Source organism: Erinaceus europaeus, chromosome 3, assembly GCF_950295315.1.
Source record: "Erinaceus europaeus chromosome 3, mEriEur2.1, whole genome shotgun sequence".
Classification (NCBI taxonomy): Eukaryota; Metazoa; Chordata; class Mammalia; order Eulipotyphla; family Erinaceidae; genus Erinaceus; species Erinaceus europaeus.
The window spans coordinates 120054719-120126807 of NC_080164.1; the positions used below are offsets into that span (position 1 = coordinate 120054719).

General features: G+C 42.7%; 1 protein-coding gene and 1 pseudogene across 1 annotated transcript; one reads left to right on the forward strand and one right to left on the reverse strand.

Moving 5' to 3' along the window:
- The first annotated feature begins 7584 nt into the window (after positions 1–7584).
- Positions 7585–18492, forward strand: LOC132537595 (sperm motility kinase X-like). The gene is made up of 4 exons (XM_060188454.1): positions 7585–8504; positions 8634–9431; positions 13412–13478; positions 18244–18492. Exons 1-4 carry the CDS (start codon positions 7585–7587, stop codon positions 18490–18492), a joined length of 2034 nt encoding a protein of 677 aa, XP_060044437.1.
- Positions 18493–25525: 7033 nt separating this feature from the next.
- Positions 25526–51716, reverse strand: LOC132537531 (UDP-glucuronosyltransferase 2B15-like; annotated as a pseudogene).
- Between the last annotated feature and the right edge of the window lie 20373 nt (positions 51717–72089).

Below are 72089 nucleotides of genomic sequence, written 5' to 3' on the forward strand. Positions count from 1 at the left end.
CAGGGAGTTGGGCAGTAGCGCAGCAGGTTAAGCACAGGTAGCACAAAGCACAAGGACACAGGTAAGGATCCCAGTTCAACCCCCTGTTCCCCACCTGCAAGGAAATCGCTTTATAAGCGATGAAGCAGGTCTCTATTTTTCTCTAGTCCTCTATGTCTTCCCCTCCTCCCTCCATTTCTCTCTGTTCTATGCAGCAACGATGACATCACTAACAACAACAATAAAACAACAAGGCCAACAAAAGGAAATAAATAAATAAATAAATAATATTAAAAAAAAAGATATTCATCCCAGACCCTCTGGGGTCCCAGGTTCAGTCTCCTGTACCACCAGCTCTGGTTGGTCTGACTCTCTCTGTGCATCATTCTTATCACAGATCTATTTTCTCATAAAAATCAGTATTAACAGAACAGATTTATTTCCTTTCTTCTTCAAAAGTATATTTTCTTTGTTGGAGTTTAATGAGAGAGTGAGTTCCAGGTTATTTTGTAGCGCAGGAGAGTGTGTCTCTGACCCTCTCTGCAGCCTCTCTCCAGCCACCTTCTCTGTGTAGAGGACTATTTCCTGACAAGAGCAGGACTGTGAGTAAGCACATGAGCAGGGTTCTTTCCTATTCCCTGTTGCCTCTGACCAGGAGCCACAGAGTGATCTATAATCCCCCTGCTGAGTCAGAATGTCTTGGTTTGTTGCTTTTGTAGGAATCCGGTGTTAGAATTCATATGTGTGCTTTTGTGTGTGGCAGGGTCACTCTCAAATCAGGGGAAGAAACTGGGAGTTAGAAAGAAATGAAGGCACAGATACTCTGACTTGGGGTTGCCTGATCTTGATGGCTGCCTGCTGTGGATTAGCATTCTATGAAAATATGGTAATGGTTAGCTGGGAGCACACAGTACAATGGGCCAAGTTCTGTGAGCCCATCCAGTGACACTGGAGTAGACTGGGTGGGGCCCTGTGGTGGTGTCTGAGGACATACTGTGTCAGAAAGCCATTTGGTTCCTTGTAGGGAGACTGTCGCTAAGCTCAACAGGGAAGGACTGGGCTTTGGCAGTTGACCACAAAGCCAAACTTTGAACTTAACTAGACTTTTGAGGGGAACATGTGGGAGAGGACAGTGTCTTCTGTCTGGGGTTAGGGACTTGTTTTGTTAAATTTTGCAGCTGTGCAGCTTGCCGAACAAAGGTGCTGTCTGATGGGTGTCAGAAGTGAGGGTGGGGGTTGGTGCAGTGGCTTTGGGAGGCTGTTTCTCTGTCTTCTGGGATTTCCACCTGGGGATTGTGAGGGTGGGGAGGTTAAGTGCCTAGGTGCTGTCAAGGAGGGAAAGCAGCTCTGGTGGTGTTCTTAATAGCTGCATAGTATTCCATTGTGTATATGTACCACAGCTTTCTCAGCCACTCATCTGCTGTTGGGCACCTGAGCACCAGGTTTTAGCTATTATGAATTGTGCTGCTATGAACATAGATGTACACACATCTTTTTGGTTGGGAATTATGGAATCCTTAGGGTATATCCCCAGGAGAGGAATTACTGGGTCATATGGAAGGTCCATGTCTAGCCTTGTGAGAGTTCTCCAGACTGCTGTCCGGAGAGGCTGGACCAATTTACATTCCCACCAGCAGTGTAGAAGGGTTCCTCTGTCCCCACAGCCTCTCCAACATTTGTTGCTGCTTTCCTTTTTCATGTATGTCATTCTCACAGGAGTGAGGTGGTATCTCCTGTACGATATAAGTCTCTGTTCACCCCGCAATGGCCATTAGTTAAAATGAAAGAGGGAATTGTTGCTATGCATGAGACCCCTTCTGTTTCATTTGGTTTAAATCCCCCCTGCTTAACACTATTCTATTTACATAACCAATCATTCTATTTACATAACCGCTGTTAACAAGCACCTCCCTCCAGGGCATTGGTTCAATCCCCACTGTTTCATGATATGTTTTTGCTCCATCCCCCCTCCTTGTCACACCCTGATCCCTTCTTGTCACACCCTGATTTTCACCAGTCACTTTTCTCTCCACCCTCTCTATATCACATCCTGTTTCCACCCTACTTGGGAAGTATATATAAAGACAGCATTGTGAGTTTTAGAGTACTTTACCTTGAGTTTAGCTTAGCTCGGCTTAGATTGTGCTGCGTCCTGCATGAATAAAGAGATACTGCCTACAGCTCAACCATGAGTCCCTGATCGTCTGTTACCCACTTGTGAAGCCAGAACGGCAAAAACAACATAACCCATTGAAAACAACATCAGGCTACAAAATCAATGTACAAAAATCAGTGGCATTTCTTTATGCAAACACGAATTCTGAAGAAGAAGACATCCAGAAATCACTCCCATTTACTGTTTCAGCAAAATCAATCAAATACCTAGTAATATAGTTGACCAAAGAAGTGAAAGACTTGTATACTGAAAACTATGAGTCACTACTCAAGGAAATAGAAACTGATACCAAGAAATGGAAAGATATCCCATGCTCATGGATTGGAAGAATAAATATCATCAAAATGAATATTCTCCCCAGAGCCATATACAAATTTAATGCAATACCCATCAAAGTTCCACCAAACTTCTGTAAGAGAATAGAACAAACACTACAATCATTTATCTGGAACCTGAAAACACCTAGAATTGCCAAAACCATCTTAAGGAAAAGAAACAGAAATGGAGGCATCACAGTCCCAGACCTTAAACTATATTATAAAGCCATCATCATCAAAACAGCATGGTTCTGGAAGAAAAATAGGCACACAGACCAGTGGAACAGAATTGAAAGCCCAGAAGTAAATGCCAACACCTATGGGCATCTCATCTTTGATAAGGGGGCCCAAAGGATTAAACGGAAAAAGGAGGCTCTCTTCAATAAATGGTGCTGGGAAAACTGGGTTGAAACATGCAGAAGAATGAAATTGAACCACTTTATCACACCAGAAACAAAAATCAACTCCAAATGGATCAAAGACCTAGATGTCAGACCAGAAACAATCAAATACTTAGAGGAAAACATTGGTAAAACAGTTTCCCACCTAAACCTCAAGGACATCTTTGATGAATCAAACCCAATTGCAAGGAAGTCTAAAGCAGAAGCAAACCAATGGGACTAAATCAAATATAAAAGCTTCTGCACATCCAAAGAAACTATTAAATAAACAGAGAGACCCCTCACAGAATGGGAGAAGATCTTCACATGCCGTACATCAGACAAGAAACTCATCACCAAAATACATAAAGAGCTCAGCAAACTTAGCACCAAAAAAGCAAATGACCTCATCAAAAAATGGGCAGAGGATATGAACAAAACATTCACTACAGAGGAGATCCAAAAGGCTAACAAACATATGAAAAACTGCTCCTAGTAAAATGTAGTCATATAAATCAGTAGTTAATTAATATGAGAGGGGGAAAATTAATTGTATGTCTCAAAGTTTTTCAAAACACAAACTGAATCTTTTCAATATATAGGCTGTGTAATTGATATTCAGACTCTCTCAAAAGCCTAGACCAAGTAGATCAGAAGCAACCAATAGCACAGCTATATACAAGATACTGGGTACTGTACAGCAAACCCTAACAAAAGCACTTTTCATAGTTAACCCAATTACCAAATAATGTGATGATAACATTAATTATCGATTATCTTTTTGAACCCTAAGACAGCAGGAACCTCACATTGCCACGATAGAGCCTCTACTTCCCCCAGTATTGGAACCATTGGATAGGGCCCACTTTCCCTTATGCCTCTCCCAATCCATATCAAATAATATTGCATCTGCCGATCATAACCTAACCAACACAACGATTGCCACCTCAACATGCTTCACTTCAGACTGTGTCCAGAGACTACACATGTGGAATGACAACCCTTCAGCTTCATCACTCGGGTGCGACCTTTCCTTTCATAGTATACTCTAATTTCAACTCAGGTGGTTCACTTTCTAACAAAGTCCCAAAACCTAGATATACACCAGTTTCTGTGAGAGAGAGCATATGTTCACACGTATCCATAAACTACTGCAAAATATATACCTGAAAGGAGAAGTACACTAGAGTTTGCAGTGAGTATCCCCCTAACACTTCCTCTCCACTATTCCAAGATTTGGGTCCATGATTGTTCAACAATTTGTTTGGCTTCATATGTTAACTCTCTTTTCAGTCACCAGGTTCCAGATGTCATCAGGATGCCAGCCAGGCTTCCCTAGACTTTTGACCCCACCAATGTGTCCTGGAGCTCTGCTTCCCCAAAGACCCACCCTACTAGGGAAAGAGAGAGGCAGACTGGGAGTATGGACCGACCAGTCAACGCCCATGTTCAACAGGGAAGCAATTACAGAAGCCAGACCTTCTACCTTCTGCAACCCACAATGACCCTGGGTCCATGCTCCCAGAGGGATAGAGAATGGGAAAGCTATCAGGGGAGGGGGTAGGAAATGGAGATTGGGTGGTGGGAATCGTGTGGAATTGTACCCCTCCGACCCTATGGTTTTGTTAATTAATCCTTTCTTAAATGAAAAATAAAAAATAAAATAAAATAAAATAAAATGGGATTTTGTAGAACAACAACAAAAAAAGAGACTGGTTTACTTAATGATGGCCTTTTTGGTCACTGTCAGGCCATCCCATTATCTGGGGCCCTAGTCAGGGAATCCTTGAATTCCCCATAGATTCAATGAAACTAGACCTTTAATAGACCCTTCTATCCACCATCTCTGGTCACTTCCATTAGGAAGATCATTACAAGCCCTCTTGTGGGCTTCTTCAGGACTGTCCTTTCACTTCAAAAGGAGGCTGGGTCATTCTACTTTGCCACTGGAAGAAAACTGGTCCTGAAATGAGTGCAGTTTAGAATGTTCCCAGCTGTGACCTCGGAGGGACTGTAAGCTCAGACTGACAGGGACTCACAGGTTATATACGCTCCTGAACTAAATATGAACATATATGGGCCTTGGGTCAGATCAAAAGTTAATTGATATTTATATATCAGTTATTATATTTATATATCAATTATATATTTTCTTCAAGTTCAGGAGCTACTCTCTGCCCTGATACACCTTTCTAAGGCCTATTCTCAACTCTGACACCATCTCCCCAGACAATATTCATAGTCCACCTCCATGTTAGCTATCAAGCTCCAACAGGAATTACCACAGGGATTTGGGAGGGTGGCGCAAAGCACAAGGACCAATGTAAGGATCCTGGTTCGAGCACCTGGCTCCCACCTGCTGGGGAGTTGCTTCACAAGCAGTGAAGCAGGTCTGCAAGTGTCTACCTTTCCCTCCCCCTCTCTGTCTTCCCCTCTCTCCATTTCTCTCTTGTTGCTGAGGAGTTATTCTGATGCAGTCTCCGCCCCCAGGTTTTACTATCACCCCCCCCTCCCGCGAAATCCTAGCAGTGCCCCCTTCAACCAATCCTGGCCTTACATGTCACTCCTGGTTGTCGCCCAATAAAAAGCCCCCTCACCCACCCCTCTCTGGGCTCTCAGATCTCCCTGTCTGAGATATCGCTCCCTGCTCCCTCCCGCCCCCCCCCCCCCCCCCCCCCCCCCCCGTGGTCAGGTTGCTGGGACTGCCATTGCTGGCTGGCTCCACATGGTCTGAACCAACCCCCCCATCCTATAATAAAGATTTGTGTACCCCTTTGCTCTGGAAGTCCACTCTCTTCTCAGCGGTGCAGCCCGACACCAGACCACCACCACAACAATATTGCACCAAAACGAACGGCTCAAAGGAAGGAAGGGGTCAGAGAGGATAAAAACATTGGGGGCTTGGCATAGAATTAAATTGTATGTATATGTCAATGACTGTTCTGTAAAGCATTAACACCCTCAAAAAACAACAACGAACAAACCAGAATTACAAGTGGAAAGGATAAAATATCCTGGAAGATTCTCTGTCCTCCTCTCTGGTAGGGTGAGGTACAGAGAGCAGGGGGGTCTCCTCTCTCCATAGATGAGGTTGTTCATAGCAGATCTGCAGTGACTTGGAAAGCGTGGAGCAGAGACAAGAGGAGATGACAGGAGAGAACAGGAGTGGCAGGGGAAAATGAGAGGGCATTGTCGCTCCGTAGTTCATGGCCCAGTCCAGTACGGGCCACCAAATGGACATGTTTGTGCAGAATCGGGCAGGCTGTGCCCAGAGAAACCCAGAGAAAAACCCTTCTCTAAGGATATTCTTTATTCAAGATTTTTCCCTTTATTGGATAGAGCAGAAAGAAATTGAGATGGGAGGGGCAGATAAAGAGGGAGAGAGGGCCCTGCAGCACTGCTTCACCAGTCTCAAAGCCTCTTCCCTACAAGTCGGTACTGGGGGCTTCAACCCAGATCCTAGGGCATGGGAATGTGTGCACTGAACAGGGTGTGCCATGGGCCAAGGTCAGAATTCTGCTGATACTCCTCATCAGGGAGGCTGGCAGCTACACACCCAGCCCTTTGATTGCTGATGTCTTCAGCTAAAGCCTGGTGGCTGAGGTTTTGCTCTGCTTTACTCTCGGAACGGATTTATTTCAATTAACCTGGCAGAAACCATATGCAGCATTTATGCCACCGCACTCACAAAGCTTTCGCGTCCCCCCTCCCCCTACAGATGGGGGCCTGGGCTTGAACCTTGGTCCTCGCCCATACTCAAGCGTGTGCTCTCCTGTGTGTGCCTTTGCCTGGCCCTGCAAATCATCCTCTTTGAATACTAGATGATGAAACGACGCTTTGAAGGCTAACTCCTGAGGGCAGTGGATTTTGAACTAAGGGGTGCCTGGGAAACATTGCACAGGTCCTTCCTCCCTGCTCTGAATGGAGTCAGGACCATTTAGCGCCATCAGCAGGCTGCTCTTTCAAGCTCCTCCCCCTGAAGAGCAGCTGCACCAACATTGTGAACCAATGAGATGTCACTGCAGCTCAAGCCTCTGTGGGATTGGTCCACAGCGGGCCACGCGCTCACGAGGAGACATTGTGATGTCATGCCCGCTGAACCCTATATAAGGCCCTGAGCAGGCTGAGCCTTTGGTCTTGATCACTCAGGAAGCTGTCATAGTGACCTGCAGTTGACCGGGACCAGAGCAAGTACACCTTCGCACCACCGCTTCCACTCCGCACCTACCTGTCTCCACTCTTGTCTCCTCTCTCTTCCTCTATCTCCACCTCTCTCCCTTCCTTCCCTTGCTTTCTTTTCTGTCCCCTTCCCTTCCTCTCTCTACCTCCCTTCCCATCCCTTCCCTTCCCACCCCTTCCCTTCCCTTCCCTCCCCTCCCCCTGCCTCCACTCTCCCTCCATTCCTCCACCTCCTGCCCCCTCTCCCTCCTTCCTTCTCTCCCTCCTCCCTCCGTGTCCTGCTCCCCTCCTCCCCTTCTCCCGTCCCTCCTGCTCCCTTGCTCATATTTATGTAGAGAGCTGTATATCTGCTTGTTTTTGAGTAGAGTGAGTAGAGTTTAGCTGTTTATACATACTTTCTTGGGGGGGGTGGGGGTGGTTATCATATAGTTATTATTGTTGTTGTTGCGGGATATCAGATTTAGTGGGTGGGGGTGGTTTCTGGGTTCTTGGGTTCGTGTGAGAGTCCCTCTCCCTGAGCTGTTATTTAGAGAGAGCAGACAGCGCTCTCACTATGCCAGCTCCTGTGAGGCCTGGCAGTCAGCGGTCCACATTGGGCCACTCTGGTGGCCTACAAGTGACATCTGGCCCGCTTGTAGGTCACCATAGGCTGACTGGGGCCCAGGTCAAGACCTGGGTAGTTGATATGAATCAACTGCCCGACTGTAAGGTCCAGCAGCTCCTCCGGGGGCTAGAGGTGCTGGGGACCTTCCAGCACCCCAACATCCTGAGTCTCCTGGGCGTGGTGGAGGAGGCCCACTGCCTCCTTGTACTGGAGGAGCAGGCCCAGGGGCAGGACCTGGCCACACTCCTGCTCCAGCGCCCCGTCCTGGCCGAGGCCAAGGCCCGCAGCCTGCTGAGGCAGATCACGTTCGCCGTCCAGTGCTGCCACCGCCGGGATCTCAGCCTCGGGGACCTGAACACCCAGTATGTGCTGGTGACGGAGGAGGGGAGAGTGAAGCTCTCGGTCGTGGAGGCGCTGATGGGCAGTGTGGGGGTGGCTCTGGACGTGGCCTGGGGGCAGCCCGTCACCATGGCGCCGGAAGTCCTGCTGGGGCAGCGCCCCTCAACGGCCAGTGACCTCTGGTGCCTGGGAGTCCTCCTCTACAAGATGACTTTGGGAAACCTCCCCTTCCTGGGGAAAGACTACACCGTGGAGGAGGACAAAATCCTTCGAGGGGCCCTCCACATGCCCTATTCCACCCCTTTTATCTTACGCCACCTCCTCAGCAGACTACTCCACCAGGACCCCAGGCAGCGGGGCACCACCCAGGACATCCTGAGGCACCCTTGGACCTCACACGTAGAATTAGTTACGATCAGAGTGAGGCCCAAAGGGTGCCCCCAGGAGGAGGATGGTCCGAGGTGCCCCGCAGAAACTGGGTCTGCACTGGGGACTGCAATACACAGTGAACCCACCATCAACAGCTGGAGGTGGGTAGAAGCCAGCTGGGTGGACTCCCAAACCCCCACCCCAGAGCTGGGTAGCTGGAATGAGGAGGACACAGAGATGGAGGCCGAGCTTGGCATGGAGTCCCAAACCCCCACACCAGAGCTGGGTAGTTGGAATGAAGAGGACACAGAGATGGAGGCCGAGCTTGGCATGGAGTCCCAAACCCCCACGCCAGAGCTGGGTAGCTGGAATGAAGAGGACACAGAGATGGAGGCCGAGCTTGGCATGGAGTCCCAAACCCCCACAACAGAGCTGGGTAGCTGGAATGAAGAGGACACAGAGATGGAGGCCGAGCTTGGCATGGAGTCCCAAACCCCCACACCAGAGCTGGGTAGCTGGAATGAAGAGGACACAGAGATGGAGGCCGAGCTTGGCATGGAGTCCCAAACCCCCACGCCAGAGCTGGGTAGCTGGAATGAAGAGGACACAGAGATGGAGGCCGAGCTTGGCATGGAGTCCCAAACCCCCACGCCAGAGCTGGGTAGCTGGAATGAAGAGGACACAGAGATGGAGGCCGAGCTTGGCATGGAGTCCCAAACCCCCACGCCAGAGCTGGGTAGCTGGAATGAAGAGGACACAGAGATGGAGGCTGAGCTTGGCATGGAGGCCCAAACCACCACCCCAAAGCTGGGAAGCAGCACTGAGGAAGACACTGAGACGGAGCCCCAGCCTGGGGTGGTGTCTTCACCATCAGTCACCCCAGAAGACGGCAGCTCAGTCCTTACTCCTGCCTCAGAAATTCCAGATCCAGTGCCCCAGAGCTGCCCTCCCTCATCACCTCCACCCAGCCACTCCAGCCTCACCCCTCCTCCAGAGGGGACCCTGCAAGTCTGGGAAGCAGCTGGGCAGCCTTCCAGAGCCACTGCAACACCCAGATCCCGAAGGACAGAGCTCTGCAGAGCCATAAGGTGCCTCTTCTGCTTCCCCTGGGTGCTCAGCAATAAGGTTGCTCCCATGTAGCCGACACCCCGGTGCAGAAGATGGGTCCCCTCCCACAGGCCCCTTTGGAATCTTCCCAAGCCACTTCAATGCAGTGAGGAGACCAGGACTGAATACCCGCCACAATATATATATTAAGAATGCTGGACTCTGAAGTCTACTTTTTAATTTTTTATTTATTTTTGTTTTAGTAAATTGTTAAAATGCTGACGGTTTGAAAAATCATCTCGTTGTTCTGTGTGCGTCAGGCCCATATGAGACTTGGGGGATGGGGCGGGTGGTGTGTGGGTGGCAATGGCCTTTGAATAGTTATCATGGGGGCTCTGGGGAGCCACTGGGGTTACAGAGAGCAAGCAGTCTGGGAGCCAGGTTGCAAGGCAAGAGGCAAAAATGGTAGGATGTGACCATAGCTCTCAGGTGGCTGTTGAACACATTGCAGACTAAATTCTCTCTGTTTTTAAGTTTTATAAAATTGAAGTATTGACAAGACCATAGGAAGAGAGGGGTACAATTCTACACAGTTACTACCTCTACTCCATATCCCATCCCTTCCCTTGTTAGCTTCCCTATTCTTTATCCCTCTGGGATTATGGACCCAGGGTCACTATGGAGCGCAGAAGGTGGAAGGTCTGGCTTCTGTAATTGCTTTCCCTCTGAACATGGGTGTTGGTAAGTCAAACGGTACTCCCAACCTGTCTCTTTCTTTCCCTAGTGGGGCAGGGCTCAGGGAAGAAAGGGCCCCAGGACACACTGGTGGAGTTGTCTGCCCAGGGAAGTCAGGTTGGCATCATGGTAGCATCTGGAACCTGGTGGCTAAAAAAAAAAGTTAAGGTATAAAGTAGAACAAATTGATGAGTAGTCATGAACCTAAAGGCAAGAATATTGCAGATAAAGATTTTTGGTTTCTAATTTGGAAAAAGCTAGTAGGTCTCTTTTAGGTATATTCCACGGGACCGTGACTTTACTAGTTTTTGCCTGGGCCTGACATCTAGTACACAGGTGGACCCAAGTTATTGTCTGGGGAGATGGTGAATTCTAACCCCTTGTGAAATGGTTGACCCCACATGTAAAGTCAGGGCTGGCAGGGGGGAGCCGGAAGGCTGAGTTTTCGGGCCTTAGCTCCCCCTCAGAGAGGGACACCCAATGCCTGGGTCTGTCCACAAGAAGCAGAAAGAGGGTCACAGAAGTGAAGATTGACCACAGGGAATGTGGTTGCTGGGCCTTCTCCCCTTATGTCCATAAGCATTTCCACTGTTCTGTTTGGTTCTGTGTCTACCAATTTTACAAAATAATAATAATAATAATAATAATAATAATAATAATAATAATAATAATAATATTGAGCCTCAAGCCAGGAAAGAAGCCTGCTTCACTGAGCTGCAGAACCCAGACTTCTGCCCCCTTCACCAGATGCCTTACTCAGAGTAGTGAGATCGCACCATGACAGCTGCAGTGGGGTCAGTAGTTCACCTGTCCCTCTTGGACAACTAGGTGACCTGTAAGCAGTAGAAACTGGCATGCGTGGAGGTCACCATAGGCTGGCAGGGGTCCCAGTGAAGATCAGGTTTGCAGATCAGAACCTTGTGACCCAGCCCTAACTCCAGCACTTCCTCCAGGAGCTACAGGTGCTGGGCACCTTCCAGCACCCCAACATCCTGAGGCTCCTGCAAGTGGCAGAGGAGGCCTACTCTGTCCTGGTGGAGGAGGAGCTGTTCAGGGGAGAAAGAGGCAGCCATCAGGGTGAGACCTGCATTGTGCAGACAAAAAGGCAGGGGTGCCCCAGGTGGTCTTCTCCTCTGAGGGGTCCCTTGAGGAGAACCTAGACTGAACCTTCCCAGCTGGGGCTGGGTGAGGAAGCCCTGGGTCAGAGCTGGTGATGGAGCCTGAGTAGAGTCTGAGCTCTCCAGCTTCCAGATGGTCACCTCCCAGCAGAACCTGGAGGACTAACAACACCCTGACCAGACCTCCTGTGAACCCCAGAACCCCTGATCTCATAGGCAGCTCATGTCCTCACAAAATGTCCACAAATGTTCAGCACCCTAGAACCCTAGCCTCAAACCCTAGTAAGGCTCAGACTTCCAGGACAACTAAGATTCCAAGGATGGTTGATATGCCCAAGGAGGGTTCAGATTCCCAGGATCACTCAAATGTGCAGCAAACTTCCCAATATGAAGGCTCAACCCCTGAACCAACACTCAACCCACCAGAGCTGCTTTCCCTCCTTGACTGCACCCAGGCACTCAACCTCCCCCCCTCCCCCCAATCCCCAGGTGGAAATCCCAGAAGACAGGGAAACAGCCTCCCAAAGCCACTGCACCAACCCCCACCCTCACTTCTGACACCCATCAGACAGCACCTTTGTTTGGCAAGCTGCCCAGCTGCAAAATTTAACAGAACAAGTCCCTAACCCCAGACAGAAGACACTGTCCTCTCTCACATGTTCCCCTCAAAAGTCTAGTTGAGTTCAAAGTTTGGCTTTGTGGTCAACTGCCAAAGCCCAGTCCTTCCCTGTTGAGCTTAGCGACAGTCTCCCTACAAGGAACCAAATGGCTTTCTGACACAATATGTCCTCAGACACCACCACAGGGCCCCACCCAGTCTACTCCAGTGTCACTGGATGGGCTCACAGAACTTGGCCCATTGTACTGTGTGCTCCCAGCCTACCATTACTGCATTTCCATAGAATGCTAATCCAGAGCAGGCAGCCATCAATATCAGGCAACCCCAAGTCAGAGTATCTGTGCCTCATTTCTCTCTCCCACCCAGCTTCTTCCCCTGATTTGAAAGTGGCCCTGCCTGCCACACACAAAATCACACATATGAATTCTATCGACTGATTCCTACAAAAGCAACAAACCAAGACATTCTGACTCATCGGGGGATTGTAGATGGCCCTGTGGTTCCTGGTCAGAGGCAACAGGGAACAGGAAAGAACCCTGCCCAGGTGCTTACTCACAGCCCTGCTCTTGTCAGGAAATAGTCCTCTACACAGAGAAGGTGGCTGGGGAGAGGCTGCAGAGAGAGGAGAGGGTCAGAGACACACTCTCCTGCGCTACAAAATAACCAGGACCTCACTCTCTCATTAAACTCCAAGAAAGAAAATATACTTTTGAAGAAGAAAGGAAATAAATCTGTTCTGTTAATATTGATTTTAATGAGAAAATAGATCTGTAAATAGAATGATGCACAGAGAGAGAGAGAGACAGACCAGAGCTGGTGGTACGGGAGACTGAACCTGGGACCCAGAGGGTCTGGGATGAATATCTTTTAAAAAAAATATTATTTATTTATTTCCTTTTGTTGCCCTTGTTGTTTTATTGTTGTAGTTATTATTGTTGTTGTTAGTGATGTCATCGTTGCTGCATAGAACAGAGAGAAATGGAGAGAGGAGGGGAAGACATAGAGGAGTAGAGAAAAATAGAGACCTGCTTCAATGCTTGTGAAGCGATTCCCCTGCAGCTGGAGAACCGGGGGCTCAAACTGGGATCCTTACCTGTGTCCTTGTGCTTTGTGCCACCTGTGCTTAACCTGCTGCACTACTGCCCAACTCCCTGGGATAAATGCCTTTTGCAACACCATTATGCTGTCTCCCCAGAGAAATGTTGTGATGTAATGGAGTTGAGAGCAATATTGGAAGGGTGCAGTTTTCACATAATCACCACCACTCATGTGACCTCAGTTTCCTTCTGCTCAAATACTAAATAAAAGTCCACTTTGGCTGGCATTCTTGTATTTAAAATGATGGCGTGTTTGCTCAGAGATGAGTCAGAAATGTGTACTGACATCAGAACAAATGGACCAAAAATCCCACTTCTAACACCTAAAAACAAATTTCTTCTGGAAACTAATCTGACCCTCAAGGAAGACCTGGATGGAAGGGAAGTTCTGTGAGTGCTGCAACAGTGCTCTCTGCCCTCTTTCTTACTCTCATTTTGTCTTTTTTCTGCAGCAATGAGGAAACGGATGCCTCCCATAGCTGGAATCTGGGCAGGATCCAGAAAGAGACCCTCTGTTATGTTGGTCCCCTTTGTTAAACGAAAGCATAAACCACCCTCTGCCCTTGGGAATCCAGGGATCTACTGAGACAGCCCACAGCTGACTGAGCATCCACCCTTCTGCTGTTTTGCTTCTTAAACCTTCTTGTGAGCCAGCTCATCAGCTATGTGCTCTTCTCCCTCTAACTTATTCACTGATCATGACCACTCCCAATGCCATCACACGAGAGCAGATGCCACTGTTTCTTACAGCTGAGTAGCATCCATTCTGCATATCTGCTCAATTCCCTTACCCACTCAGCTGTGCTTGGACATCTGGATGGTTTTCCAACTCTGGCACCAAGCATTGTGATGAACGTGGGCATGCACACATCTAAGTTTTCAGTTTTGTTTCGTTGGCTACTTAGCAGATGAATGGTCATGATGAACCTGTCTGTTTTAACCTCTGTGGGTTAGCAAGATCACTTAACCACTACAGAAGACAGTACAGAAGCCTCCCTTACTATTACTAACTAAGCTTGCTTTCTACTCATTTTATGATAGCAGCATCAGTGTTTTACATAGATAAAAGGGAACATACAGGGGAGTTGGGCTGTCACGCAGCAGGGTAAGCCATGTGGTGCGAAGTGCAAGGACCAGCATAAGGATCCCAGTTTGAACCCCAGCTCCCCACCTGCAAAGGAATTACTTCAAAGGCAGTGAAGTATGTCTGCAGGTGTCTGTCTTTCTCTTGCCCTTTCTGTCCCCCCATCCTCTATTTCTCTCTGTCCTATCTAACAATGATGACATCAATAATATCAATAACAATGAAAAGATGACTATATATATATGGTGGGAGGGAGAGAGAGAGAGAGAGAGAGAGAGAGAGAGAGAGAAATCCACCACAGCAGTTATTTTTGGTCAATATTGCCATAGCAATCTTGAGGAAAAGAAACAGAAATGGAGGCATCACACTCCCAGATCTCAAACTATATTATAAGGCCATCATCATCAAAGCAGCCTGGTACTGGAACAAAAATAGGCACACAGACAAGTGGAACAGAATTGAAAGCCCAGAAATAAACCCACACCTATGGACATCTAATCTTTGATAAGTGGCCCCAAAGTATTTATATGGAAGAATGAGGCTTTTTTCAATAAATGCTGCTGGGAAAACTGGGTTGTAACATGCAGATAAATGAAATGGAACCACCTTATCTCACCAGAAACAAAAATCAACTCCAAATGGATTAAGGACATGGATGTTAGACCAGAAACTATCAAGTACTTAGAGAAAAACATTGTTGGAACACTTTCCCACCTAAACCTCAAGGATATCTTTGAAGATACAAACCCAACTGCAAAGAAGACTAAATCAGAAACAAATCAATGGGAATACATCCAAGTGAAAAGCTTCTGCACAATCAAAGAAACAATCACACAAACAAAGAGACCCCTCACAGAATGGGAGAAGATCTTCACATGCCATAGATCAAAGAAGAGATTAATCACCAAAATCTACAGAGAGCTCAGCAAACTTAGAAACCAAAAAGCAAATGACCCCATCCAAAATGGGCAGAGACTATGAACAAGACATTCACTTCAGAGGAGATCCAAAGGCTCACAAACACATGAAAAATTGCTCCAGGTTGCTGATTGTCAGAGAAATGCAAATAAAGACAACATGGAGATATCACCTCATTCCAGTGGGAATGGCACACATCAAAAAGGATAGCAGCAACAAATGCTGGAGAGGGTGTGGGGACAGAGGAACCTTCTGCACTGCTGGTGGGAATGTAAATTGTTCCTGCCTCTGTGGAGAGCAGTCTGGAGAACTCTCAGAAGGCTAGACATGGACCTTCCATATGACCCAATAATTCCTCTCCTAGGGATATAGCCCAAGGACTCCATAACACCCAACAAAAGAGAGATGTGTACATCTATGTTCATAGCAGAACAATTCATAATGGCTAAAACCTGGAAGCAACCCAGGTGCCCAACAACAGATGAGTGGCTGAGAAGGCTGTGGTATGTATACACAATGGAATACGATGCAGCTATTAAGAACGATGAACCCACCTTCTCTGACCCATCTTGGACAGAACTAGAAGGAATTATGTTAAGTGAGCTATGTCAGAAAGATAAAGGTGAGTATGGGATATTCCCACTCATTAAGAGAAGTTGAGAAAGAACAGAAAGGGAAACTAAAAGCAGGATTTGACTAAGTCTGGCACCAAAGTAAAAACCCTGGTGTGAGGGTAAGGATGAGGGTGGATGTTCAGCTTCCAGGGGTGGCAGCCGGGGGTGGTGGGTGGGTGAGCTGGAATACAGTCTTTTGGTGGTGGGAATGGTGCTTATGTACACTTCTATAATTTGTAGTCATATAAATCACAATTTAATTAATATGAGAGGGGAAAATTAATTGTATGCCTCAAACTTTTTAAAGCACAGACTGAGTCTTTTTTTATTAATAATTCTTTTTGTAAAATTTTATTTATTTATTTTCATGTCTTTTTATTGTTGTTGTAGTTATTATTGTTATTGTTATTGATGTGGTTGTTGTTGTATAGGACAGAGAGAAATAGAGAGAGGAGGGGAAGACAGAGAGGGGGAGAGAAAGACAGACACCTGCAGACCTGCTTCACCACCTGTAAAGCGACTCCCCTGCAGGTGGGAAGCCAGGGGCTGGATCCGGGATCCAAAGTACAAGGACTGTAAGGATACACCAGTCCTTGTACTTTGCCACCTGAGCTTAACCCACTGCGCTACCGCCCGACTCCCAGACTGAGTCTTTTTAATATATAGGCTGAGTCTTTGATATGTTGACTCTTTCAAAAGCCTTGACCAGGGAGAACAGAAGCAACTGGTGGCACAGCTACATACAAATAATTTCAAAGGACATAAATTATGGTGATGTTGGATATGATAGAGCAAATCCTAACAACTGGATTTTCCAAAGTTAACCCAATTACCAAATAATGTGATGGTAACAATAACTATCTACTGCCTTCTTCAACCCTGAGACAGCAGGGACCTCCTGCTTCCTCTACAGAGCCTATATTTCCCCCAGTCCTGGAACCTTAAGCTGGGGTGCACTTTCCTGTATGCTTCTCTCAATTCATACCAAAAAACATTGCATCCACCGATCCTACCCTAATCAATGCAACGAGTACCACCTCAGCATGCTCTGCTTATTTTTGGCCACTCTCTGTGCTTAAGGCGCAGAAAGGTTTACACAGCCCTTGCACCCTAGTCTCCAGCCACAGGTGCTGTGCCAGGGCCAGGCTAATGTCCTGGGGGACCCCAGCTGTGTGATGAGGGATCTTCTAGCCCTTACTGGTTCCTTTTCCTGCAGGAAGAGCCCTTCTGCTGCTGCAAGGCCTGTGCAGAGACAGGCCCCCAAGTCTGAGAAGGCCTGGGGACCCCCTCTCAGAGCACTGACATCGCATCCTCTCCACCTGCCCCCCATCTTGTCCTCTTTCCCTGCTCACCTTGTAAATGCTGACTTGGTCCTTTTCCCTTTCTCCCACTTATGCCCTCGACCTCCTCAGTAATCCTACCTGGAGAGCCACTCAGTCTGCTGGGCTCAGAGACAACTTCTCTCCCTGCAGCCAAACTGCCATTTCTACCTGAAATCCCTCCCCCCCCCCCCCCCCCCCCCGCCGTGGATGAGTGGCAGTTGGTCCTGGCTCTGAGAAGGCAGCTGGTGGTGGTGGGGAGGGATCACACCCAGAATTCCTCTGTCTCAGGACCTGTGTCCTGGTTAGGACACATTTTACTCCAGTATCTCCTCTCTAGGTTTCTGTTTTGAGATATTGCTTTGGTTTCTTAATTTTTTTTTTTCCGGGCAGAAGTGGGTAATAGTAGTTATTGTTGTTGTTGAGGTATTTCTGCTTGTTTTACTGTTGCCCTTTAAAGCTCTTTTAATCTGCAGAGTTTATGTAATCACAGCATTCTATGATTGTCAGAACTGGAAAGATTTTGCCTTGTTTTTCCAGAAATCAAATCAGCTTATTTGACATAAGCAGAGAAGAATTTAATGGTTACTTTGAAGAGAAATAGTCATTCATTCAGAAATACTATTCTACCACCCAATATTTCTCTGTTGCTATAACTAGCAAGGGTCATTGCATCACTTCAGGTGTACCACATAGTGCTTAGTATCCTGCTGATACTGTGAACTGATCCCCATCATGGAGCTAATTGCTCCTGATCACGATGTATAGTGCATGTCCCTCCCCTGAGCAGCAGTAGAGCTCACCTAGATAGTGTACGGGCTTGGCCAAGTACAAGGTGAGGCTTCACCCCACCAGACAGCCCAGGAGAGAGCACCACCCCATAGCGCTAGAGGATGCATCAGTGCTGTGGTCAGTCTCTCTCTCTTTCTGTCTCTCTCTCTCTCTTTCTTCTGAAAAAGTCATCACAGGGGCCAGGTACTGCTGCACCTGGTTAAGTGCACACACTGGAGTGTGTAAGGACTCAGTTTCAAGTCCCTGTTCTCCACCTGCAGGGGGAAAGCATCATGAGTGAAGTAGAGCTGTAGGTGTCTGTTTCTCTCTCTTTCTCTCTCTTCCCTCTTAAATTCTGTCATCTTGATGCACTAAGAACTGAAATATAAAAAAAAATAACACAGACACCCCATACATGATAAAAATTAAAGTGATTTTTCTGGCTTTCTCTAGCCAATAAATAAATAAAGATAATAAAATAATTAATGTTATGTCTCTCTGTATGATATAAATATATCAATACAGCAATGTACAGATTTAAAAATTATTTTGAATATTTCAGTGACATATATTTTTAGGAAATGAAACTAAACCCACTAGATTTATATAAAACGTGGAAGATCCCAAATACCAAAAGCCATTCTGAGGAAAATGAACAAAAGTCAGGTGTCAAATCACCCAACTGCAAAGTACACCCCAAAGCAACAGGGATTGAAACAATATGCTATTGGATAGCCACACAGATGGCTGGAACAGAACTGAGAGTCTGGAAGGAAACCCACACCAATAGTGATACTGAATCTAATCCAGAAGAGTCCTGGACATAAAACAGAGAAAAGTTCTTTCAAGAAGTGTTGTAGGAGAAGTCAGACATGTGCAAGTAGGAAAGTGTATCACCCTGTAGATCTATAGGGAAAATAATTTCAAAATAGTTCCTTTGCTTGGAGGTAAAACTTGCAATTATAAACCACAGAGGAGACAACAATATTTATGGATTCCATGATATCCACATTAACAATGTCTTTGTGAACTTGAACCTTAGGGTATAGGAAAGAGCAACAATAAACAATTGAGGATATGTAAAATCGTCCATGAAGACTAACAAATTAGCAACAGAATGAAAAGCTGCCTACTGATTGGGAGAAGGTATTGGACATCACACATCTAATAAGGGCTTATCACTCAAGATATGTAGGTAAATTGTGCAGCTCCACAATTCAAAGGCAAACAAGCCAATATAAAAATGGTCAGGAGGCGCTGGACTGTACCCAGCTTGAGCACACACCATGAATAAATATATATATTTATAGATGTAATAGACAACCCATATCTGTGACTGTGGGAGAATTACTGCAGTTTCCAATGAAGGGAATGGGGACTCAAAACTCTTGTGGTGGGAAAGGTATGTAATTATACCCATGTTATGTTACAATTTTGTAAATCAATGTGAAAGGACTAATACAAGTTAAAAAAAAAAAGAAGCAGGGATGCAGAGGTCACATAGGCTCCTAATCTGAATATGCGCCCCAGACCAAATCAAATCGATGGGATTTACAGTCAACAATATTTATACCACTTCCCCATATTAGGGAGCTACTCTCTTCCCTGATCCAGCTTTCTGATCCTTTTTTCAGCCATGACATCATCTCCCCCAGACAATAACTTGGATCCACCTGCATATCAGATTTCAGGCTCAGGGGCAAAAAAAAAAAAAAATAGTATAGCCACAGGCCCTTTGGAATATAACTAAAATATGCCCACTAGCTATCTAAAAAAATGGAGGATCCAGAGATTGGGAGGTGGAGCCAAGATGTAGACTTTGTAGCCACAGCTGCCATGAGTTCTAAGAGGCAGCAGCCTGCAGCCCAGGAACCTCTGCTTGATATGATAGGATACTGGGCTGTCTGTAGGAGGCTGAACACGGGCTGGTAAGAGTGACACCAAAATACAGCCCCATAGCTCTCTTTTGGGCTGACAAAGGGAGGTCAGGGGGACAAAGGAAAATCCTTTGATTATTTCTGAGCTGCCCCCATACCCCAGTACCAGCCCCCAGGGGCAGCACAGCAGCTCCTAGCAGAGTCACTGATGAGCTATTTTCTTTACCAAAATTTCTGGCTCACCAGAGGAGTCACCATTCCAAGGTACTTCCTTTAACTTCTCTTTTTTTAATTTTTACGTGGCTGGAGCTCTATTTGAGTGACAAAATAGCTGACCAATCAGAGCCTCAGTCCTGCCTGGGAAAGACTACCTGGAGTTTTTTATTTTTTTTATTTTTGGATAATTCTTACAATTGCCGGCTTTGCTCAGGCTGCCTGCAGCCAATCCGAAGCTGTCCAAGCTGCAGACTATTAGGGTGTGTCTTCTCTACTTTCAATTCTCCCCTTTGTATCCCTAGAATTTATAATGGATAGTAGATTTCATAATTGTCTATTCTTGCTTTCCCTTTTATCCTGCCTCTCTCTTATTCTTTTGTTTGGTTGGTATTTTTTCTTTGACTGGAGGTGTTGTTTGGCTAAATAGGACTGGTTGAACTGCATCAAACCTTGCCTCAGTTCCTATTGTTGTAATTTCTGAGGTTGGTGAGTGCACTTGTCATAAAGGTCTTTAGTATAGCATGGCTTGTACTCAAAACACAACAACTGAAGAATGACAGAACCTAAAAATAAAAATCACATCAATTAAAAAAAAAGATTAAATCAAGAGCAAATAAAACTGCTACTACAAAGGAACCCAGGACAGGAGCCTGGAAGAAACTCCAAATAAGTCAGAAATAACCATAGATAAGAAAAGTATGCAAGCAATTGTAAACCTAACAGTCACAGAAATGAAGACAACTATGGAGGAAAGGGCTATCAGAATTAGGGAAACAACAGAGGATAACCTCAAAGAAAATACAAGCTACCTTGAGGTAAATAGAGAAATGAAAGCTGAAATAGCTGAGCTAAAAGGCAAACTAGCAGAACAAGCTAATACTATAACTGAACTGAATAAGGAAATTGAGGGAAGGGAAAGCAGATTAACAGAAGCAGAAAACAGGATTGGCTAGACAGGGGATGAGCTAGAGGAAACTAAGAAAGAGGTAAAAGAGCTCAAAAAGAGATTGATAAACACTGAAAACAACAACAGAGACTTATGGCATGATCTCAAAAGAAGTAACATTGATAGAATAGGCCAACCAGAGGAAGAAAGAGAGGAAGAGGAAGTAAAGATTCTAGAGGAAACAATGGAAGACAACTTCCCAGACCTAAACAACAGAAAGGACATTAAGATTCAAGATGCCCAGAGAATCCCAAACAGAATCAGCCCAGTCCTGAATACACTAAGTCACATCGTAGTTACAATGAAAAGAAGCAAGGATAAAGAAAGGATCCTAAAGTCTGCAAGGGAAAAACAAAAAGTCACATACAGGGGAAAACCCATAAGACTATCAGCAGGCTTCTCCACTCAAACTCGAAAAGCCAGAAGAGAACGGCAAGATATCTATGGAGCCCTGAATGAAAAAGGTTTCAACCAAGGATAATATATCCTGCTAGACTTTCATTCATACTATATGGAGGTATAAAACCTTATTAGACAGACAACAGTTAAAGGAGGCAACCATCTCTGCAAGCCTGCCCTGAAAGAGGTCCTAAAAGACCCCTTATAAACAAGAACATCACTATAATACTTGCCATATATCACAGCAAGTAAAGAATTGTTGAATAATGGCACTACAATACATTCAATACATACTATCCTTTAACGTCAATGGATTAAACTCACCCATCAAAAGTCACAGAGTGGGAGGATGGATCAGAAAACACAACCCAACCATATGCTGCTTGCAAGAATCCCACCTGACCCAACAAGACAAACACAGACTTAAAGTTAAAGGATGGAAAAGTATCATACAGGCTAATGGACCACAAAAAAGGGCAGGGACATTCACTCTCACCTCTCACACCATAGATTTTAAATTAAAGTAATAAAAGATAGGCAAGGCCATTACATAGTGATTAGAGGATCAGTCAACTAAGAAAATTTAACAGTTACAAATATCTATGCACCCAGTGAGGGACTATCTACATACATCAAACACCTATTGAAAGAACTACAAAAATACATCAATAATAATACAATAATAGTTGGAGAATTCAACACCCCACTCTCACACTCAGATACTGGGCTAGCATGGGGATGCCTCTTCTCCAGGTGCGTGCTCTCTGGGTTAGAGAGAACTCTACTGGACTCAGCCTGGGCTGCTACTCACTCAGCAGCCTGGGGTTAAATGACTCAGGAACTCGTGGCAGCCTGGTAATGCAAAAGGATCTATTGATCAGAAGCCAATGCTTTTATAGGATAGCACTGGAAGTGGCAAGTCAGATGTGGAAATGGCTAAGAAAGGGGGTAGAGAACGGCAAAAGCCCACTGGGAAGGTAGAAGCTTCCTTAGCAACTGTTGCGAGGGTTTTAACTGGTGGGATGAATGTTACCCTGCAGGCAGGGCAGTGTCTCAAGGTAGAAAGAAGATAGATCAATGGAATGGGTGGGGATATTTCAGGCAAAACAATGATTATGTAAATAGGTCATAGTATGGGCAATGCAGGATGGAAAAGGGGGAGTTGGCTTAATGCCTGACACTTAGATCAACAAAGCAGAGAATCAACAAAGAAACAAGAGAATTAAATGAAGAGATGGATACACTAGACCTCCTGGATATTGTCAGAGTCCTTCACCCCAAAAATCTGGAAAACACATTCTTTTCAAATCCACACAGCACATCCTCAAGGAAAGACCGCATAGTAGGCCACAAAGACAGCATCAACAAATTCAAGAGCATTGAAATCATCCCACGTATCTTCTGAGACCACAGTGGAGTAAAGCTAACACTCAACAACAAACAGAAAACTACTAAAAGCCACGTAACTTGGAAACTCAACAACGTACTGGTTAAGATCCACTTGGTCAGAAAGGCACTCAAGCAAGAAATCCAAATGTTCCCGGAAACAAATGAAAATGAAGACACAAGTTATCAAGATATTTGGGACACAGCTAAAGAAGTATTGAGAGGGATACTCATAGCCTTACAATCACATATTAGAAAACAAGAAGAAGCTCAAATAAACGACCTGACTGCTCTCCTTAAGGACTTAGAAAAAGAAAACAAAGGGAACTTAAAGGAACCAGAAGAATGGATAATGCTAGCCATGGCATCATCTCCTCAAACAATAATTTGGATACACCTCCATATCAGATTTCAGGGTCAAGGGGGAAAAAAGAAAAAAAAAAAAAGCTAGTGTAATCACAGGACCTTTGGAATATAACTAAAATATGCTTACTAGCTAACTATAAAACAGAGATCACCCCAACTCTTCATCTGCACTATTCCAGCCATGATTAATCATCCATGATTAATCAACAATTTGTTTGGCTTTGTATGTTAACTCTCTTGTCATCCACCAGGTTCCAGATGCTAGCATGATGCCTACCAGACTTCCCTGAGCTGATAACCCCACCAAAGTGTCTGGAGCTCTGATTCCCTAGAACCCTGCCCCACTAGGGTAGAGAGAGGCAGGCTGGGAGTATGGATTGACCTGTTAAAGCCTATGTTAAGCAGAGAAGCAATTACAGAAGGCAGACCTTCCACCTTCTGCATCCCACAATGACCTTGGGTCCATACTCCCAGAGGGTAAAAGAATGGGAAAGCTATCAGGGGAGGGGATGGGATTTGGTGTTCTGGTGGTGGAACTTGTGTTGCACCCCCCTTATCCTGTGGTTTTGTCGGTGTTTCCTTTTTAGAAGAAAAATTTCCTAAGAAGTTTCCTTCTTAGAAAATCAGGTCTAAGATATTTAAAAAAGAGCCAAAGAAGTATGAGGATTTTTTTTTTTATCAAAGAGATAGAAGATTAAAAGTAAGTTCCATTTTTTATAGTATTGCTTAATTTTTTTTCTTGAATATTCTTTCTACTTTCTCTTCTCTTTCAAAGTTTATTGACATTTTATCTTAAAATCCTGATATTTCTTTCCTCTGTGCTATTGAGTCTCTCTGTAAAGCTTTCCAGGTCCCAATGAATTTATTCAACCCGCTCTCTACACAGAAGGTAGTTTAAACAGCTCAATCAGATTTGAAGGGCCTTTTCTTATGAAGTCATAGTATTTGTATGATAACCAGATATTTTCCAAAAAGTATGGATATATAAATCATTACATTTAATTTGGCTCATGGCATATTAAATGGAGACATTGTTTTAAAAATATAAGATAATGACTTGTATCTTTTAAACGATATTTCAGGTCTTAGGAGGTGATCTTTATGCACTGGGCACAGATGTGTAATTATTGGAGAGCTTAAAGTATAGATTCCTGAGTCTAAAATAGTGGTAGTATATCTCTCCATAGAACAAAAATTCTTCAAGTAATGTGACAAAGTATCTGAAATTAAATAAGGAAACTGAGGAGAAAGAGATGAGAACAGTTACTCAATGCACCATACTTAATTGAGCTAGAAATATTCAACTCCGTAGTCTACACAACTGCTTTGATCAAGACAATTAATACAATTTTAAATATGGTCTTTTAAGGATTCAAAGAGTACATCAGAGTGGATGTGTGGTGAGCTGGCAGTGAAACTATTACTACAAAATAATGGTGAATACTTGTCACCATGAATTGTCAAACTCAGGAAGTCTAACACTATGACAGTAAGTGGTGATGTAATCTATAGACATGAAGGCAAATAATGTGAGGGAGCAGGGATTCGCTTAGAAGTAGCTCCTCAATATTGCCTATTGCAAACAAGTAAAAAGGAGTTAATATGCAGTTGTTTCAATTTTTCTACTTCTCTCTCTCTATGTCTCTCTCTTTCTTTCTTTTTAATCACAGCACTACTCAGCACTGGCTTTTGACAGTGCAAATATTAATTTTTTTATTTCCCTTTGGATTTTATTAGAATTAGATCATTTACAGACACTATTACATTAAAAGCTTTGGTGGTTTTTTTTTTGTTTGTTTTCTTTTTTTAACCAAAGCACTGCTTAGCTCTGACTTCTGGTGGTGTCAGGGATTGAACCTGAGACCTCAGGCATGAACAAGTTTCAGTATGCTATCTCCCCACCTACACTGAATACAACTTCTAAAGTACAGCTAATAATTTATTTTGCTTTGTTCTTTCAAAATTCTGGATACACAAATCTATCTTGTAATTATTCATCATAGGAAACTCCTTTCATTATTTGCTTATATTACAATTACCTAATTACTTATTTAAGAGTAATTTCTTTTTATTCAGTCCGTTAGGGGAAAAAATGGAACAACTGGGGCCAGGAGGTGGTGCACTTGATTAAGCACACACATTACAGTGTGCAAGGTTCTGGGTTCAAGCCCATGGTCCCCACCTGGAAGGAGGATGTTTCAGGAGTGGTGAAACAGGACTACAGGTGTCTCTCTCCCTCTCTATCTCCTCCTCTCCTCTCAACTTCTCTGTCTCTATCAAATAAATAAAAATAATTTAAAAAGAATGAAACAACATATCTGCCTAGACCAATGGTTCCTTCTCTTCCTCTCTCTCTCTCTCTCTCTCTCTTTTCTCATTCATTTATTTATTCATTAGAAAGATAGGAGGAGAGAAAGAACCAAACATCACTCTGGTACATGTGCTGACAGGGATCGAATTCAGGACCTGATGGTTGAGAATCCAGTGCATTATCCACTACGCCATCTACCACTCTTTTTTTTTTTTGCCTCCAGGGTTATTGCTGTCCACCTGCACCACAAATCCACTGCTCCTAGAGGCTATTTTTTCCCTTTTGTTGCCATTGTTGTTTTGCAAATATTAATTTTATCACAAGAGGTAGTAGCCTTTCTTTACGTCTTCTAGCAGGAATAAAATGGAGGAGTCCCATCTATGAAGCATACCAGATCCTGGCTTCAGATGCAGCTAATCTCTTTTTTCCCTCTTCCCTGATTTAGTACACTTCCGGAAACAAAACAGACAGCCTGCTGTGATGATATATACAGTAGCTGCCACACAGGCCAGCAGGAATCCAATGACATCCAAAGAGTGGTACTGGACCCAGGTGAGGTCATGGGCAGCTGGCCTCAAGTGCTTGGCTCCTTTGTGGCGCATGACAAACTCGATCCAGAAGACTGTTCGGTCTAGAGGCTTCACTGGCTGATCATGCTGAATCCTTGATAACCTCATGGCATTCTCTTTATACCTAGGAAGAAACACAGAAACAGAGATATTGAAGCGATGAGTTAACCCAAGTATATCATTCTACAAAACTTTACTGAAATCTTACACATATTGTTCAAAATGATTATTTGAAGTGTTTATGGCATGTATATTATTTGGAGCTTCATAGATAGTTTGATTTTTAAATTGGAATTTTATGATTTACAAATACATTTCAGACTTAAGAGGAAATAAAAGTGCTATATAAGCCATTGTAGGAAGTATATGTAAGATTGTGGTAATACATAGAATAATCTTACTGAAATATTTACAGGAGAATTATGATTACGAGTGAAATGTCTCCTCTGCAGTCACTGTTATTGTGGGTAACTTCTTTCTTCAACTTTTGTTTCCACCATTATATTCATAGATTTTCTTGAAGTATTCATCATTTTTATGGCATATCTTACTTAATTTTTGCATCTGAATTCTCATCCCAATTATAATAAATCCAAAAATATTTTTCTGTTTTTTAATACTTTATTTCTTTGTTGAATAGAGATGGAGAAATTGAAAGGGAAGAGTAAGATAGAGAGGGAGAGAGAGAGAGGGAGACACCTGCAGCACTGCTTGATTGCTTGTGAAGTAGGAACGTTCCAAGCTGCCCCAATATCAGGACCCATCTTCCTCAGGTGTAGCATAGAGTATATTGTTAAGCCTCTCTTCAGAGGGTGGAACATTGTCTACCATTGTTTATCCAAGTTAAGGGCAAAGTCCTATGGGGGCCCACCAAGCGGTCTATTGTGTTGTACCTGATAAAAATGACCGGTAACAATGGAGAGATGGATTTATTCGAGGTCTAGGCCCATCATGTCTCTTTGGGAATCTCAAGACGCCCTGATTAGGGACCCAGCTGATGGGGTGGCCTGATAGTGACTAAAGAGTCATTGTTAAAGTATGCCAGTCTCTTGCCCTTACTCAGCTTTTGTAGTCCTTGCTTTCATAATGTTAGCTTTGGAGTGAGGGAGAGAACTGTAATAGGAAGTAGTTGAGGAGGGTATCTAAGTCTAAGTAGACACTATTTCATTATGAACATTATACTGACTCATTACAGACTATTGTGTATTTTTGCTTTTAGGTATATATTTTGCCCTAATTTGTGGATACATGTGAACAGATGCAGTGGTCATATAGGCTCCTAAGCTGAATATGGGCCCCAGATCACATCATATTGATGGGGTTTATAGTCAACAATATTTATACACCTTTCCCATATTAGGGAGATACTCTCTTCCCTGATCCAGCTTTCTTGTCCTGGTTCGAACACCCAGCTCCCACCTGCTGGGGAGTTGCTTCACAAGCAGTGAAGCAGGTCTGCAGGTGTCTTTCTCTCCCCTCTCTGTCTTCCCCTCCTCTCTCTATTTCTCTCTGTCCTATCTAACAATGACAACATCAATAACAACAATAATAATAAATACAACAATAAAACAACAAGGGCACCAAAAGGGAATAAATAAATATTTAAAAAAATTAATAAAATTAATTAAATAATAAATAAAATAAAAAGATGATGGGGTACAGGTAGGAAAAAAGAAATCTCACATGTTAATTTCCTGTGATCCACACCTGAAATCTTTATAATGTTATAATACAATGATGTTTCAGTAAGAAATATGATTTTAATAGTTTCAGTGTATAGTTAGCTGATATCATTGAGGCTAAAATCTAACTTTGAAATAAATGATTAAAAATAGATTTATGATCAGTTATGTCACAGTAATAATTTTATATTGAAATTTCAAAGATAGAAAACTCATAGTTACCTATGAGACTAAACCCATCTACAAATATTATCAATGAAAATTTGGTGATACTCACGAAGGGTCATTAATTACTGTCTTCAGTGCACTGAGCAAGTCTTTGCTTGACATGGTGTCCAAGTTCAAACCCACAGCTGCTCCCTTTGCCTTCATATGAGCGATGTTGTCAGGTTGATCAGCAAACAGAGGAATGCCCACCATAGGGACCCCATGGTAGATGGCTTCGTAGATGCCATTGGTTCCACCATGAGTTATAAAAGCTTTGGTTTTTGGATGACCTAAAATGAGGTGGACTTTAGGAAATTATGAACTATAATTCTGAGAAATAAATGAAAGTGAACATTTTATGTCATCAAGAGAGACAGTAAATGATTCAGTGCACAAGTTCATTTATCTATTTCAATCTCAAAGAAAATGTGATTTAATTTGCTAGTCCAGTAAATGAAGAAATCTTATAACTTGAAAATTGAATACACAAATACCAGATGAATAGACTAAAGAGATCATTCTAGGTAAAAGAAATATCATGTATGTGTATAAATAAGGAAACAGTGATGGCATATAAGAACAGAATGTCTTTGATATGTTGACTCTCTTAAATGCTTAGACCAGGGAGAACAGAAGCAACCGGTAGCCCAGCGATACAAAAATAATGTCAAAGGGCATAAATTATGGTGATGTTGTGTATAATACAGCAAATCCTAACAAAGGTATATTTCAAAGTCAGTGCAATTGCCAGATAATGTGATTATAGCAATAACTATCTATTGTCTTCTTAAACCCTAAGACAGCAGGAACCTCCTGTTTCCTCTTTAAAGCCTATTATTTCCCCAGTCCTGGAACCTCTAGGGTGGGGCTCACTTTCCTGCATGCTTCTCTCAATTCATACCAAATGATGTTGCATCCACGGATCCAAACCTAATCAACGCAATGAGTACCACCTCAGCATGCTTCACTTCAGACTGTTTCCGGATTCATCAGGCATGGAATGTCAACCCTTCACCCTAATTACTCGGGTGAGACCTTTTTTGATAATATTTTCAGGAACAACTCCCCCCCCCCACACACACACACTCTTCATCTGTACTATTCCAGCCTTTAGGTCCATGATTGATCAACAATTTGTTTGGCTTTTATGTGAACTCTCTTTTCAACATCCAGGTTCCATATGCTAGCATGATGCCAACCAGACTTTCTGGACACACAACCCCACCAATGTTTCCTGGAGCTGTGCTTCCCCAGAGCCCTTCCCCACTAGAGAAAGAGAGAGACAGGCTGGGAGGACGGATCAACCTGTCAATAGCCATGTTCAGTGGGGAAGCAGTTACAGAAGCCAGACCTTCCACCTTCTACATCCCACAGTGACCTTGGGTCCATACTCCCAGAGGGTTCAAGAATAGGGAAGGTTCAAGAATCAGGGAAGGGGATGGGATACAGAGTTGTTGTGGTGGGAATTCTGTGAAGCTGTACCCCTTTTATCCGATGGTTTAGTAAATGTTTCCTTTTTATAAATAAAAATTTTTAAAAAAGAACAGAATGTCTTAAACAGTGAAACCACCTTGTCTAACATGCAAGAAATGTGACAGTATTGGCATTAGAAATAGAGAAATTATATATATATATATATTTATATATATGATGTACATTGCAGCTTTACAAAACTGATTTTTTTCAGCAATAAATGAAGAGTTAGTGACAATAGAATAGGGGTTGTTGGTTTTCTTTTTCTTTTTTTTCTTCAGAGTTATTGCCTGAGCTCAGTGTAGGAACTACAAATCCACTGCTTATGGAGGCATTATTAAAAAAAAAAAATGGATAGGACATAGAGGCATTGAAAGAGGAAGAGGAGATAGAAAGATAGAGAGAAAGAAACCTGCAGACCTGCTTCAGTACTTGTGACGTGCCCCCTCTGCAAGTGGGGTGCCAGGGACTCTAGCCTTGATCCTTGCATGGATCCTTGTTCTTAGCACTATGGGTACTTAGTCAGGTGCACCACTGCCTGGTCCCAGAATGGTTATTTTTCTATGGTGCTAAGAACCTATTTGAAAAAGCAAAAACAAATAGCAATGAAATGGGAGAACTAAGAGAGAGAAAATCCTGGAACTTGAAACTTTTACTATGAAAATAATTACACCTAAAATAGAGATATTTTAATTCTGACTTTAAGAGAAATGACTATAATGTGTTGTCAAGTGTTACATCTTACACATACATACACATCTTACATCTCCCACAATACTTGAAAATAAATATAATAGGGAGTTGGGCGGTAGCATAGCCTGTTAAGCGAAGGTGGCACAAAGTACAAGGACCAGCATAAGAATCCCGGTTCGAGCCCCAGGCTCTCCACCTGCAGGGGAGTCACTTCACAGGTGGTGAAGCAGGTCTGCAGGTGTCTGTCTTTCTCTGCCCCTCTCTGTCTTCCCCTCCTCTCTTTTCCATTTCTCTCTGTCTTATATAGCAATGATAACATCAACAACAGCAACAGTAATAAGCTACAACAATAAAAAACAAGGGCAACAAAAGGGAATAAACAAATAAGTATATAAAAAAAGAACTTTAAAAAAAGAAAGAAAATAAATATAACAAAACCAAAATTTACTTTTGAATCCTTTCATTAGTAAATGGTCAATACTTTTGTTTTCTTGTGAACTGTTGTTAGAGTGATCTCATTTCAGTTTTTTTTTTCTTCCAGAATCTTACCAAGAAGGTCATTCTGGGGAAGCCACTTAAACAGCCGAGTATTTTTTCCTAACGTGTCTGGTTTCTTGCCTTCAAACCTCCATAGTACCTAATAGGGAGAAAAAGGTGTCTTATTCCAATGGACAAATTCAGTTTTACCATGCTCTAATTCTAAAAAGAAAAGGAAAATAAGTGACAAAAATAAAATCCATTGAAACAACAGTGTTACTGTTATTTTTTTTATTGTTAGAGACAGAGAAGGCAGAGAGACAGAGCGGGTGAAAGAAACCACAGCACTGAAGTTTCCTTCACTGTGGTGGGGGCTGGGCTCCAACCTGAGGCCTGTGCAGAGCAGAACAGCACACTATGCACATGAACTATTTCACATGCACATTTATTGTTAATTAAAAACTCCCTTTGTGCTGTGTTCATATTTAATTTGTATAAGTTAGTTTAATATTCAAGAATATCTACCACCACCACACCTGAACTTTTTATTTTTTATAATATTTATTTATTTTCACTTTTGTTGCCCTTCTTTTTTATTGTTGTTGCCATTATTATTGTTGTTATTATTGATGATGTCATTGTTAGATAGGACAGAGAGAAATGGAGAGAGGAGGGGAAGACAGAGAAGGGGAGAGAATGATAGACACCTGCAGACCTGCTTCACCGCCTGTAAAGTGACACCCCTGCAGGTGGGGTGCCAGGGCTTGAACAGGGATCCTTATCCAGTTCCTTGGGCTTCCTGTCACATGTGCTCAACCCGCTGCACTACTGCCCGACTCCCTACTCCTGAACTTTCTATAATCACATCCTTTACAGATTGAACTGACATTAATAGTTGTACACTGTCAGGGTGGCTCATCTAACCTTTTGTGGAATCTGTGCAAGGCCTGATGCAATCATGTTGGCAGTCTCCTCTGACATGTTTCTGACCATTGATCCCAGAGTAAAGACCACAATGCCGTTTTCTCCAGAGCTCTGAACAAACTGTTCCATTTCCTGTGAAGAGATAATGTACTCCATCATAAGAGAACAACAGGATAGCACACAGTAGTGAAAAGATTACTAGAACAAGTTAAATGAGGACATCATATATTTCAAGAGTTTTCAAAGTAGTAATTTTACAATTGCAGTAATACATGCATGATATAATTTATCATTTAACACTTTCTCAGTGCTCATTTCTGTATTCTTAAGGATAGTCCTGTTCTTGTGCAGTCTCTGCATTGTTAATGTTGTAAAACTGAAATTCTATAAACATTAAATTTTAATTGTATACTTCCTCCTTTAGAACCATCATTCTGTTTTCAGTGTCTATGAATCTGACACCTCATATAATTGGAATTGTAGAGTTTCGGAGTGTTTCGTGCCACTTGGCATAATGCAGCGAAATTTGTTCTTGCTCGAGAATGTAGTAAAGTCTTCCTCCTCTTAAATACTGAGTAATATGCCATGGTATTTATATAATCACTTCTTTTTTTTTTTTTTTTTTACTATATACAACTAATCAAGAAAGTTAATGAACAATCCTGAGCAAGAGATGTTTTTTGACAATATAGACCCAGACTTTTGATTAACACTGTTTTAACAGATTATATGTTTACTAGATGGAAGAATATATCATGATCTTGTTCATAAAGTTTTAAAATCTTTATTTATTGGATAAAGACAACCAGAAATGGAGAGGAGAGGGGAGATAGGGTAGGAAAGAGACAGAGAGACACCTGCAGCCCTGCTTCACCAGAGTGAAGCTTTTCTTCTGAAGGGGACCAGGAGCTTGAATTCGGGTCCTTATGCATTGCAACATGTGTGGTCAAACAGGTGTACGATCACCTGGATCCCACCAGGACCTTTTTTTTTTTTCTCTTAATAGCTTTGTTTTATGCCATATGTTTTTCTTGAATCACATGCTCTATCTAGGTAATATTTCAATAGTTTCCCTACTGTGTGAGATGGTTTCTATACTATTATAATAACAATAATCTCTCATTAAAAATTTTGTTTAATCGCAGCACTGCTGTACTCTGGCTTTTGTTATTATGGGGGACTGAATCTGAGACCTTGGAGCCACAAATAAGAGAGTCTCTCTCTCTCTTTTTAAATTTTATCAGTTATTTATTATTGATTTAAAAATAATTGAGATAACATGTGTATAATTTCACACCATTCCCAGCACCACAATTTTGTGTCACCATTCCCTCCATTGGAAACTGCAGAAGTTCTCCTAAGGTTACAGATATAGGTGTCAACCTCTCTTGTTATATATATTTGGCATTTTTTTTAATGGTCCTTCCTTTGCTCCTTTACTTTCTTTATAATTATTTAATTTATTTATTTTCCCTTTTGTTGTCCTTGTTTTTTATTGTTGTTATTGATGTTGTCATTGTTAGGACAGAGAGAAATAAAGAGAGGAGGGGAAGACAGAGCAGTGGATAGAAAGATAGATACCTGCAGACTTGCTTCACCACCTGTGAAGGGACTCCCCTGCAAGTGGGGAGCCGGGGGCTTGAACCGGTATCCTTATGCCTGGCCTTGCACTTCGCGCCATTTGCGCTTAACCCACTGTCCTACCACCCGACTCCATCTTTTCTTTTTTTAAATTTAGTTTGTTTATAAAATAAAAAAAGAGAAAATATTGACAAAACCATAGAATAAGAGGGGTTAAACTTCACACATTTCCCACCACCAGAGTTCCATATCACATCCCCACAAGAGAGTCTCTTTGCATAACTATTATGCTATCACCCCCAACCAATAATAATCTCTAGCAACAAACTAATCAATAGTGTGGACTGATTTTTCTCATTTTCTGACATACTGGCAAAGACAACTCAGTCTTGTTTTGAGAACATTTAGTACAATGCATTAAAATGATTCAAAGAAATGTAAGGAATACATTCACTGTAAATTTTATATATTTTTGTTCTAATGTTTATTTTCATACTGTTTATATATGTGTGGCATATATCTAGAAAATGATAAGTATTCAAATTATGTTTCACTAAATACAAGATTGTCTTATTATGTTCACTAAATGCAAATTATTTAATCATTTTGGAAATATAGCACAGATCCAATATGTACTTGAATAAATGATAAATATGGTTATTGTATGTTGGTTATTTTACCTACTAGCTTCATTAATATATATTATGAGGTCAGACTCTAATGTAAGAATCATGATGCCAATTATCATTTTTCTTCTCTCAATAAAGTATAAATATTATGGGTGAGAGTATGAAAATAAAAAGCAAGTAGTTTTCTATAACTATCATCTTTGTAGTACAATAATAAGGCCATGTCTATCTGATTGATTTGAACACAAGTATTGTTTGGCCACAAATGTTAACAATTTCTATTAGTATTATTGTGATTGAGGTATTCATTTTTCTTCTCCAAGATCTACCACATTTAAGTTTAGTTTGATGTTCAGGGAGAAGTACTGAGAGAACAGAGTTTGTTTGATTCTTCAATAAACATTGACATAAGACCTTCCTGAAATCAGCCTTCTTCCATGCATGCATGAAATCGATAGCTACATGGGATGCATTTCTCTCTCTCTCTCTCTCTCTCTCTCTCTCTTTAATTTCTAGATTAGGGAATTAATGTTTTACATTCGACAGTAAATACAATAGTTTGTACATGCATAACATTTCCCAACCCCTACAAAGTCCTTTGTCATCCTTTGTTGGACCTGTATTCTCCCCACCCCCACCCCCACCCCAGAGTCTTTTACTTAGGTGCAACATGCCAATTCCAGTTCAGGTTCTACTTGTGTTTTCTCTTCTGATCTTGTTTTTCAACTTCTGCCTGAGAGTGAAATCCATTTATTCCAGGTTCTCTAGCTTGGTGGCATATATTTGTTCATAGAAGCCTCATATGATATGTTGAATTTCTGTGGTGTCTGTTGTGATATCTCCTCTTTCATTTATGATCTTATTTATTTGAGTCTTCTCCCTTTTTTCTTTTGTGAGTCTGGCTAAAGGTTGTTGATTTTGTTCACTCTTTCAAAGAACCAACATTTACTTTCACTGATCTTTTGTATAGTTTTCTTATTTTCAATGTTATTGATATCTGCCCTAACTTTAGTGATTTCTGTCCTTCTGGTTGCTTTAGGGTTCCTTTGTGCTTCTTCTTCTAGGTCTTTAGGATGTGCAATCAGGCTGTAAGGTCGTTTATTTGAACTTCTTCTTGTTTTTAATATGTGATTGTAGATATGAGTTTCTCTCTCAGCACACCTTAAGGACTTAGAGGAAGAGGAAAAAAGGAACCCTAAAGCAACCAGAAGGATAGAAATCACTAAAATTAGAGCAGAAATGAACAACATCGAAAATAAGAGAATCATAAAAAAGATCAGTGAATCCAAATGCTGGTGCTTTGAAAAATTAAACAAGACTGACAAATCCCTAGCCAGATTCACTTAAAAAAAAAGAGAGAAAAAAAAGAGAGAAGACTCAAATTCATAGAATTGTAAATAATAGAGGAGATAACACAACTGACACCAAAAAACCCAGAAAATCATGTGAAACTTCTATGAAGAACTATATGCCACCAAGGCTGAAAATCTGGAAGAAATTGAAGATTTCCTAGGAACATATGAACCAAGAAGAACTACAAAACCTAAATGCAAAAAAAAAAAAAAAAGAAAGAAAAGAAAAAAGAAACATATGTCCTTCCAAAACAGAACCAAGAAGAACTACAAAACCTAAATACATTAATCACAGACAAAGAAATCAAACAGTTATTAAGAATCTCCCCAACAACAAAATTCCTGGACTAGATGGCTTCACAAACGAATTCTACAAAACCTTCAGGAAACAGTTAATATCCATACTTCTAAATCTTTTCCATAAGATTAAAGAAACAGGAAGACTTCTTTTCACCTTCTGTGAAGCCAACATCACCCTGATACCAAAAGCAGATAGGGACACAACAAAAAAGGAAAACTACAGACCAATATCTCTGATGAACATAGATGCCAAAATATTAAACAAGAACTTGGCCAACCGGATATAGCAGCATATCAAAAAGATTGTTCATCACAACCAAGTGGGATTTATCCTGGGAATGCAAGGCTCATTCAACAGATGTAAGTCAATAAATATCATTTACCACATCAATAAAAGCAAAGCCAAAAACCACATGATTATCTCAATAGATGCAGAGAAAGCCTTTGACAAAATCCAACACCCATTCATGCTCAAAACTCTACAAAAAATGGGAATAGATGGGAAATTCCTCCACATAGTGGAATGCATATATAGCAAACCTACAGCCAACATCATACTCAATGGACAGAAGCTGAAAACATTCCCCCTCAGATCTAGGATTAGACAGGGCTGTCCACTATCACCATTAATCTTCAACATAGTATTGGAAGTTCTTGCCATAGCAATCAGGCAAGAGAAAGAAATCAAAAGAATACAGATTGGAAGGGAAGAAGTCAAACTCTCACTATTTGCAGATGATATATTAGTATACATAGAAAAACCTAAAGAATCCAGCAGAAAACAACTGGAAGTTATTAGGCAATATAGCAAGGTGTCAGGCTACAAAATCAATGTACAAAAATCAGTGGCATTTCTTTATGCAAACACTGAAACTGTAGAAGAAGACATCCAGAAATCATTCCCATTCACTGTTGCAACAAAATCAATACAATATCTAGGAATAAACCTGACTAAAAAAGTGAAAGAATTGTATACTGAAAACTACAAGTCACTATTCAAGGTAATAGAAACTGATACCAAGAAATGGAAAGACATCCATGCTCATGGATTGGAAGAATAAATATCATCAAAATGTATATTCTCCCCAGAGCAATATACAAATTTAATGAAATACCCATCAAAGTTCCACTAAGCTTCTTTAAGACAATAGAACATAAATTACCATCATTTACCTGGAACCAGAAAACACCTAGAACTCCCAAAACCATCTTGAGGAAAAGAAACAGAAATGGAGGCATCACACCCCCAGATTTCAAACTAAATTATAAGTCCATCATCATCAAAACAGCCTGGTACTGGAACAAAAATAGGCACACAGACCAGTGGAACAGAATTGTAAGCCCAGAACTAAATCCCCACACCTATGGGCATCTAATCTTTGATAAGGGGCCCTAAAGTATTAAATGGAAGAAGGAGGATTTCTTCAATAAATGGTGCTGGGAAAACTCGGTTGAAACATGCCAAAGAATGAAAATGAACCACCTTATCTCATCAGAAACAAAAATCAACTGCAAATGGATCAAGGACCTGGATGTTAGACCTGAAACTACCAAGTACTTAGAGGAAAACATTGGTGGGACACTTTCCCACCTAAACCTCAAGGACATCTTTGATGGAACAAACCCAATTACAAGGAAGACTAACTCAGAAACATACCAATGAGACTATATCAAATTGAAAAGTTTCTGCACAGCCAAAGAAACTATCACACAAACAAGGAGACCCCTACAGAATGGGAGAAGATCTCCACATGCCATACATCAGACAAAAGACTAATCACCAAAACATACAAAGAGCATAGCAAAGTTAGCACCAAAAAAGCAAATGACCCCATCCAAAAATGGGCAGAGAATATGAACATAACATTCTCTACAGAAGAGATCCAAAAGGCCAACAGACACATGAAAAATTGCTTCATGCCGCTGATTGTCAGAGAAATGCAAATAAAGAGAACATGGAGATACCACCTCACTCCTGTGAGAATGGCATATATCAAAAAGGACAGCAGCAACAACTGGGGACAGAGGAACCCTTCTGCACTGTTGGTGGGAATGTAAGCTGGTCCAGCCTCTGTGGGGAGCAGTCTGGAGAACTCTCACAAGGCTAGACATGGACCTTCCATATGATCCAGTAATTCAGCTCTTGGGGATATACCCCAAGGACTCCATAACATCCAACCAAAAGATATTTGTACACCTATGTTCATAGCAGCACAATTCATAATAGCTAAAACCTGGAAGCAACCCAGGTGCCCAACAACAGATGAGCACCTGAGAGAGCTATGGTATATATAAACACAATGAAATACTATGCAGTTATTAAGAACAATGAACCCACCTTCTCTGACCCATCTTGGACAGAGTTAGAAAGAATTATGCTAAATGAGCTAAGTCAGAAAGATAAAGGTGAGTATGGGATGATCCCACTCATTAACAGAAGTTGAGAAAGAAGAACAGAAAGGGAAACTAAAAGTAGGATCTGACTAAATTGAGAGCAGGGCACCAAAGTAAAAACCCTGTGGTGAGTGTGAGGGTGGATATTTGACTTCCTGGGGTAGTGGAGGAAGGTGTGGGGGTTGAGGGCTGGGGTGGGACACAGTCTTTTGTTAGTGGGAATGGTGTTTATGTAAACTCCTATTAATTTGTAGCCATATAAATCTCTATTTAATTAATATGAGGAGGGAAAAATTGACTGTATATCTCAAACTTTTTAAAGCACAGATTGAGTCTTTTTATTACATAGGCTGAGTCTTTGATATGTTGACTCTCTCAAAAGCCTAGACCAGGGAGAACAGAAACAACCAATGGCACAGCTATATACAAATAATGTCAAATAAGATAAATTATGGTGATGTTGTGTGTGATATAGCAAATTCTAACAAAGGGATTTTTCAAAGTTAACCCAATAACCAAACAATGTGATTATAACGATAACTATCTATTGTCTTCTTGAACCCTAAGACATCAGGAACCTCAGACTTCCACTATAGAACCTATATTTCCCGCAGTCCTGGAACCTTAGGGTGGGGCTCACTTTCCTGCATGCTTCTCTTCATTCATACCAAATAATATTGCATCTGCTGATCCTAACATAAGCAACGCAATGAGCACCACCTCAGCATGCTTCACCTCAGACTGTCTAGAGACTTTATGTGTGGAATGACAACCCTTCAGCTTCATTAGTTGGGTGAGACCTTTCCTTTCATACTATTCTCTAAATTCATTCCAGGTGGGTCAGTTCCCAACAAAGTCCCAAAACCTAGAGATGGACCAGGTCCCATGAGATAGAGCATATGTTCACACGTATCCATAAACTAGGGCAAAATATATACCTAAAAGCAAAAGTAAACAATAGTCTGCAGTGAGTACCCCCCAATACCTCATCTGCACTATTCCAGCCTTTAGGTCCATGATTATTCAACAATTTGTTTGGCTTTATATGTTAACTCTCTTTTCAGCCGCCAGGTTCCAGAGGCCAGCATGATGCTGACCAGACTTCCCTGGACAGATGACCTCACCAATGTTTCCTGGAGCTCCACTTCCCTAGAGCCCCACCCTACTAGGGAAAAAGAGAGGCAGGCTGGGAGTATGGATGGACCAGTCAATGCCCATGTTCAGCTGGGAAGCAATTACAGAAGCCAGACCTTTCACCTTCTGCATCTCACAATGACCTTGGGTCCATACTCCCAGAAGGATAAATAATGGGAAAGTTATCAGGGGAGGAGATGGGATACAGAGATCTGCTGGTGGGAATTGTGTAGAGTTGTACCCCTTTTGTCCTCTGGTTTTTTAATGTCTCCTTTTTTAAATAAATAAAAAAATAAAAAGAAAAAAGAAAAAGGAATCAATAATACATTTTACTGTTGTTACAATTAGGACATAGGTTAAGGATATTAAGGTAAATGAAATAAGCAGGAAAAAAATGTAAAATTCCCCCCTTTTTTTCAGAAGGAAACAAAAATGAATAACACCAGGAACAAAAAAAAAGTATCAAAACTCTGACCACAGAAATATCAGAAAAGAGGTGGAGGTGAGATATTGGTAGGTTAAAGGAGCTAAGTACTTGGCTTAGAAGGTAACTGGCATATGAGGTGGATGTGGACTATATAGCTGTAACTATTAGGTGTACATCTGGGGTATCTACAGTGATTTAATTAAAAATATGCCTACTAGTTATTTTCAAAATGGAAACCCACCGCAACTCCTCATCTGCATTATTCCAGCCTTTAGGTTTATGATTAATCAACAATTTGTTTTACTTTATATGTTCACTTGCTTTTTGACCACCAGATACTAGATGCTAGCATGATGTCAACCAGACTTCCCTGGACAGACAACCCCATAAATGTGTCCTATAGCTCAGCCTCCCCAGCGCCCCACACCACTAGGGAAAGAGAGAGACAGTCTGGGACTATGGATTGACCGGTCAAAGCCCATGTTCAGTGGGGAAGCCAGACCTTCCACTTTATGCATCCCACAATGACCTTGGGTCCATACTCCCAGAGGGATAAAGAACAAAAAGCTATCAGGGGACGGGATGGGATACAGAGATCTGGTGGTAGGAATTGTGTGGAGTTGTACTCCTCTTATCCTATGGTTAAGCATGAGGTCCTAAGTTCAATCCCCGGCAGCACATGTACCATAGTGATGTCTGTTTCTTTCACTCTCTCCTATCATTTGTCATGAATCAATAAATAAAACCTTAAAAAAAAAAGAAAGTGAAATGTGGACTGTTCAAGGTATATAGTCTCAAAAGCAAAAGAGTCTGGTCAGGTGGGAGGAAATGGGTTCTTCACTGTAAACTAAGTTCCCAAAAGAAAAAAAAATCTTATACAAATAGAACACTACTATGTTGCTTTAGCAGGTCACCTGCCAACAATTCTTGTTGTATTAAATATTGTATTTTAAAATTAAAAATGTTTATGCATGACATTAAGGCTTCCAGACGAGTATTTTCATTCAGTTAGAGAGACAGAGGCACAGGGAGAAGAGAGACACTATAACACTGAAATATCTCCAATGTCTTAATATTAATAACCTTAATAATGAAGTGATGGTAAGTGAACGTTGAGCTTCATCTAAACATGTTGTGAGTACACATCTTTGTTTCTGAGGAAAAGTTTTCCTTTTAAGATAAAATACTTAGAGTTCTATGAAGACTAGGAACGTTCCAAGCTGCCCTAATTTCATAACCCATCTTCCTCAGGGGTAGCATAGAATATGTTGCCCAGCCTCCCTTCAGAGGATGGAACATTATCTACTACTGTTGATCCAAGTTGAGGGCAAGGTCCTATGAGGCCCACAAAGGGGTCTATTGTGTTGTTCCTGATATAGATGACCGGTAACATTGGAGAGAGGGATTTATTCAAGGTCTAGGGCCATCATGTCTGTTTGGGAATCTCAGGACTCCCTGAATAGGCCCCCAGCTGATGGGGTGTCATGATAGTGACTAAAAAGTCATTGTTAAAGTATGCCAGTCTGTTGCTCTTATTCAGCTTTTATAGTCCTTACTTTGATAAGGTTAACTTTGGAGTGACTAAGGGAAGTATAATAGGAATAGGTGAAGAGGGTATCTAAGGCTAAGTAGACACTATTTCATTATGAACTTTATAATGTCATTTTAGGTCTCTCTACTTTACTTGCTTGCTGCATATTCGGACTCACTGCAGACTATTGCTCGTTTTTGCTTTTAGTTATCTATCTTGCCCTAAATTATGGATACATGTGAACATATGCCCTATCTCATGGGACTTAGTCTATATCTAGGTTTTGGGACTTTGTTAGGAAGTGAATCACCTAAAATGGAATTAGAGAGTCCTATGAAAGGAAAGGCCTCACCTGAGTAATGAGGCTGAAGGGCTGACATTCCATGCCTGATGTCTCTGGACACAGTGTGAAGTCATTGTGAACTCAGATCTACAGGAATGCAGAGGTCACATAGACTTCTAAGCTTAATATAGGCCCCAGATGACATCAAATCAATGGGGTTTACAGTCAACAATATTTATGTATCTTTCCCATTTTTGGAAGCTACTCCCTTCCCTGATCCAGCTTTCTGGTCCCTTTTCCACCTATGACATCATCTCCCCAGACAATAACTTGGGTGCACTTGCATATCAGATTTCAGACTCAGAAAAAAAAAAAAAAACTAGTATAGTATGGATCCTTTGAATATAACTAAAATATTCCTACTAACTATCGACAAATCAGAGACCCCCACATCTTCATTTGCACTATTCCAGCCTCTAGGTTCATGATTAGTCAAAAATTTGTTTGGCTTTCTGTTAACACTTTTTTCAGCCACCAGGTTCCAGATGCTACCATGATGCCAACCAGACTTCCCTGGGCAGATGACCCCACCAATGTGTCCTGGAGCTCTGCTTCCCCAGAGCCCCACCCCATTAGGGAAAGAGAGAGAGAGGCTGAGAGTATGGATCAACCTGTCAATGCCCATGTTCAGTGAGGAAGCAATTACAGAAGCCAGACCTTCCACCTTCTGCACCCATAATGTCCCTTGGTCCATACTCCCAGAGGGATAAGAAATAGGAAAGCTTTCAGGGGAGGGGATGGGATACAGAGTTCTGGTGGTGGGAATTGTGTGGAGTTGTACCTCTCTTATTCTATGGTTATTGTCAGTGTTTCCTTTTTGTAAATAAAAGTTATAAAACAATAATAATAAAAAAGAATACTATGATGAGGCTTCAAGTAAAGAAAATGCCATAAACAGGAAGAGGTTACCTTCGGCAGGGGTTTGGCAGGTTTGCAGTGGAGCCCTCCAATAAATTCAAAGTTTGGCAAGAAAGGACGAGGAAATTCAAAATCCCAGTAGGTTCGAATGAGCCATATTTCAGCTTTCTTCATAGTCTCAAGTAATGTAGTGGGTCTGCCTGTAGCATAAAACAGTAGCAAAATACAGAGGAGATACTAATATTGTGCTATGAATATGCCAGGTAATTTACTGCAAGGATCTTGGAATAAAGTAGTCAATAATGCTACATATATTAATACACACAGCTTCATGTATATGTGCAACTACTGAGTTGTCAGAAATGTCTTGATGCATTTTTGCATAGAAAGACAGAGAAAACTATGTCACAGCTTTTCTGACAAACCAACATAATATATGCATACAAATCACACATTATATATGTAGATCTTATATGTACAAAATACAAAGTGAGAAGAATTTTTGAGTGTGTGGGGCTGTGGTGCACTGAGTTAAGCACACCTATAACCAAGCCCAAGAAGCCAGAATAGAGCTCTGCTCCCCACTTTCAGAAGGTCTGAAGCAGGTCAGCAGGAAACTTTCTCTCCCTCTCTATCTCTCTGTCCTCTCTCAATTTCTCTCTATCACATCGAATAAAAAAGATAGAAAGAAAAAAAAAGAGACGTTTTTGAAAATTAATCTTTAGAAACTCTACTTAAAGAGGATGAAAAACTGGGAAGATGTGCCACTCCCTGAGGAAATGAATAAAGTACAGGGTACCTTCATCTCCTTCAGGAAGCGATATTCCCCCCTCCCATAGATCTTATAAGAGAAGTTCCTAGACCTGGACTCAGAAATAACTGTCTCTACATGAATGTACTTCAGTCTTCACTCTTTTTGTTACTTGTTTCTGAATAAGCTCATGCTGTTGGAATAGCACATTGCTTTTGTTTAAGGTCAACATTTTCATGTCTGATGTCTAATTGTGAAAGATTGCCTCAGGTAATATGGAAAAAATACTTAAACTAGATAAGGAATCCGATGAGAAATAAGCACAAACTTTTTCTAAATTCTTCACAGAAAGTTGTTCTAGAACTGTGTAACCCCCAGGACTGGGTGGTTGTGCACCTGCTTCAGGACACATATTAGAAGATGCAAGGACCTGGGCTCGAGCCCCCAGTCCCCACCTGCAAGGGGAAGGCTTTGTGAGTGGTGAAGCAGTGTTTCAGGTGTCTTTTCATCTCTCTCCTTCTCTGATTTCTCCTTCTGTCAGATTTCTGGTTGTCACTTTTCAATAAATGAATGAAGATAATTTTAAAAATTAAAGATTTACAAAACTCCTTAATCTCTGTGTGTGCATTAAGCTAGTCAATAAAGTTTTAATGCCATTTTTAAGGGTTGTAAAATCAGCACAGCACATGGAATTTTGAAGGTAGTGAAACTACAGTGTATAAAATGTAATGGTGGATAATGTCATTACAAGTTGTTAAAAACCTTATCATGTGTAACACCATTACATTGCAGTGGACTCTCATGTAAATGTATGGACTTAAGAAGACTAAAGTGGCAGTGAAGTATCAACATTTATAGCAAGTGCACCAATCCATCAGTACATTTCAATAATGGAGAAGTCCATGGAGTTGTGTGACTTGAGGTTAGTGGAGAATCTCAACTTAGGACTGTGGACCTCATATTTCTGTATGAAATAAAGACTATTGCTGATGAATAAATGAGACTGGACATGGAATTTGTTCAATAGATAACAGTAGATCAAGCTGTGGTTTTAGACTTGTTGGAGATTCCTTTTAATGGACCATATAGTTGGAAATGAACCAATAATTTGAGCTTTTCTGTAACAGTTGTGAGGCTAGAGAACATTTTATATGTTAATTTCAACATCTCAGTTTCATCACCACTTTTAAATTCCAAGGTTAAGTTTAGATACTCTCTTTCAGGAACTTGGGATATAAGGGCATCATGCTACTAAATAAAACAGTACTTACCTAAGACATCACTAAAAGGGATCCCATATCTTCTCATTTATGAATTGAAACCAGAAGTCAAAATAAAGAACATAAATCATGTTTTTGACCCTCTGCATGAATGACATATGATCACTTAGTTCAGATAAAACAACAGGCACATAAGCTGGTGGAAGGGGCATTCCTCCTTGATGCCGCTCCAGTGCATAGCCTGGAGTAAAGTGTACATGAAAGGGACATTAAGCAGCTCACCCAGGAGCTCAGCACATGGAGTAATAGGATCTGAAAGAACAAGATCAAACTTTGATTCTTGTAGCTTCATCATGAGATTCTTGTTCAGAACTGCTTCTCTACAGAGCTTATAAACCACAGCATGAAATTTCCAACCTATTTATTCCATAATTGAAAAATAAGACCAAAATGCATCTGTTGGCATCTTGTAGGTCCATGTATGAATCAGTTCCATAAAAACATTGTTGAATTCATCTTTACTGACTGATGTGGTGTAAGTCTCAAATTTAATAGCAGATTTTTTGTTGGGATCAATGAGAATGGAAGCCGAAGATGTCAGAACAGTCACTTCATGACCTCTCTGGACAAGCTCATCTAGGATTGTCTTTTTTTTTTTTTTAAATAATAGATATAGGTATAATTTTATTTTATTTTATTTTATTTTTTTTAAATTTTTTATTTAAGAAAGGATTAGTGAACAAAAGCATAAGGTAGGAGGGGTACAACTCCACACAATTCCCACCACCCAATCCCCATAACCCACCCCCTCCCATGGTAGCTTTCCCATTCTCTATCCCTCTGGGAGCATGGACCCAGGGTCGTTGAGGGTTGCAGAAGGTAGAAGGTCTGGCTTCTGTAATTGCTTCCCCGCTGAACATGGGCGTTGACTGGTCGGTCCATACCCCCAGTCTGCTTCTCTCTTTCCCTAGTAAGGTGTGTCTCTGGGGAAGCTGAGCTCCAGGACACATTGGTGGGGTCTTCAATCTAGGGAAGCCTAGCCAGCATCCTGGTGGCATCTGGAACCCGAGTAATGAAGCTGAAGGGTTGTCATTCCACACGTGAAGTCTCTGGATACAGTCTGAGGTGAAGCATGTTGAGATGGCAATCGTTGCTTTGGTTAGGTTGTGATCGACGGATGCAATATTATTTGGTTTGGATTGGGAGAGGCATACGGGAAAGTGGCCCTATCCAAGGGTTCCAGGACTGGGGGAAGTAGGGGCTCTATAGTGAAGATGTGAGGTTCCTGCTGTCTTAGGGTTCAAAAAGATAATCAATAGTTAATATTATCATCACATTATTTGTTAATTGGGTTAACTTTGAAAAGTCCCTTTGTTATGGTTTGCTGTACAGTACCCAGTATCTTATATATAGCTGTGCTATTGGAAGCTTCTAATCTACTTGGTCTAGGCTTTTGAGAGAGTCTGCATATCAAATACATAGCCTGTATATTAAAAAGATTCAGTTTGTCTTTAGAGAAACTTTGTGACATACAATTGATTTCCCCCTCTCATATTAAGTAACTACTGATTTATTTGTCTACATTTTGCTAGGAGTGTACATAAACACCATTCCCACCACCAAAGGACGGTGACCCATCCCTCCCGCCCACTCCCACCCCCCACTAGCCCAGGAAGCTACATGTCTACCCCTAACCACTGGGCTTTTACTTTGGTGCCCTACTTACAATTTGGTCAGGTCCTGCTTTTAGTTTCCCTTTCATATCTTCTAAGTCAGCTTCTATTGATGAGTGGGATCATCCCATACTCATCTTTATCTTTCTGACTTAGTTCACTTAACATAATTCCTTCTAGCTGTGTCCAAGATGGGTCAGAGAAGGTGGGTTCATTGTTCTTGATAGCTGCATAGTATTCCATTGTGTATCTATACCACAGCTTTCTCAGCCACTCATCTGGTGTTGGGCACCTGGGTTGCTTCCAGGTTTTAGCTATTATGAATTGTGCTGCTAAGAACATAGGAGTACACACCTCTTTTTGGTTGGGTGTTATCGAGTCCTTGGGGTATAACCCCAGGAGAGGAATTATTGGGTCATATGGAAGGTCCATGTCTAGCCTTGTGAGAGTTTTCCAGACTGCTCTCCACAGAGGCTGTACCTATTTACATTTCCACCAGCAATGTAAAAGGGTTCCTCTGTCCCCACAAGCTCTCCAGCATTTGTTGCTGCTGTCCTTTTTGATGTATGCCATTCTTACAGGAGTGAGGTGGTATCTTAGTGTTGTCTTAATTTGCATTTCTCTGACAATCAGTGACCTAGAGCAGTTTTTCATATGTTTGTTAGCCTTTTGGATCTCCTCTGTGGTGAATGTTTTGTTCATTTCCTCTGCCCATTTTTGGATGGGGTCATTTGCTTTTTTGCGGCTAAGTTTGCTGAGCTCTTTATATATTTTCGTGATTCGTTTCTTGTCTGATGTCTGGCATGTGAAGATCTTCTCCCATTCTGTGAGGGGTCTCTCTGTTTGTTTAATAGTTTCTTTGGATGTGCAGAAGCTTTTCAATCTGATGTAGTCCCATTGGTTTGTTTCTGCTTTGGTCTTCCTTGCAATTGGGTTTGATTCATCAAAGATGTCCTTGAGGTGTATGTGGGAAAGTGTTTTACCAATGTTTTCCTCTAAGTATTTGATTGTTTCTGGTCTGACATCTAGGTCTTTGATCCTTTTGGAGTTGATTTTTGTTTCTGGTGAGATAAAGTGGTTCAATTTCATTCTTCTGCATGTTTCAACCCAGTTTTCCCAGCACCATTTATTGAAGAGAGCCTCCTTTTTCCATTTAATCGTTTGGGCCCCCTTATCAAAGATGAGATGCCCATAGGTGTTGGGATTTACTTCTGGGCTTTCAATTCTGTTCCACTGGTCTGTGTGCCTATTTTTCTTCCAGTACCATGCTGTTTTGATGATGATGGCTTTATAATATAGTTTAAGGTCTGGGACTGTGATGCCTCCATTTCTGTTTCTTTTCCTTAAGATGGTTTTGGCAATTCTAGATGTTTTCAGGTTCCAGATAAATGATTGTAGTGTTTGTTCTATTCTCTTAAAGAAGCCTGGTGGAACTTTGATGGGTATTGCATTAAATCTGTATATGGCTCTGGGGAGAATATTCATTTTGATGATATTTATTCTTCCAATCCATGAGCATGAGATATCTTTCCATTTCTTGGTATCAGTTTCTATCTCCTTGAGTAGCGACTCATAGTTTTCAGTATACAAGTCTTTCACTTCTTTGGTCAACTTTATTCCTAGGTATTTGATTGATTTTGCTGAAACAGTAAATGGGAGTGATTTCTGGATGTCCTCTTCTTCAGATTTAGTGTTTGCATAAAGAAATGCTACTGATTTTTGTACATTGATTTTGTAGCCTGATACCTTGCTATACTGCCTAACAACTTCCAGTAATTTTCTACTGGATTCTTTAGGTCTTTCTATGTATACTGTCATATCATCTGCAAATAGTGAGAGCTTGACTTCTTCCCTTCCAATCTGTATCCCTTTGATTTCTTTCTCTTGCCTGATTGCTATGGCAAGAACTTCCAATACTATGTTGAAGAGTAACGGTGACAGTGGACAGCCCTGTCTAGTCCCCGATCTGAGGGGGAATGCTTTCAGCTTCTGTCCATTGAGTATGATGTTGGCTGTAGGTTTGCTATATATAGACTCCACTATCTTGAGGAATTTCCCATCTATTCCCATTTTTTGTAGAGTTTTGAGCATGAATGGGTGTTGGATTTTGTCAAAGGCTTTCTCTGCATCTATTGAGATAATCATGTGGTTTTTGGCTTTGCTTTTATCGATGTGATGAATGACATTGATTGATTTACAGATGTTGAACCAGCCGTGCATTCCTGGGATGAATCCCACTTGGTCATGATGAACAATCCTTTTGATGTGTTGCTGTATCCGGTTGGCCAAGATCTTGTTTAATATTTTGGCATCTATGTTCATCAGAGATATTGGTCTGTAGTTTTCCTTTTTTGTTCTGTCCCTATCAGCTTTTTGGTATCAGGGTGATGTTGGCTTCATAAAAGGTGGAAGGGAGTATTCCTGTTTCTTCAATCTTATGGAATAGCTTAAGAAGTATGGGTATTAACTGTTTCCTGAAAGTTTTGTAGAATTCATTTGTGAAGCCATCTGGTCCAGGACTTTTGTTGTTGGGGAGATTCTTAATAATGGTTTCAATTTCTTTGTCTGTGATTGGTGCATTTAGATTTTGTAGTTCTTCTTGGTTCAGTTTTGGAAGTGCATAGGTTTCTAGGAATTGTTCCATTTCTTCCAGATTCTCTAGCTTGGTGGCATATAGTTCTTTATAGAAGTTTCGCAGAATTCTCTGGATTTCTGTGGTGTCAGTTGCGATATCTCCTGCATCGTTTACAATTCTATTAATTTGAGTCTTCTCTCTTTTTTGTTTGGTGAGTCTGGCTAGGGGCTTGTCAATTTTGTTTAATCTTTCAAAGAACCAACATTTGGCTTCATTGATCTTTTGTATGGTTCTTTTATTTTCGATGTTGTTTATTTCTGCTCTAACTTTAGTGATTTCTGTCCTTCTGGTTGCTTTAGGGTTCCTTTGTTCTTCTTCCTGTAAGTTCTTGAGGTGTGTAGTAAGGTCGTTCATTTGGGCTTCTTCTTGGTGTTTAATATGTGATTGTATGGCTATAAGTTTCCCTCCAGTACTGCTTTCGCTGTGTCCCAAATATTTTGATAGGTTGTGTCTTCATTTTCATTAGTTTCCAGGAACATTTGAATTTCCTGTTTGAGTGAGTCTCTGACCCAGTGGTTCTTAAGGAGCATGTTGTTTAGTTTCCAAATTCTATGTCTTTTAATAATTTTCCGTTTGTAGTTAAAAGTTAGTTTTACTCCACTGTGGTCTGAGAAGATACTTGGGATGATTTCAATGCTCTTGAATTTATTGATGCTGTCTTTGTGGCCTAACATGTGGTCTATCCTTGAGTATGTGTTATGTGGATTTGAAAAGAAGGTGTATTCCAGTTTTTTGGGGTGGAGGAGTCTGAAAATGTCCAAGAGGTCTAGTCTGTCCATCTCTTCATTCAATTCTCTTGTATCTTTATTGGTTCTCTGCTTTGTTGATCTGTCTAAGTGTGAGAGTCGGGTATTGAAGTCTCCCACTATTATTGTATTACTATTGATGTATTTTTGAAATTCTTTCAGTAGATGCTTAATGTATTTAGATGGTCCCTCGTTGGGTGCATAGATGTTAATAATTGTTAAGTCTTCTTGGCTGATTGATCCTCTAATCATTATGTAATGTCCTTGCCTATCTTTTATTACTTTATTTAATTTAAAATCTATCGTGTCTGAGATGATAATGGCTGTTCCTGCCCTTTTTTGTGGACCGTTAGCCTGTATGATAGTTTTCCATCCTTTCACTTTAAGTCTGTGTTTATCTTGTTGTGACAGATGGGATTCTTGCAAGCAGCATATGGTTGGGTTATGTTTTCTGATCCATCCCCCCACCCTGTGCCTTTTGATGGGTGAGTTTAAGCCATTGACATTTATTGATATTATGGATTTAATGTATTTAGTGCCATTGTTCTAAAAAACAATTTGTTTACTCTGATACATTGCAAGTATTATAGTGATGTTCTTGTTTATAAGAGGTCTTTTAGTACCTCTTTCAGGGCCGGCTTGGTGATAGTTGCCTCCTTTAACTGTTGTTTGTCTAAGAAGGTTTTGATCCCTCCATCTAGCTTGAATGAAAGTCTAGCAGGGTATATTATCCTTGGTTGAAACCCTTTTTCATTCAGGGCTCGATAGATATCTTGCCACTCCCTTCTGGCTTTTAGAGTTTGAGTTGAGAAATCTGCAGATAGTCTTATGGGTTTTCCCCTGTATGTGACTTTTTGTTTCTCTCTTGCAGCCTTTAGGATTCTTTCTTTATCCTTACTTCTTCTCATTGTGACTATGATGTGTCTTGGTGTCTTTAGGTCTGGGTTGATTCTGTTTGGAACTCTCTGGGCCTCTTGAACCTTGATATCCTTTCTGTTATTCAGGTCTGGGAAGTTTTCTTCTATTATTTCCTCTAGAATGTTTGCTTCCCCTTCCTCTCTTTCTTCCTCTGGCAGGCCAATTATACGAATGTTACTTCTTTTGAGATCATCCCATATGTCTCTGTTGTTGTTTTCAGTGTCTCTCAATCTCTTTTTAAGCTCTTTCACCTCTTTCTTAGTTTTCTCTGACTCATCCTCTGTCTGACTAATTCTGTTTTCTGCTTCTGTTAGTCTGCTTTCCCTTGCCTCTGCTTCTTTCTTCATTACAGCTATTTCAGCTTTCAGTTCTCTAATTGTCTCAAGATAATCAGTATTTTCCTTGGGCGTCTCAACTGTTGTTTCCCTAATACTGCCATTCCTTTCCTCCAATGTTGTTTTCATTTCTGTGATTAATAAGTTTATTATTGCTTGCATACTTTTCTTATCTATGGTTACTTCTGACTGATTTGTGGTTTCTTCTGGGCTCTTGTCTTCACTCATTGGGGTAGCAGTTTTATTTGTTTTTAATCTACCCATTTTTATTTATGTGTTTCTCTCTTTTTTTTATGCTCTGTTGTTCCTCAGTTGTTGTGTTTTGAGCACTAGTAACACTGTACTAAATACCTTTATGACAATTGCCCTCACCAACCTCCGGAATTACAGTAGCAACTGAAGTAAGTATTGAAGGAGTTTAATCGTTACCAGTTAGCCAAACAATTTCTCCAATCCGTGAAAAAATAGTAACCAAATCCCAGTGAAGAAGGAGAAAAGAAAGAGAGGATAGCAAGAATAGACAGTTATGCAAATCTACTATCCAGTGTATATTCTCGGGGTAACAAGAGTGTAAAGGGAACTAGAACAGAGATACACACATAGAGAGTCCACTCTGGGTCAGATTTCTTCCCCAAAGTAATTCACAAATTCAGAAAGGCAAAGAAGAAAGAAGTGTATGACAAGATTAAAAAAAAAAAGATATAGAGAGAGATAAGAGAGAGAAAAGGGAGAAGATAAGAAGAAGAGTTGTAATTAAAGAGCAGTGCGAGGAACTTCCCAAATGTGTATCAGTGAATTGAAAAAAAAAAAAAAACACCCTGTTTGGTGGTATGGGGTATCCTGCTAGTAGCTGGTCCCAGGCACTGCTTATGGGGGGGGGGGGGGGGCGGGAAGGATGTATGCTTGAAAATTAAAAGGAAGAAAAAAGAATTTTTTTCCCCTACTCTAATTCTTAACCCAAATTAAGTTATAGACACCTCCTTGGTTTTACCGCTATGACACCTTATTGGCTGGCCTGCTAAAGGCAGAAAATCCTATTGTTTACATGAGATGTGTCCGGAGCTCAAAGGCTAGCCGCTTCTCAGTCCGCCATCTTCCGGGAAACCCCCCCTCCAGACTTTTTTAAAGGATTTCTCAAAAATGAAAACTAACTCCAAGTCCTTTGATCCAATGAGAGCTATACTCAAGAAGTCTTTGGATCCGCCCTCAGGGTCCCAGTGGACCCTGGAGACTCCCAAGAGGAAGCCCCTGAGCTAAAGTGCTCTCTCCGGGTCCTCTGCCCGCTGCGCTCTGCAACCGGCGGAGGAGGAGCCGCCTTCCTGGGCTGGCGGAGGACAATGCCCGGCGTACTCGCCTTGCCCGGCGCCGCCTGGGTATTCTGGAGCCCCGCTAGTCCGTGTCACCTTTACTCTAATTCTTAACCTAAATTAAATTGTAACCACTTCTTTGGTGTCACTCCTTATTGACTGGCCTGCTAAAGGCAGAAAATCCTACCGTTGCCGACGATGCGATCAGAGCACTCGCTGTTAGAGACTTCTCAGTCTGGCATCTTCCTAACTCCCCCTAGGATTGCCTTGATGTTCATCCAATGACTGTATTCTGTGGGCCACACCAGCACCTTTCCACACTTCCCAGAGCTAAAGTAACAAGCCACTTGTAGCAGCAGAAGAACAAAAGTACACTTCATCGGCATCTTGGTGGAATAAGATTCTTCTTTGCAAACACCTGTACCTTTTTGCTATTGCAAATGCTTATATCCATAAAGAAATCAGGAAGTTAAAATGTAACTGCCACTCTGTTACATATTTACATAGTATGAACATCCAAAGTATTTAGGTAGATATCAGACTGGGAAACAGGAAAGTAAGAGGGTTGGGCAGTCATGTACTAGGTCAAGCACACATAATATTATGCACAAGGTCCCTGGCAAGGACTTAGGATCCAGCCCCCACTCCCCATACCCCATCTGCAGCAGGGATGCTTCACAAGCTGTGATTCAGGCCTGCAGGTGTCCATCTTTCTCTCTTCCCTCTCTTTCTCCCTTTACTCTCTTAATTTCTCTCTGTCCTATCTAATAAAGAAGAGGAAAAAAAGTAAAAGAAGAAGAAATGGTCAAACAGCAGTAGTGGTTTTGTAGTGCTGGCATCAAGCCCTGGCAATAACCTCAGTGGCAACTGAAAAAAGGGTGTGGAGAGGTAGGTGACTTCATGTGTACACAAATTTTGTTTAATATCTATTTTCATATTAAAATATTATTGTCCCATTATAATTGAAGACCTTGCACATACTGGTCACTATCTTATCTGTATAATTTTCAATTAATGAACTAGGATTCCAGAGATAGCTCATATTCCATTGTGTACATATTATCACCAGGCTCATGTCCCTAGTCCCCACTTGCAGGGTTGGGGGGAGCTTCCTGAGTGGTAGATCATTTATGGCAAGTGTCTCTCCCTCTTATTCTATATCTTTCATTATGATAAAAATAGAAATAAAAAAATAGGCCACTGGGAATAGTGGAATCATTGTGCAGGTACCTTGAGATACCCAGAGGGTGAAAACCAAAGAAACGTCATGCAAATGTTAGAGATTGGTCTTCTGACTGACAAACTGGATCAGAGTTCTTGATTTCGATAGCTCAACAAAAGGTCTTGCTTTGTTTTTGTTTTGTGTATGTGTCTGTGCATTTAAGAGTGATACTGGGAGAGAGACTAGAAAACCCTTCCTGCATTTGTGAGGTTTCCCTTTCATTTTTTGTTTTTCTGGGTGATTTTAGAAATAGAACCCAGGGCTTTCTGCATGTAGGCCATTCCCTCTACTTCTAATGTCTTCTCTGACTCCTTGCTTTGCTTTTATAAGATCCTTGCTTATATACATTTCAATAGCCACCTGACATCTACTTAACTTAATATTTCCTGGAGGATTTTGTTAACAATCTAGTTTTGTTTACTACAAAGTGCTCTCTCATGAACATGTCCTGTAAGTGTGACAAAGGTTCTTTTTTTTTTTTCTGAACTCTTCACAAATCTAGCTAGTTTACATTCTCATCCACACATTAGTAAATATTAGGGCTTGAGAGTTGGGTGGTGGCACACAGCGTTGAGTGGAAAAAGTACCAAGCACAAGGACCCGAGCAAGGATTTCTGTTAGAGCCCCCAGCTCCACACCTGCAGGTGTGTCATTTCCCAAGTGGTGAAGCGGGTCTGTCAGGTGTCTATCTTTTTTCTCCCTCTCTATCTTCCCCATATCAATTTCTCTCTGTCCTATTCAATAAACTGGAAAAAAATATGGCTTCCAGGTGCAGTGGATTTTTAGTGCCAGCACAGAGTACCAGCGATAATACTAGAAGCAAATAATAATAATAATAATGATAATAATAAATAAAAATATGAAATGAGAGCTTAAAATAAATAAATAAGTAAGTAAATAAGTAAATTTTAGGGCTTCACTCTTGGCCAAATGTGATAACCACTTTAGGAAATTCCTGTATCTGTGATCCGCATTGTTTTTACCTTAATTGGTGGCTATTCTATGCACTTTTTTAGAATTAACATTCTTAATGGTTTGTGAAAATATGCTTTCCTTCCTATTATTTATATAACCAACTAGTGTGAAATTTCTTTTTATATGTTAAGTTCGTGTATGATCGTTGAAAATAAGAGAGAATAACCTCTCCCTAAGTTCTATAACAGTTTTCATTCTAACCACCATTGTGCGATAGTTTCAATTACTGTATATCCTTGCCAATCCTTTTTTCTCCTTCCACATTGGGTCCTTTGATGCAGTCATGTATGTGTTAAAGTCTGATCTCACTTTATCTTTGAATTCTATTTCCCTGATATTTAGCTATGTTATATACATATTGAGGGAGTAGTAGAGAAGTCTTATGGTTAATCTGCTTAACCACCGAATGAAAGAAGACAGTTTTTCTGGTGGAAATTGGCATTGGCATGCCCTATTCAATTCACTCCAATAGTCCTGTAAAATATTTGTCACTGCTCATGGACTGTGTAGTGATGACTTTCCTAAGGCAGTTCTACCCCAGGCATTAGTGTTCTTTACTTAAAAGAAATAAATTTTAAACAATCTACTTCACAGTTCATCCAAGGACACAGAACAATTCTGTACCACAATACTGTCCCACCAAATGATGGCATACACAACACCAAAGTTCATGTTATTTATTACCTGAATGACTAGAGATTAGAAGTTCACATGAACTTTTTCAAGACTTTAGACTTTGCAGTCACACATTAATGTTGTTGCCTGATCTGCCCAATTATGAGTCAGAGAATCTCAAATCTTCTTCTTTAGGTTCAATGTATTTGCTAGAACTTTCTATCTGTCTTCATTTGCTTAGCATTTTTTCCTGTCCTCCTATAGTACGTGTCCTATCATCTGATAAAAAAAGTTTTTTTTTGGAATGTGGATGTAACTACTATTTATTAGATGTTAGTTTAATTTATTGATGAGGAAGAGAAACGTAATTCACTCTGGCATGTGTGTTGAGGGAGTGGAATTGAATCTGGGACCCTAAAATGGCAAGTCCTGCACTTTACCTGTATAACATCTCACAGGTCTGTGGCCTGTCAATTCTGTTTAGTCATTCTCTGTATTCTGTTTGTGAAGTGGGCCTATCTCTACCTCAAGCAATTATTGGTAGACAAGTACTTGTTGCCTTTTTTCTGTTTTGTAGTTCTTTTGCTTCTCCAATGCCTTTGCTTTTTATTTCCTGTGTGGATGTAGATTTGATGGCAATTTGACAATTTTCTGTAATGAGAAGTCAGACATTTAATTTTTTTGTTTTTAGATAGAGGCAGAAAGAGTGAAAACACACAGTACTGATGCTTTCTTCCATGGAGTGGGGGCAAGGCTTGAAGCTCCAACTGAGCTATTTTGCTGGTCCAGAATTCTTTTATCTATTTCAAACATTTATTTCAGAGGAGATGGAAATTTTTCCTATGTAAATAAATGGAGAAAGACTAACAGTGAGAGTGAGACTAGCCAGATCACCACTCCAATACTCCAGCATGAGACTGGGGATGAGAAAAGAAGCTTCAGGCAGGCAAGTCCTGAATCCACCAGCAGAGCTAGTTTCCCAGCCACTCTGTTTATCCTTTGCTTAAGACAGGTCTGCTTGATGGTACCAGGACATTCTCATATGACAGCTGACACTTATGACAATCTATTTGAATTTCGTTACAACTGAAGTTTATTTCAGCATTCATTTTTTCTCTCCTTCTCCTTCTTCCTCCTCCCTCTCTTCTTTCCTCTGCTTCCTCCCCCTCTTACCTCCTCCCCCTACTCCTGCCCTTCTCAGCATCCCTCTCATCCCCTGTCCCTATTTTACCCCTTTCCCCTTCCTCCTCCCAGTCTCCCTTCTACTCCTCACTCCCCCTTCCCCTATTTCCCCCAGAGCACTGCTTAGCTCTGTCTTATGGTAATGCTATGGATTGAACTTGGGCTCTTTGGTGACTTAGGAATTAAATTCTGTTTGCATAATCATTATGCTGTCTCCCCCTATTTCAGCAATTAAAAATTTTTTTAATTTAATTTTTTATTTATAAAAAGGAAACATTGACTAAACCAAGAATAAGAGGGGTACAATTTTACACAATTGCCACCACCAGAACTCTGTATCCCATCCCCTCCCCTGATAGCTTTCCTATTCTTAAACCCTCTGGGAGTATGGACCCAAGGTCATTGTGGGATGCAGAAGGTGGAAGGTCTGGCTTCTGTAATTGCTTCCCCACTGAATATGGCTATTGACAGGTTGATCTGTCCTCCCAGCCTGCCTCTCTCTTTCCCTAGTGGGGAAGGGCTCTGGGGAAGCAGAGCTCTAGGACACATTGGTGGGCTTGTCTGTCCAGGGAAGTCTGGTTGTCATCATGCTAGCATCTCAAACCTGGCTGTTGAAAATAGAGTTAACTTATAAAACCAAACAAATTGTTGACCAATCATGGACCTAAAGGCTGGAATAGTGCAGATGAAGAGTTGGGGGGTTCTCCATTTTGTAGATAGGTAGTTATATTCCAAAGGGCCTATGGCTATAATAGCTTTTTTTTTTCCTTTTTCTTTTTACCCCCGAGCCTAAAATATGATATGTAGATGGACTCAAGTTATTGTATGTGGAGATGATGTCATGGATGGGAAAAGGACCAGAAATCTGGATCAGGGAAGAGAGTAGCTCCCTATATGGGAAAAGGGTATAAATATTGTTGACTGCAAATCCCATTGATTTGTTGTTATCTGGGGTCCATATTCAGCTTAGGAGCCTATGTGACCTCTGCATCCCTGTAGATCTGAGCTCACATTCTGTGGTCATAAGTAGGAACATTCCAAGCTGCCCCAATATCAGGACCCATCTTCCTCAGGTGTAGCATAGAGTATGCTGTCCATCCTCCCTTTGGAGGATGGAACATTTTCTACTGTGGTTGATCCAAGTTGAGGGCAAGGTCCTATGGGGGCCCACAAAGGGGTCTATTGTGTTGTTCCTGATAGAAATGACCAGTAACAATGGAGAGAGGGATTTATTCGTGGTCTAGGCCCATCATGTCTGTTTGGAAATCTCAGGACACTCTAATTAGGGCCCCAGTGACCTGATACTGACTAAAGAGTCAATATTAAAATATGCCAGTTTCTTGTCCTTATTCAGCTTTTGCAGTCCTTGCTATGCTAAGGTTAACTTTGGAGTGAGTAAGAGAACTGTAATAGGAAGTAGGTGAGGAGAGTATCTAAGTCTCAGCAGACACTATTTCATTATGAACTTTATACTGACTCACTACAGACTATTGTGTATTTTTGCTTTCAGGTATATATTTTACCCTAATTTATGGATACATGTGAACATATGCTGTATCTCAGAAGACCTGGTCTATATCTAGGTTTTGGGACTTTGTTAGGAAGTGAACCTCCTGGAATGGAATTTGAGAATTCTATCAAAGGAAAGGTCTTAGCAGAGTAATGAGGGTGAAGGGTTGACATTCCATGCCTGATGTCTCTGAACATAATATGAAGTGAAGCATGCTGACATGGTACTCATTGCGTTTATTAGGTTTGGATCGGCGGATGCAATATCATTTGGTATGAATTGAGAGATGTATGCAGGAAAGTGAGCCCCACCCAAGAGGTTCCAGGACTAGGGAAATATAGGCTCTATAAAGGAAGTGGGAGGTTCCTGCTATCTTAGGGTTTAAGAAGACTATAGATAGTTATTGCTATAATCACATTATCTGGCAATTGGGTTAACTCTGAAATATCCCTTTGTTAGGATATGCTGTATTATATATAACATCACCATAATTTATTTCCTTTGACATTATTTGTATATAGCTGTGCCACTGGTTGCTTCTGTTCTCCCTGGTCTAAGCTTTTAAGAGAGTCAAAGACTCTCTTAAAAGACTTAGCCTATGTATTTAAAAGATTCATTCTGTGCTTTAAATTTGAGATATTCAATAAATTTTTCCCCTTTCATATTAATTAGTGATTTATATGAATACAAATTAAATTAATAGGAGTGTACATAAACATCATTCCCACCACCAAAAGACTGTGTCCCATCCCAGTCTCCCCCCAAACCTCCCCCCCCCATAAAGCTGAACATTTTTACTTTGGTGCCTCACTCCAAATTTAGTCAAATCCTACTTTTTAGTTTTCCTTTGTTATTCTTTATCAACTTCTGTTTATGAGTGGGATCATCTCATACTCATCTTTTTGACTTAGCTCACTTAACATAATTCCATCTTGCTCCATTCAAGATGGGTCAGAGAAGGCCACACCCATTTTCAGTGGGATTGTTTGTCTTTTTATTGTTGAGTTTGATGAGTTTTGTGTATTTTGGTTTTCACTCCTCTATCTGATGTATTTATCCCAATCCATGGTGTGTGTGGGGTGGATCTCTTTGTTACAGTGGTAATACCTTTTGTTACACAGATTTTTTCAGTTTAATGTAGCCTTCTTGGTCTATTTTTGCTTTTGTTTTCCTTGAAATTGTATTTGAATCAGTGAAGATGTTGCAAAGGCTTATGTATTGACAACTTTTGTGCATGTTTTCCTCTAAGTATTTGATGGCTTCTAGCCTAACCTCTAAATCTTTCATCTATTTGGAGTTAACTATTGTATATGATGAAATTTGGTGGTTCAGTTTCACTATGCTAAATGTTTCAACCCAGTTTCCCCAACACTATTTGTTGACTAGGCTCTCTTTTTTCCTTGTTTTGGGCTCTCATAAAAAATTAGTTGACTGTAGGTGTGGGGGTGATTTCTTGCTCTTAGTTCTATTCCACTGGTCTGTGTTTCTCTTTTGGTTCTGCTACCAGGCCATTTTAATTATAATGGCTCAATAGTATTTTTTTGTTGTTGTTGTTGTTTTTCCATTCTTTTTATTTCTCAGGATCCCATTTTCATTATCATGTGATCTCTAATTATCATTTCTTTTTTTTAATTTAAGAAAGTATTAATTAACAAAACTATAGGGTATAGGGTAGGAGGGGTACAATTCCACACAATTCCCACCACCCATTCTCCATATCCCACCCCCTCCCCTGATAGCTTTCCCATTCTCTATCCCTCTGGGAGCATGGACCCAGGGTCATTGTGGGTTGCAGAAGGTAGAAGGTCTGGCTTCTGTAATTGCTTCCCAGCTGAATATGGGCATTGACTGGTTGGTCCATACTCCCAGTCTGCCTCTCTCTTTCCCTAGTAGGGTGGGTCTCTGGGGAAGCGGAGCTCCAGGACACATTGGTGGGGTCAAAAGTCTAGGGAAGCCTGGCTGGCATCCTGATGACATCTGGAACCTCGTGACTGAAAAGGGAGTTAACATACGAAGCCAAACAAATTGTTGAGCAATCATGAACCCGAAGCGTGGAATAGTGGAGAGGAAGTGTTAGGGGGGTACTCACTGCAAACTCTAGTGTACTTCTGTTTTCAGATATATATTTTGCAGTAGTTTATGGATACGTGTGAACATATGCTCTCTCTCACAGAAACTGGTGTATATCTAGGTTTTGGGACTTTGTTACAAAGTGAACCACCTGAGATGGAATTAGAGTATACTATGAAAGGAAAGGTCTCACCCGAGTGATGAAGCTGAAGGGTTGTCATTCCACATGTGTAGTCTCTGGACACAGTCTGAAGTGAAGCATGTTGAGGTGGCAATCGTTGTGTTGGTTAGGTTATGATCGGCAGATGCAATATTATTTGATATGGATTGGGAGAGGCATATGGGAAAGGGAACCCTATCCAATGGTTCCAATACTGGGGGAAGTAGAGGCTCTATAGTGGAGAAGTGAGGTTCTTGCTGTCTTAGGGTTCAAAAAGACAATCGATAGTTAATGTTATCATCACATTATTTGGTAATTGGGTTAACTTTGAAAAGTGCTTTTGTTAGAGTTTGCTGTACAGTAGCCAGTATCTTGTATATAGCTGTGCTATTGGTTGCTTCTGATCTACTTGGTCTAGGCTTTTGAGAGAGTCTGCATATCAGTTACACTACATATATTGAGAAAAGATTCAGTTTGTGTTTTGAAAAACTTCGAGACATACAATTAATTTTCCCCCTCTCATATTAATTAACTACTGATTTATATGACTACATTTTACTAGGAGTGTACATAAACCCCATTCCCACCACCAAAAGATTGTGACCCATCCCTCCTACCCACTCCCACCCCCCACTGTCTCAGGAAGCTGCATGTCTACCCCTCACTTCAGGGTTATTACTTTGGTGCCCTACTTACCATTTGGTCAGGTCCTGCTTTTAGTTTCCCTTTCAGATCTTCTTAATCAACTTCTGTTGATGAGTGGGATCATCCCATACTCATCTTTATCTTTCTGCTTTAGCTCACTTAACATAAATACTTCTAGCTCTGTCCAAGATGGGTCAGAGAAGGTGGGTTCATTGTTCTTGATAGCTGCATAGTATTCCATTGTGTATATATACCACAGCTTTCTCAGCCACTCATCTGTTGTTGGGCACCTGGGTTGCTTCCAGGTTTTAGCTATTATGAATTGTGCTGCTATGAACATAGGAGTACACACCTCTTTTTGGTTGGGAATTATGGAGTCCTTGGGGTATAACCCCAGGAGAGGAATTACTGGATCATATGGAAGGTCCATGTCTAGCCTTGTGAGAGTTTTCCAGACTGCTCTCCACAGAGGTTGTACCAATTTACATTCCCACAGCAATGGAAAAGGGATCCTCTGACCCCTCAAGCTCTCCAGCATTTGTTGCTGCTGTCCTTTTTGAGGTATGCCATTCTTACAGGAGTGAGGTGGTATCTTAGTGTTGTCTTAATTTGCACTTCTCTGAGAATCAGTGACCTAGAGCAGTTTTTCATATGTTTGTTAGCCTTTTGGATCTCCTCTGTAGTGAATGTTTTGTTCATATCCTCTGCCCATTTTTTGATGGGGTCATTTGCTTTTTTGGTGCTAAGTTTGCTGAGCTCTTTATGTATTTTGGTGATGAGTTTCTTGTCTGATGTATGGCATGTGAAGATCTTCTCCCATTCTGTGAGGGGTCTCTCTGTTTATTTAATAGTTTCTTTGGATGTGCAGAAGCTTTTATATTTGATTTAGTCCCATTGGTTTGTTTCTGCTTTAGTCTTCCTTGCAATTAGGTTTGATTCATCAAAGATGTCCTTGAGGTTTAGGTGGGAAACTGTTTTACCAATGTTTTCCTCTAAGTATTTGATTGTTTCTGGTCTGACATCTAGGTCTTTGATCCATTTGGAGATGATTTTTGTTTCTGGTGAGATAAAGTGGTTCAATTTCATTCTTCTGCATGTTTCAACCCAGTTTTCCCAGCACCATTTATTGAAGAGAGCCTCCTTTTTCCATTTAATCGTTTGGGCCCCCTTATCAAAGATGAGATGCCCATAGGTGTTGGGATTTACTTCTGGGCTTTCAATTCTGTTCCACTGGTCTGTGTGCCTATTTTTCTTCCAGTACCATGCTGTTTTGATGATGATGGCTTTATAATATAGTTTAAGGTCTGGGACTGTGATGCCTCCATTTCTGTTTCTTTTCCTTAAGATGGTTTTGGCAATTCTAGGTGTTTTCAGGTTCCAGATAAATGATTGTAGTGTTTGTTCTATTCTCTTACAGAAGTTTGGTGGAACTTTGATGGGTATTGCATTAAATTTGTATATGGCTCTGGGGAGAATATTCATTTTGATGATATTTATTCTTCCAATCCATGAGCATGGGATATCTTTCCATTTCTTGCTATCAGTTTCTATCTCCTTGAGTAGTGACTCATAGTTTTCAGTATACAAGTCTTTCACTTCTTTGGTCAACTATATTACTAGGTATTTGATTGATTTTGCTGAAACAGTAAATGAGAGTGATTTCTGGATGTCTTCTTCTTCAGATTTCGTGTTTGCATAAAGAAATGCCACTGATTTTTGTACATTGATTTTGTAGCCTGATGTTGTTTTCAACGGGTTATGTTGTTTTTGCCGTTCTGGCTTCACAAGTGGGTAACAGACGATCAGGGACTCATGGTTGAGCTGTAGGCAGTATCTCTTTATTCATGCAGGACGCAGCACAATCTAAGCCGAGCTAAGCTAAACTCAAGGTAAAGTACTCTAAAACTCACAATGCTGTCTTTATATATACTTCCCAAGTAGGGTGGAAACAGGATGTGACATAGAGAGGGTGGAGAGAAAAGTGACTGGTGAAAATCAGGGTGTGACAATTAGGGATCAGGGTGTGACAAGGAGGGGGGGTGGAGCAAAAACATATCATGAAACAGTGGGGATTGAACCAATGCCCTGGAGGGAGGTGCTTGTTAACAGCGGTTATGTAAATAGAATGATTGGTTATGTAAATAGAATAGTGTTAAGCAGGGGGGATTTAAACCAAATGAAACAGAAGGGGTCTCATGCATAGCAACAATTCCCTCTTTCATTTTAACTAATGGCCATTGCGGGGTGAACAGAGACTTATATCGTACAGGAGATACCACCTCACTCCTGTGAGAATGACATACATCAAAAAGGAAAGCAGCAACAAATGTTGGAGAGGCTGTGGGGACAGAGGAACCCTTCTACACTGCTGGTGGGAATGTAAATTGGTACAACCTCTGTGGAGAGCAGTCTGGAAAACTCTCACAAGGCTAGACATGGACCTTCCATATGATCCAGTAATTCCTCTCCTGGGGTTATACCCCAGGGACTCCTTAACACCCAACCAAAAAGAGGTGTATACTCCTATGTTCATAGAAGCACAATACATAATAACTAAAACCTGGAAGCAACCCAGGTGCCCAACACCAGATGAGTGGCTGAGAAAGCTGTGGTATATATACACAATGGAATACTATGCAGCTATCAAGAACAATGAACCCACCTTCTCTGACCCATCTTGGACAGAGCTAGAAGGAATTATGTTAAGTGAGCTAAGTCAGAAAGATAAATATGAGTATGGGATGATCCCACTCATCAACAGAAGTTGACGAAGAAGATCTGAAAGGGAAACTAAAAGCAGGACCTGACCAAATTGTAAGTAGGGCACAAAAGTAATAACCCTGTGGTGAGGGGTAGACATGCAGCTTCCTGGGACAGTGGGGGGTGGGAGTGGGTGGGAGGGATGGGTCACAGTCTTTTGGTGGTGGGAATGGTGTTTATGTACACTCCTAGTAAAATGTAGTCATATAAATCAGTAGTTAATTAATATGAGAGGGGGAAAATTAATTGTATGTCTCAAAGTTTTTCAAAACACAAACTGAATCTTTTCAATATATAGGCTGTGTAATTGATATTCAGACTCTCTCAAAAGCCTAGACCAAGTAGATCAGAAGCAACCAATAGCACAGCTATATACAAGATACTGGGTACTGTAGCAAACCCTAACAAAAGCACTTTTCAAAGTTAACCCAATTACCAAATAATGTGATGATAACATTAATTATCGATTGTCTTTTTGAACCCTAAGACAGCAGGAACCTCACATTTCCACTATAGAGCCTCTACTTCCCCCAGTATTGGAACCATTGTATAGGGCCCACTTTCCCTTATGCCTCTCCCAATCCATATCAAATAATATTGCATCTGCCGATCATAACCTAACCAACACAACGATTGCCACCTCAACATGCTTCACTTCAGACTGTGTTCAGAGACTACACATGTGGAATGACAACCCTTCAGCTTCATCACTCGGGTGAGACCTTTCCTTTCATAGTATACTCTAATTTCAACTCAGGTGGCTCACTTTCTAACAAAGTCCCAAAACCTAGATATACACCAGTTTCTGTGAGAGAGAGCATATGTTCACACGTATCCATAAACTACTGCAAAATATATACCTGAAAGGAGAAGTACACTAGAGTTTGCAGTGAGTATCCCCCTAACACTTCCTCTCCACTATTCCAAGATTTGGGTCCATGATTGCTCAACAATTTGTTTGGCTTCATATGTTAACTCTCTTTTCAGTCACCAGGTTCCAGATGTCATCAGGATGCCAGCCAGGCTTCCCTAGACTTTTGACCCCACCAATGTGTCCTGGAGCTCTGCTTCCCCAAAGACCCACCCTACTAGGGAAAGAGAGAGGCAGACTGGGAGTATGGACCGACCAGTCAACGCCCATGTTCAACAGGGAAGCAATTACAGAAGCCAGACCTTCTACCTTCTGCAACCCACAATGACCCTGGGTCCATGCTCCCAGAGGGATAGAGAATGGGATAGCTATCAGGGGAGGGGGTAGGAAATGGAGATTGGGTGGTGGGAATCATGTGGAATTGTTCCCCTCCGACCCTATGGTTTTGTTAATTAATCCTTTCTTAAATGAAAAATAAAAAATAAAATAAAATAAAATAAAATGGGATTTTGTAGAACAACAACAAAAAAAGAGACTGGTTTACTTAATGATGGCCTTTTTGGTCACTGTCAGGCCATCCCATTATCTGGGGCCCTAGTCAGGGAATCCTTGAATTCCCCATAGATTCAATGAAACTAGACCTTTCTATCCACCATCTCTGGTCACTTCCATTAGGAAGATCATTACAAGCCCTCTTGTGGGCTTCTTCAGGACTGTCCTTTCACTTCAAAAGGAGGCTGGGTCATTCTACTTTGCCACTGGAAGAAAACTGGTCCTGAAATGAGTGCAGTTTAGAATGTTCCCAGCTGTGACCTGGGAGGGACTGTAAGCTCAGACTGACATGGACTCACAGGTTATATACGCTCCTGAACTAAATATGAACATATATGGGCCTTGGGTCAGATCAAAAGTTAATTGATATTTATATATCAGTTATTATATTTATATATCAATTATATATTTTCTTCAAGTTCAGGAGCTACTCTCTGCCCTGATACACCTTTCTAAGGCCTATTCTCAACTCTGACACCATCTCCCCAGACAATATTCTTAGTCCACCTCCATGTTAACTATCAAGCTCCAACAGGAATTACCACAGGGATTCGGGAGGGTGGCGCAAAGCACAAGGACCAATGTAAGGATCCTGGTTCGAGCACCTGGCTCCCACCTGCTGGGGAGTTGCTTCACAAGCAGTGAAGCAGGTCTGCAAGTGTCTACCTTTCCCTCCCCCTCTCTGTCTTCCCCTCTCTCCATTTCTCTCTTGTTGCTGAGGAGTTATTCTGATGCAGTCTCCGCCCACAGGTTTTACTAACACCCCCCCCTCCCGCGAAATCCTAGCAGTGCCCCCTTCAACCAATCCTGGCCCTACATGTCACTCCTGGTTGTCGCCCAATAAAAAGCCCCCTCACCCACCCCTCTCTGGGCTCTCAGATCTCCCTGTCTGAGATATCGCTCCCTGCTCCCTTCCCCCCCCCCCCCCCCCCCCCCCCCCCCCGTGGTCAGGTAGCTGGGACTGCCATTGCTGGCTGGCTCCACATGGTCTGAACCAACCCCCCCCCCCCCATCCTATAATAAAGATTTGTGTACTCCTTTGCTCTGGAAGTCCACTCTCTTCTCAGCGGTGCAGCCCGACACCAGACCACCACAACAACAATATTACACCAAAACGAACGGCTCAAAGGAAGGAAGGGGTCAAAGAGGATAAAAACATTGGGGGCTTGGCATAGAATTAAATTGTATGTATATGACAATGACGGTTCTGTAAAGCATTAACACCCTCAAAAAACAACAACAAACAAACCAGAATTACAAGTGGAAAGGAAAAAATATCCTGGAAGATTCTCTGTCCTCCTCTCTGGTAGGGTGAGGTACAGAGAGCAGGGGGGTCTCCTCTCTCCATAGATGAGGTTGTTCATAGCAGATCTGCAGTGACTTGGAAAGCGTGGAGCAGAGACAAGAGGAGATGACAGGAGAGAACAGGAGTGGCAGGGGAAAATGAGAGGGCATTGTCGCTCCGTAGTTCATGGCCCAGTCCAGTACGGGCCACCAAATGGACATGTTTGTGCAGAATCGTGCAGGCTGTGCCCAGAGAAACCCAGAGAAAAACCCTTCTCTAAGGATATTCTTTATTCAAGATTTTTCCCTTTATTGGATAGAGCAGAAAGAAATTGAGATGGGAGGGGCAGATAAAGAGGGAGAGAGGGCCCTGCAGCACTGCTTCACCAGTCTCAAAGCCTCTTCCCTACAAGTCGGTACTGGGGGCTTCAACCCAGATCCTAGGGCATGGGAATGTGTGCACTGAACAGGGTGTGCCATGGGCCAAGGTCAGAATTCTGCTGATACTCCTCATCAGGGAGGCTGGCAGCTACACACCCAGCCCTTTGATTGCTGATGTCTTCAGCCAAAGCCTGGTGGCTGAGGTTTTGCTCTGCTTTACTCTCGGAACGGATTTATTTCAATTAACCTGGCAGAAACCATATGCAGCATTTATGCCACCGCACTCACAAAGCTTTCGCGTCCCCCCTCCCCCTACAGATGGAGGCCTGGGCTTGAACCTTGGTCCTCGCCCATACTCAAGCGTGTGCTCTCCTGCGTGTGCCTTTGCCTGGCCCTGCAAATCATCCTCTTTGAATACTAGATGATGAAACGACGCTTTGAAGGCTAACTCCTGAGGGCAGTGGATTTTGAACTAAGGGGTGCCTGGGAAACATTGCACAGGTCCTTCCTCCCTGCTCTGAATGGAGTCAGGACCATTTAGCGCCATCAGCAGGCTGCTCTTTCAAGCTCCTCCCCCTGAAGAGCAACTGCACCAACATTGTGAACCAATGAGATGTCCCTGCAGCTCAAGCCTCTGTGGGATTGGTCCACAGCGGGCCACGCGCTCACGAGGAGACATTGTGATGTCATGCCCGCTGAACCCTATATAAGGCCCTGAGCAGGCTGAGCCTTTGGTCTTGATCACTCAGGAAGCTGTCATAGTGACCTGCAGTTGACCGGGACCAGAGCAAGTACACCTTCGCACCACCGCTTCCACTCCGCACCTACCTGTCTCCACTCTTGTCTCCTCTCTCTTCCTCTATCTCCACCTCTCTCCCTTCCTTCCCTTGCTTTCTTTTCTGTCCCCTTCCCTTCCTGTCCCTACCTCCCTTCCCATCCCTTCCCTTCCCACCCCTTCCCTTCCCTTCCCTCCCCTCCCCCTGCCTCCACTCTCCCTCCATTCCTCCACCTCCTGCCCCCTCTCCCTCCTTCCTTCTCTCCCTCCTCCCTCCGTGTCCTGCTCCCCTCCTCCCCTTCTCCCGTCCCTCCCACTCCCTTGCTCATATTTATGTAGAGAGCTGTATATCTGCTTGTTTTTGAGTAGAGTGAGTAGAGTTTAGCTGTTTATACATACTTTCTTGGGGGGGGTGGGGGTGGTTATCATATAGTTATTATTGTTGTTGTTGCGGGATATCAGATTTAGTGGGTGGGGGTGGTTTCTGGGTTCTTGGGTTCGTGTGAGAGTCCCTCTCCCTGAGCCGTTATTTAGAGAGAGCAGACAGCGCTCTCACTATGCCAGCTCCTGTGAGGCCTGGCAGTCAGCGGTCCACATTGGGCCACTCTGGTGGCCTACAAGTGACATCTGGCCCGCTTGTAGGTCACCATAGGCTGACTGGGGCCCAGGTCAAGACCTGGGTAGTTGATATGAATCAACTGCCCGACTGTAAGGTCCAGCAGCTCCTCCGGGGGCTAGAGGTGCTGGGGACCTTCCAGCACCCCAACATCCTGAGTCTCCTGGGCGTGGTGGAGGAGGCCCACTGCCTCCTTGTAGTGGAGGAGCAGGCCCAGGGGCAGGACCTGGCCACACTCCTGCTCCAGCGCCCCGTCCTGACCGAGGCCAAGGCCCGCAGCCTGCTGAGGCAGATCACGTTCGCCGTCCAGTGCTGCCACCGCCGGGATCTCAGCCTCGGGGACCTGAACACCCAGTATGTGCTGGTGACGGAGGAGGGGAGAGTGAAGCTCTCGGTCGTGGAGGCGCTGATGGGCAGTGTGGGGGTGGCTCTGGACGTGGCCTGGGGGCAGCCCGTCACCATGGCGCCGGAAGTCCTGCTGGGGCAGCGCCCCTCAACGGCCAGTGACCTCTGGTGCCTGGGAGTCCTCCTCTACAAGATGACTTTGGGAACCCTCCCCTTCCTGGGGAAAGACTACACCGTGGAGGAGGACAAAATCCTTCGAGGGGCCCTCCACATGCCCTATTCCACCCCTTTTATCTTACGCCACCTCCTCAGCAGACTACTCCACCAGGACCCCAGGCAGCGGGGCACCACCCAGGACATCCTGAGGCACCCTTGGACCTCACACGTAGAAGTAGTTACGATCAGAGTGAGGCCCAAAGGGTGCCCCCAGGAGGAGGATGGTCCAAGGTGCCCCGCAGAAACTGGGTCTGCACTGGGGACTGCAAAACAAAGTGAACCCACCATCAACAGCTGGAGGTGGGTAGAAGCCAGCTGGGTGGACTCCCAAACCCCCACCCCAGAGCTGGGTAGCTGGAATGAGGAGGACACAGAGATGGAGGCCGAGCTTGGCATGGAGTCCCAAACCCCCACACCAGAGCTGGGTAGCTGGAATGAAGAGGACACAGAGATGGAGGCCGAGCTTGGCATGGAGTCCCAAACCCCCACGCCAGAGCTGGGTAGCTGGAATGAAGAGGACACAGAGATGGAGGCCGAGCTTGGCATGGAGTCCCAAACCCCCACGCCAGAGCTGGGTAGCTGGAATGAAGAGGACACAGAGATGGAGGCCGAGCTTGGCATGGAGTCCCAAACCCCCACGCCAGAGCTGGGTAGCTGGAATGAGGAGGACACAGAGGTGGAGGCCGAGCTTGGCATGGAGTCCCAAACCCCCACGCCAGAGCTGGGTAGCTGGAATGAAGAGGACACAGAGATGGAGGCCGAGCTTGGCATGGAGGCCCAAACCCCCACGCCAGAGCTGGGTAGCTCGAATGAGGAGGACACAGAGATGGAGGCTGAGCTTGGCATGGAGTCCCAAACCCCCACGCCAGAGCTGGGTAGCTCGAATGAGGAGGACACAGAGATGGAGGCTGAGCTTGGCATGGAGTCCCAAACCCCCACGCCAGAGCTGGGTAGCTGGAATGAAGAGGACACAGAGATGGAGGCTGAGCTTGGCATGGAGGCCCAAACCCCCACCCCAGAGCTGGGAAGCAGCACTGAGGAAGACACTGAGACGGAGCCCCAGCCTGGGGTGGTGTCTTCACCATCAGTCACCCCAGAAGACGGCAGCTCAGTCCTTACTCCTGCCTCAGAAATTCCAGATCCAGTGCCCCAGAGCTGCCCTCCCTCATCACCTCCACCCAGCCACTCCAGCCTCACCCCTCCTCCAGAGGGGACCCTGCAAGTCCAGGAAGCAGCTGGGCAGCCTCCCCGAGCCACTGCAACACCCAGATCCCGAAGGACAGAGCTCTGCAGAGCCATAAGGTGCCTCTTCTGCTTCCCCTGGGTGCTCAGCAATAAGGTTGCTCCCATGTAGCCGACACCCCGGTGCAGAAGATGGGTCCCCTCCCACAGGCCCCTTTGGAATCCTCCCCAGCCACTTCAATGCAGTGAGGAGACCAGGACTGAATACCCGCCACAATATATATATATTAAGTATGCTGGACTCTGAAGTCTACTTTTTAATTTTTTATTTATTTTTGTTTTAGTAAATTGTTAAAATGCTGACTGTTTGAAAAATCATCTCGTTGTTCTGTGTGCGTCAGGCCCATATGAGACTTGGGGGATGGGGCGGGTGGTGTGTGAGTGGCAATGGCCTTTGAATAGTTATCATGGGGGCTCTGGGGAGCCACTGGGGTTACAGAGAGCAAGCAGTCTGGGAGCCAGGTTGCAAGGCAAGAGGCAAAAATGGTAGGATGTGACCATAGCTCTCAGGTGGCTATTGAACACATTGCAGACTAAATTCTCTCTGTTTTTAAGTTTTATAAAATTGAAGTATTGACAAGACCATAGGAAGAGAGGGGTACAATTCTACACAGTTACTACCTCCACTACTCCATATCCCATCCCCTCCCTTGTTAGCTTCCTTATTCTTTATCCCTCTGGGATTATGGACCCAGGGTCACTATGGAGCGCAGAAGGTGGAAGGTCTGGCTTCTGTAATTGCTTTCCCTCTGAACATGGGTGTTGGTAAGTCAAACGGTACTCCCAACCTGTCTCTTTCTTTCCCTAGTGGGGCAGGGCTCAGGGAAGAAAGGGCCCCAGGACACACTGGTGGAGTTGGCTGCCCAGGGAAGTCAGGTTGGCATCATGGTAGCATCTAGAACCTGGTGGCTAAAAAAAAAAGTTAAGGTATAAAGTAGAACAAATTGATGAGTAGTTATGAACCTAAAGGCAAGAATATTGCAGATAAAGATTTTTGGTTTCTAATTTGGAAAAAGCTAGTAGGTCTCTTTTAGGTATATTCCACGGGATCGTGACTTTACTAGTTTTTGCCTGGGCCTGACATCTAGTACACAGGTGGACCCAAGTTATTGTCTGGGGAGATGGTGAATTCTAACCCCTTGTGAAATGGTTGACCCCACATGTAAAGTCAGGGTTGGCAGGGGGGAGCCGGAAGGCTGAGTTTTCGGGCCTTAGCTCCCCCTCAGAGAGGGACCCCTGATGCCTGGGTCTGTCCACAAGAAGCAGAAAGAGGGTCACAGAAGTGAAGATTGACCACAGGGAATGTGGTTGCTGGGCCTTCTCCCCTTATGTCCATAAGCATTTCCACTGGTCTGTTTGGTTCTGTGTCTACCAATTTTACAAAATAATAATAATAATAATAATAATAATAATAATAATAATATTGAGCCTCAAGCCAGGAAAGAAGCCTGCTTCACTGAGCTGCAGAACCCAGACTTCTGCCCCCTTCACCAGATGCCTTACTCAGAGTAGTGAGATCACACCATGACAGCTGCAGTGGGGTCAGTAGTTCACCTGCCCCTCTTGGACAACTAGGTGACCTGTAAGCAGTAGAAACTGGCATGCGTGGAGGTCACCATAGGCTGGCAGGGGTCCCAGTGAAGATCAGGTTTGCAGATCAGAACCTTGTGACCCAGCCCTAACTCCAGCACTTCCTCCAGGAGCTACAGGTGCTGGGCACCTTCCAGCACCCCAACATCCTGAGGCTCCTGCAAGTGGCAGAGGAGGCCTACTCCATCCTGGTGGAGGAGGAGCTGTTCAGGGGAGAAAGAGGCAGCCATCAGGGTGAGACCTGCAGTGTGCAGACAAAGAGGCAGGGGTGCCCCAGGTGGTCTTCTCCTCTGAGGGGTCCCTTGAGGAGAACCTAGACTGAACCTTCCCAGCTGGGGCTGGGTGAGGAAGCCCTGGGTCAGAGCTGGAGATGGAGCCTGAGTAGAGTCTGAGCTCTCCAGCTTCCAGATGGTCACCTTCCAGCAGAACCTGGAGGACTAACAACACCCTGACCAGACCTCCTGTGAACCCCAGAACCCCTGATCCCATAGGCAGCTCATGTCCTCACAAAATGTCCACAAATGTTCAGCACCCTAGAACCCTAGCCACAAACCCTTGTAAGGCTCAGACTTCCAGGACAACTAAGATTCCAAGGATGGTTGATATGCCCAAGGAGGGTTCAGATTCCCAGGATCACTCAAATGTGCAGCAAACTTCCCAGGATGAAGGCTCAACCCCTGAACCAACACTCAACCCACCAGAGCTGCTTTCCCTCCTTGACTGCACCCAGGCACTCAACCTCCCCCCACCCCAATCCCCAGGTGGAAATCCCAGAAGACAGGGAAACAGCCTCCCAAAGCCACTGTACCAACCCCCACTTCTGACACCCATCAGACAGCACCTTTGTTTGGCAAGCTGCCCAGCTGCAAAATTTAACAGAACAAGTCCCTAACCCCAGACAGAAGACACTGTCCTCTCTCACATGTTCCCCTCAAAAGTCTAGTTGAGTTCAAAGTTTGGCTTTGTGGTCAACTGCCAAAGCCCAGTCCTTCCCTGTTGAGCTTAGCGACAGTCTCCCTACAAGGAACCAAATGGCTTTCTGACACAATATGTCCTCAGACACCACCACAGGGCCCCACCCAGTCTACTCCAGTGTCACTGGATGGGCTCACAGAACTTGGCCCATTGTACTGTGTGCTCCCAGCCTACCATTACTGCATTTCCATAGAATGCTAATCCAGAGCAGGCAGCCATCAAGATCAGGCAACCCCAAGTCAGAGTATCTGTGCCTCATTTCTCTCTCCCACCCAGCTTCTTCCCCTGATTTGAGAGTGGCCCTGCCTGCCACACACAAAATCACACATATGAATTCTATCGACTGATTCCTACAAAAGCAACAAACCAAGACATTCTGACTCATCGGGGGATTGTAGATGGCCCTGTGGTTCCTGGTCAGAGGCAACAGGGAACAGGAAAGAACCCTGCCCAGGTGCTTACTCACAGCCCTGCTCTTGTCAGGAAATAGTCCTCTACACAGAGAAGGTGGCTGGGGAGAGGCTGCAGAGAGAGGAGAGGGTCAGAGACACACTCTCCTGCGCTACAAAATAACCAGGACCTCACTCTCTCATTAAACTCCAAGAAAGAAAATATACTTTTGAAGAAGAAAGGAAATAAATCTGTTCTGTTAATATTGATTTTAATGAGAAAATAGATCTGTAAATAGAATGATGCACAGAGAGAGAGAGAGACAGACCAGAGCTGGTGGTACGGGAGACTGAACCTGGGACCCAGAGGGTCTGGGATGAATATCTTT

Excerpts from the sequence above, each read along its gene's own strand:
- LOC132537595 (XM_060188454.1), top strand. The coding sequence starts at position 7,585 with ATGCCAGCTCCTGTGAGGCCTGGCAGTCAGCGGTCCACATTGGGCCAC. Across the intron at positions 9,432-13,411 it reads GAGCTCTGCAGAGCCATAAG|CAATGAGGAAACGGATGCCT; the intron begins GTGCCTCTTCTG and ends TTTTTTCTGCAG. Across the intron at positions 13,479-18,243 it reads AGAAAGAGACCCTCTGTTAT|GAAATGAAACTAAACCCACT; the intron begins GTTGGTCCCCTT and ends ATATATTTTTAG.